Source organism: Myotis lucifugus, unplaced genomic scaffold (assembly GCF_000147115.1).
Source record: "Myotis lucifugus unplaced genomic scaffold, Myoluc2.0 scaffold_0, whole genome shotgun sequence".
Lineage (NCBI taxonomy): Eukaryota > Metazoa > Chordata > Mammalia > Chiroptera > Vespertilionidae > Myotis > Myotis lucifugus.
Window position 1 is genome coordinate 60,769,686 of NW_005871048.1, and position 72,089 is coordinate 60,841,774.

At 39.4% G+C, this 72,089-nt stretch overlaps 2 pseudogenes; one reads left to right on the top strand and one right to left on the bottom strand.

The window, feature by feature from the left end:
- Positions 1-13,677: 13,677 nt before the first annotated feature.
- On the bottom strand, positions 13,678-14,648 carry LOC102434646 (annotated as a pseudogene).
- A 38,700-nt stretch (positions 14,649-53,348) lies between these two features.
- On the top strand, positions 53,349-53,999 carry LOC102434958 (annotated as a pseudogene).
- Positions 54,000-72,089: the final 18,090 nt, after the last annotated feature.

Genomic DNA, 72,089 nt, shown 5'->3' on the forward strand with positions numbered 1-72,089 from the left:
GGTGTGCAGGAGGCAGCTGATCGATGTTTCTCTCTCATTGATGTTTCTAACTCTCTATCCCTCTCCCTTCCTCTCTGTAAAAAATCAATAAAATATATTTTTTTAAAAAGAAGAGAGGGGCAGAAATACAGAAGCTCAGAGATGTTAATTCCAGATGACAAGAGAGACATCGTAGACCCAAAGAAAATGGAACCAAATGTATTATTTCAAGTTCAGAATCATCTACAAAGATATCAACTGGTAATCAACACCTTATACTCCATGTGGCAGAGAAACTGAGCTCTTACTTTTGGTTACTTTCACCAAGGCTCAAAACCACGGAGATGGGACTGGAAAACAGAAAAAATAAAATGAGGGGGAGAAAAAAATGAAACACATAGAAAATTGTTCTTACAACAAGGGACTTAACGTATACTGAGGAGTACTATTTCATGGTATATTTTGGGTTCTATGCAAAAATATTTTTTTCTAACTTGCTTTTTAGACATAACTCTAAGGTGAGCACATAGAAGATAAACCCTCTCCATTCTTTTTTTAAAATATATTTTTATTGATTTCACAGAGGAAGGAAGAGGGAAAGATAAAACATCAATGATGAGAGAGGATCATTGATCAGCTGCCTTCTGCATGCCCCCTAATTGGGATCAAGCCCATAACCCGGGCATGTACCCTCGACCAGAATTGAACCCAGGACCCTTCAGTCCTCAGGCCAACACTCTATCCGCTGAGCCAGACCAGCTAGGGCAACCCACTCCTTTCGATTAGTCATCTCTGAAGTCAAACCAGCCATATGATTATACCACCCTATTATCCCCTTACCTTCCATGTGGGAACAGACTGTGATGGTAAGATCATAGTGTCAAAGAGGAATTACAGCTTTTAAAATCTAAAAGAGCCATTTAATTTTAAATTTAACTAAATAAAAAATTGAAATTTAGTTCCCCAGTCACAGTAGACACATTGCAAGAGCTAGTTCATGGCTTTTGTGTTGGGCAGCACAGAATAGAGCATTTCCATATCACAGAAAGTTCTTGGGGCACAACTAGACCAGATGATTTTTGTGCAATGACATAAATCTCACATCCTCTCTATCCCCAATCTCTCCAAAAACTTGCTTGGCCTCATTCTGGTCTACTTTTGATTTGCCATTTTTATTCTCTTTGCCATTTTAGTCATAAAATAAAAAGTTTACATAGAGATGTGAAATTAATTGCATTTGTTCTAACACTGTTATTTTACCGATGAGGAAATGCCTGCCTGTTGCAGTAAAATCTACCCTTTCACATAATAACTGGTTAATTAGTGCCTATATATTCCAGGCACTGAGTACAGACCAAATCCTGACCCTCATAAAGCTTAAAGTCTAATGCAGGGAACAAACAATAAAATGCAAACTTAAAAATGCATATAGCTAGCAAGGAAAATAAGCAATTCAGGACAAAGATACAGAGGAAGGGGATGTGGGCAACTCATGACCTGGCTATTATATGAGGACGAAATGTAGCAGACCGACTGTAGAAATAGAAGATAAGAAGGTACTGCAATTGCTCATGTGAGAAGTGATAGAGCTAAGAAGACAGGGAGACACTGTCAAATTTGAGATCTATTTCCAAGATAGAACCTACGGTATTTGCTGATGGGCTGCATATGGAGGATGAGAGAAGGAGAAAGGAATCCTAACTAAAACCTGAAATAGATGGACCAGTTCCCACAAAACGATTTCCCTAGATAAGAGAGACCTCATGCTTCCTTGCACTTTTTTTTTGTTTTCCCTATATCTCCTTTACAACTTCTCTGATGAGCTTCCCAAGTCCCTTCATAGTGTTGATACTTTAAAAAAAAATTCTAGAATTTCTATACTTTGAATATGCTGAAATAGGAAGTCACAGTACTGAGAGCTATGGGGAAGAGTTGTAAATGTAGTTTTCATTATTTATTGCTACAAAGATGACACTGTCTTTTTAAGTTTGTGCCCTAGTTTCTCATATCCACCAGTAGATTTAACATGCCCTGATCACTCCTATTTTTATGTAAAAATATAAATATTTTATTCTCTTAAGCAAAAGAAATGCTAATAAAGAGAAAAGGAATTAATTTCTCAAGAACATTAGGAGGCTGGCTGTACAATTTTAGAGTTTCAAATTTAATAACACAGTGCTGTAGTCTGTGAAGTCTCAGCATGGATATTAGCTCTTGCAGGGAGAGACTGACTTATAGCACCGACCGCCCGGAAACCAGGAAAAGACCCAACAGATTGAACAAGGTAATGCACGGATTTTAAGGGCCTTGATTCACTCAACCTGTCTTAGGCTAACTCTGTGTGTCACCAAACAAACAAAACTCAGATAGGTCATTCTTAATACTGAACAATACAGTTTTTTCATCTCTGGTTTTAATAGCTAACCCAGATTGTTTTGTGACTAACTGGCAACTGATGATACCATCTTTTGCCCTCGGCAAACTGATAAGATTTCATTTTGGAATCTGCTTACTTTCACTTCATGCCCCTTTGTTTTATCTCTCCCACCCACTCCCTGTACACAAGGTTCTATCTTAAGTGTGCATTTCTCATTGGGACTAGGATCGCCCATGGATAGTTAAGACCCATGGGAAGAAATAGCCCTCAAAGCCTAAGTTTCTCCCATCACTCATCCTTGATGTTACCAGAAGGGTAATCTTGGCAGATGACTAAAAGCATGACATCCTCCATGTTATAAGAAACATGTGCACTCATCCAATCTCTGTGATAACTCCTGTGTATTCTATGAAAACATAATTTCACCCAATAGCAAGAGAACACATTTTTCCTGACTTTCATATTATATCACTTTGGAAAAATAATGTTAGACTGTTTCTTATGATCAATTCTGATAGTTTCAAGATGAAACTTTTCTGGGAGGTGGTGGGAGGGAGGGAGGGAGGGAGGGAGGGAGGGAGGGAGAGAGAGAGAGGGAGAGAGAGAGAGAGAGAGAGAGAGAGAGAGAGAGAGAGAAGAAGAAGAAGAAGAAGAAGAAGAAGAAGAAGAAGAAGAAGAAGAAGAAGAAGAAGAAGAAGAAAAGAAGAAGAAGGAGAAGGAGAAGAAGGAGGAGAAGGAGGAGGAGGAGGAGGAGGAGGAGGAGGAGGAGGAGGAGGAGGAGGAGGAGGAGGAGGAGAAGGAGAAGGAGAAGGAGAAGGAGAAGGAGAAGGAGAAGGAGAAAGAGAAGGAGGAGAAGAAGAAGAGGAGGAGGAGGAGGAGGAAGAAGAAGGAAGAAGAAGAGAAGGAAGAGGAAGAAGAGTGGTGAGATAAAGATGGCGAATATGAAAAAACAAGGTTGGAACACTGAAATAGAAAGGGGAACAATGACTTCAGATTTGGCCTTAAAAGAGCCAATGGTGAGACTTGCCAATCAGCTGAAATTTTGCCAGTTCTGGACTTATGTACATTATATATGTTTGATTCTATCATATAGTTATGGACAAGTTGCTCAAGCACAAAGAGACCAGGTAGCATACATAAAGCCACATATGTGAGGAAGAGGGGGAATATAAACAACATCACAGGCCTCTTGGCTGCCAGCCTTACGTTTCAAAGGCACACACAGAGACCTAGAACTATTGCAGAGGGGTGGCTTCAAATACAACTGCCTTCACATCATTGCCAGAAAGGGCTCCTCAAACTATATGCATCCTTCTTTTAAACCAATTCCTCCAAAGAGTATAACTTACTCCCTTAATTTTTACTATCAATATTGATGGTGAGTAATTTGAAGTTTCCTTTAAGAAAGACATACAATATCAGGCATGGAGACACAATGATTAATAAGCCACCTCGAACTCTCCATTTTAAACACCTTCTGTGATTCAATTGTTTTCCATGTGTCCATCAATGGACACCCCAAAGAGACCAGATTCTCCACACTTACTTTGATCTCAGTGTTCTCCAAACTACCCTTCACACGAGGTTAGCTCCAATATGCAATTTTTCTTTGCTGTATATTAAAATCCTTTCCTTATTATTTCTTACATTTTCATTTCTCTCTTCTGCCACTTTTTCCCATTAACCTAAGACACTTATGTTTCCTAGCCATACCCCACACCCCTAATATTGTACAGTCTCTTCCTTTTGCCCATAGAGCCATTCTACACAGGACTGTCCTTACAAAATTCCATTCATACTTCAAGATTCAGGCCAAATCAACTGACCTTTCTTTATACTTCCACTGATATTTAACGTGTTTACTTATCACATTATATTATAATTAGCAATTTATATGTCTGCCTTTTCCACTAGACAATGACCCCCTCAAGGAAAGGAATGGACCCTAATTCATCTTCAACGCCTCCACTTACAGTCTGGCACTTTGTAGATATTCAACAGATTTTTGTAAATGAAAGAATGTACTGTGTCAATTGATAACTACACTATTTATTGAGTTCTATAATTACCATTATAAACATTCTTCATGACTTAATCTCATTCTCATAACAAGCTCATGAAGTAGAAGCTATTACTATCCCATACAGCAGATAAAGAAACTGAAGAACAGAGTTAGATAAATTGCCCAAGGTCACAAAGCTAGGAAATGGAAAGGATGGGATTTGAACCCAGATGCTTTTAACCATTAGGCATTAGACTGACTGAAGATTAGGGGTCAGTAACCTTTTCTCTTATAGAGCCACATAGTAAATAGTTTTGATTGTGGCCCTAACATAACTAGTCAACTTTACAATTGTAGCAGGAAAGCAGCTAGAGACAATATGTAAATGAATGAGTATGGCTGTATTTTGATAAAATTTTATTTACAAAAGTGGACAATGACCTGATTTGACCTAAGACAAATGGTTTCCTGGAACTTAATGTAGACTCTGTCTTATATATCCCAATATTGTGCACATTCAAGTACTTTAGTATTAAAAATAGACCCATGGGGTAAATCATGGAAAAGTAAGAGGCATTCCTTATTAGCAGCAGAGGAAAAATGATTACTGGGACAGCTGAAGAATGGCAGTGGTCACAGTAGGCTATGATACTGCTGTTTAGGCTTATTTCAGGGTGTTAAATTAATCTGTTATAGTGGCTAAGACTATCCTGGAATTCTTCATAACGTGGTTGCAGTGGCTGCTGATACTGCTCTTAGCAAATCAAACCCCATCTCTTCCATCAATACCACAGTAAAGATCTTTCCTGAAATTTCGTCTTAGGTTTAGCGCTCGGTGTGGTTAAGGAGAGGGCTCCAGAATGACTGTGCTGCCCAGCATTTGATGGCTATGTGCCTAGAAGATCAATTAGAATGGTTGCCAAGAAAATGTCTCAATCTATTTTCTATCCACTCAGCAAAGACTTCTCTGGCTGCTATCATGAGTCATGCCACATGCAAGCCTTCTGACCAGGCTGGCTGGGGCCCTAAGTCCACTGTTATAAAACAAAATAAATGTAAAATGTAGGTAATAGCAGCATTGCAAGAGGTCTCCATTTGTTTGGCTTGGGAAGGGGTGTGGCTGTTGGTGGTATCCCTAACATTAAATTTTCAGAACCCAGAGGAATCATCTCTGAAATCTCTTTGTAATTTTTGTGCTGTACCCACCAAAGGATTAGTGCCTTTCACATAATGTTTGAGTGAATGTGTCCTACTTCCTAGTTTCTAGAGCTGTGCTGCCTGTTGACATTGCTCATTCTGCAGATTCTGAGCAGCCCCTGCAGATTCTTGGTGCCAAGTCCCTGCCTGTCCTCTGTTGGATCCAATGGGTTTCCTTGAAGCAGCTACCACTGGATTCAAGGATTTCTATGTTCATCACCTACTTGCCTCTCTGCACTTGCAGCTTTAGTTCCAGAACTGATTGAATTGATCTGTAGCACACCTTGTTCCTCCTCATTTTGTTCCAGTCTCCTTGATCAACCAACTTTGCTAGGACTTTCTGCAACCCACTTACTTGCTCTTCCAATTTGACATAAAATCCATTCTAACTGAACTCTTAGCTTTTACACTTGCTTTTCTTACTTGGCTTTTGTCTTTCCTTCTGGCTTTGGTATTTTTATAACTATTGTGACACCATGCTATCATCGCAACTTATGTCTTCCCCTTACAGCAGGCTTCCCTGGGAGGGGGCAGTTTTCCATCCATCAGGTCTGGATATGAGAAAAGAACCTGTACATACTCTCTGCATTGTCCCCTCAGCCTCTTATCTTTTAGGTGTGATCTAGTTCCCCTTGGCCACATGCTCCTGCATCTTCACATTTTTCTGTGCTTTACAATCTTCTATGTAGATGAAGGACTCTTCAAAGGGCTTTTGTAATCATATATATTTTTTAATTTTCTGTCTAAATTCTGACCAACAACACAAAAAATAATCAAATAGAAGTTCACTGAATATGGGTATCCCAAAAAAATGTATACACAAATTTTGAACAATTATAACGGCAGTGTTTATTAAAATACATTTCATTTTCAAAATTGTGTATATTTTTGGGGGACCCTCTGTATTTAAGAAAACCATTGGCTCAATTTGTACAATTAATATATATATATATATATATATATATATATATATATATATATATATATATCACTGGTTGTTGTTTTTTAAATATATTTTTATTGATTTCAGAAAGGAAGGGAGAAGGAGAGAGAGATAGAAACATCAGTGATGAGAGAGAATCATTCATTGGCTGCCTCTTGCACGCCCCCACTAGGGATCAAGTCTGCAACCCAGGCATGTGACCTGACCAGGAATTGAACTGTGACTGAGCTGTAGAGGTCAAGCTATCTTACTATTTGCTCTCAGTCACTGTTTGCCTACAGGAGATAGGAAAAAAATTGGTTTTTTCTTTACATATTTTTTCTTTTATAAACACAGGTAAACTGGGTTTAATGGCCCATTACAAGAGAGTGTTCAGTTACTTGCTAGGACTAGTATATTATGCCAAAGTCCAAATTTTATGCCTTCAAAAATTAACCCATATATGGATTTTCCAGATTTTGTTTATTTGTTTTATTTATTTTTTACTTGTAACACAATCCAAAACAGATGAGAATATATTTGTTTTCAGTTGATTCTCAAATCATAATTATCAAATATTGTATTTCTTTCTGCATTGTTCAAAGGCTGCAACAGTGATTTGAAAGAGACAAAAGATATCTAATGAACACTGCTGTTCCTCTGGGGGAAAGTTCTACCCATCTAACAGCTATTTTAAGATGTTGAAGATGCATTACCACAGGCTGCAATTACTCTGTGAATCCCAATTTGAAATGATGTCTCATCTCTCAAGGGTGTAATCCTAGGGTCCCATTTCCTTTTTCAGGCAAAGTAAACCATCTCTTTGACTATTAAGACCACTACAGGCAATCTCAGACAATCCAAATCCTCTTCATCATTAAGTAAATTTAATTATCTTTCAAAAATAGTCAGTTTGAAATTCTCAAAAATAATAACCGACAGTGATAATAAGAGCAAATCAGCCACAAATAATCACTAATTATGGTCAAATGTTGAATAAAGATCACATTTACTAATGGAGATTCTTTAAGCATCGTATCTATGTAGTACTGAAAGAAATGTTATAAATATATCTGATTGTTAGAGCTTTGAATGAGCTTTTATAAACCAATAGTGCCATGTCTTCATGCAATAGTTATTATTTACTGCATTTGTCTTCTTCCAAATTAATTTCCCCAATGTCTTAAGGCCTTTTTCAATCAAAAAGGCAGAAGCTCCAGACCTGAAATGCCCTCTCAGTTTTTTCTTCCTTATCCATGTTCTTCATCCCCTTCAAAGGATACCATAGGCGACCCTGGTCTGTCTAACCACATTACACTAATAGGCTCAGAGGGCATGTATATTCAGAGCAATCTGGAATATTGTTGATTATGTTTCTAAGTTAAATAACAAGCTCACAGAAAATTATCTCCTCTATTTAAATTTTATTTTTTGTTTCTTCTGTCTCTTCAATTGTAACAAAGTTTAATCAATTTTGTTAAAGGGAAAAACTAAGCAATAGCTCTCAAAAATAATTTATTAATAATAATCACCTTGAGCCCTAGCCGGTTTGGCTCAGTGGATAGATTGTTGGCCTGAAGACCAAAGGGTCTTGGGTTTGATTCCAGTCAAGGACACGTACCTCAGTTGCAGGCTCCTCATCGGCCTGGGCCCTGGTAGGGGCTTGGGCAGGAGGCAACCAATCGATGTGTTTCTCTCACATTGATGTTTCTCTCTGTCTTTCCTTCTCTCTTCCACTCTCCCTAAAAATCAATGAAAAAATATCCTGGAGCAAGGATTAACAATAATAATAACAATAATAATCACCTGGCCCTGCTGGCACAGCTTGGTGATTTGAGGTCTACCTATGAGCCATGAGGTCATAGTTTGGTTCCCAATCAGGGCACATTCCCTGGTTGTGGGCTTGATCCCTAGTTTGAGGAGTGCAGGAGGCAGTCTAATGGTGATTCCCGCTCATCATTGATGTTTCTGTCTCTTTCTCCCTCTCCCTTCCCCTCTAAAATCAATAAAAATAAAAAAATAAAAAATCACCTTAACAAAAGTGATATAACTGACCTGCATAGAGACAGATGTTTTTACCTGTGTCTTCTGATTGTGAACATTTATTCATTTGGATCTCTTCATGTTCCCTCAGCCCCTTATATCATTTCTTGAATGATAACATTATTTTTCCAGTCCCACAGCCACTACTTGAGGACAGGTGACCATGGTCTTTCACCTGCGTTACTACACCCTTTCGAACTGGCCTCCCAGGTCCTAGTCTTGACCCCTATTCCCACCTGGTAACCTATTCTCTACACTTCAGTCCTAATAAGAACTTCAAACTCTCTAACCAATTTATTGAGCCTTTCAAGGTCTATTCCCTACTTATGCTGGCAGCCTTACCACCCCTTACTTCCTGCTTATTATAGCACATGTCATGTTCTCTTCCCTGTAGGTTTGCAGACATTGTGCTTCAGTCTGCCTAAATACCTTTGCCTCTTCCCATTTCTTTGTCAAACACCCTTGAGGTTTCAGCAAAATTTTTAGAGACATATTTTTCTTCCACAGTATTTTTCACATTTTATATCATACTAGTGGCCTGGTGCACGGATTTTTGCACATTGAAAGGAAATTAATTAGAAAAAATATTTTAATATCGCTATTCACCCTTTCTCTATAAAAGAAGTGTCAGAGATGAAAGAAAATTAGTAAAATGTATATGAAAATAATATATAAATTGATTAATAAATAAGCAATAACAACAACAAAGACATGATATAAAAACAACAAAAACAACATTGATAAAAACAATGACTGATAAGTTGATTAAACTTATTCTAATATCTCCCTGTATGCCACATTAAGAGTAAAAACATTTTCAGAGTGCTTGACTACTTTCCCTTATGATGAAGTATCTAGAACTTTAACTTTAATGTCACATGCTACATAATAAATGAGGATGCAATTATCAAACATAGTTGTGGTGGTATGACTGTTACAGTTTTGCCTATCACTTAATTTCTCCTTTGTTCATATTCTGTCAATGATGCCACTTTCTTTCAGCTTCAGAATGTCAACAAAAACAACCAAATTCACAATCGACAATGACAGATCAAAATACACGCCTGCAATTGGCACCAGAAAAAGCTTTATATGTATCATGTATCGCACATGTGCGAGTCAACATTTATTTTTAAATTGCCAGTGCACATCATATGTAGTGGCCGGTCAGTCGGTTGGTCAGACAGTCGGATGGACGGATGGTCAATCACTTAGCCTTTTATATATGTAGATGATTAATATTCTCTTCACCACATGAGGACAGGGCCATCACTGCCTTGCACACCATTTTATAACCAGTAAACAACTTAATGTTTTCAGAATGGAATGACTGATTGATTAGTTGGGTGCAAGGATGGATGGATGGATGGATAGATGGATGAATGAGTAGATATTATAATGTGGGGCGTTAGGATGGCTATCTGAGAAAAGATCAGAGACAAAGGAACTTGCAATCCCCTTGCTGGCAACAACAGTCATCCATGATCTTGCTTTCCACAGTCAACTGAGGTCTGAAAATATTAAATGAAATATTCCAGAAAAAAAACAAGTCATAAATTTTAAATTATGCAACATTCTGAGTAGCATGATGAAATTTCTTGAAGTCTTTCTTCCTTCCACCCAGAACATGAATCATTCATTTGTCCAGCATCTCCATACTGGACAAATGTGGAGTCACCTGCCCACTAGTCACTTAGTATCTGTCTCAGTTATCAGATCAATTGTCATGGTATCACAGCACTTGTATTCAAGTGATCCTTATTTTACTGAATAATGACCTCAAAGCACAGGAGTCTTGATGCCCACAATTCAAATAAGTCAAAGTGTCTCTTATGTATTGTCAGAAGGTCATAATGCCTAAGGCATTCACTTCACTTCATGTCTTCACATAGACATTTTATTATCTTACATCATCCATTGCAATAAGGGTGAGATCAATTCAATAAGATATTTGGAGAGAGAGAGGCCATGTTTGAATAACTTTTATTACAGTATATTGTCATAATTGTTCTATTTTATTATTAATTATTGTTGTTAATTTCTTACTGTGACTAATTAATAATTCAAATTTTATAATATGTATGTATGTATAGGACAAACATAGCATATAGGATTTGGCACTATCTGCAGTTTCAGGCATCCACTAAGGGTCTTGGAACAGATCTCCTATGTGTACAGGGAACTTCTATATGGATAAATGTTTGATTACTTTCCAATTTAGGAGTTGTTCAAATCATTGGCAAACTAATATAATTCTTATATAGATATTAGTTAATATTTCCATTTATTTTAATGGCTAAGTCAAAATGGGAAAAATAGGATATATGACAACTTCACTCATTCATCAATGATGTGAGGACTTATTTGCTGAAACATATAATAGTACTGTCACAATATCTCCTCAAATTTTGTGCTATTCCTAATGTGATGACTATAGACTATATGCCCATTTAAGTTTAATATGCATTAACATTTTCCCTATTACTTTCTTATGTCAAGGTAATCAACAAAATAATAAATCTAATCCTGGTAGAGTAGGGTGTAGGAGGAGCATCTGTCAATTTCTGTGGTGTAAAGATTCCTATCATGACCAATAGCAGTCTTTGCTTCCTATTTTTATCTCATCACCAACTCAGCATAACAAAGGCCACTCTTTTGGGATTAACTGACATTAGAGGAAGCTCGTATAAATATTAATTAGGCACTTTGTATGTATTGCTCACATTTGGTACTAACATCAATGTATCATATTGAAAGAGAAAGGAAACACTAAAGTTTCTCATTCTTATTTTTTGGACTCAACCACTGTTAGTAAACACTATAGTAATTGCTGCAGTGGTCAGACAAGACCTGCCATCTGCAGGATTGAAGTGTTCATTCCTCCAGCTACTGAAGGCACTGGTAGCCAAAGGCTCTCAGCTGAGTCTCTCTCCAGTCATTGTCCTTATCTGAACAAAGCTACCTAGTCCAAAATCATTCCTCTCCCCTTATGACAGCCTGTAGGAAACAACAGGTCATTTCAGGGGCATGTGGACACAGTGCCCTTTATTTGATTTAGGACAACTCTGTAGGGCCATTCCAGCTCCAGTGCTCTCTGGGGGATCTACTGAGGTTTCTGATGCAACTGTACTAGCCTTCAACTTTTCTCTCTGCCCAGTTCTGCTTTCTTAACTCCTCAATCAACATATGCACACAAAACTCACCTCGAGGTCTGTTCCTTGGGGATCTCAACATATAGCAGCCCTCAATTTTGTGTAATGCTTATCAATGCATAAATTTTAATATAACCTCATGCCAAAGGATGTATGATATATCAAAATAAAAATCTGAAGCATAACATTAGTAAATAGAACAGGTAATCAATTGCAATAATATTTACAATTGATTTAATAGGACCATCTCAGCTCTAAAATTGTGATTTTAAATGCATCTTTATAAAAATAAAACTACGTATTAGCTTAAATAGTAGATAGCTCTTATAACAATGGATTAGGTGTTCCAATAGGAGTATTAAAGTGTGTTGTATTTATGACAAGGCTTTCATGAGACAGAACATTCTAATCCAAATAATAGTGTTATACTGAAAGTATTTAGTCATTTGCATTATTATGTAGTGTCTGGAAGTTTGAGGTGAGTGAAATTGGCCATACATATGAGAACTAATTTAGCTAACATTAACAATCATCAAAGAGTGAAAATGACCTTACTTTCTAAAATGGAAGGGCATTCTATATAATAAAAGGCTAATATGCAAATCCACCAAACGGTGGAATGACCAGTCACTATGACGCACACTGACCACCAGGGGGCAGCTCCTGCCCCCTGGTGGTCAGTGTGCTCCTGCCGAAGGAGCGCCTCAGCCAGAAGCCAGGCTCAGGGCTGGCGAGTGCAGCAGCAGTGGTGGGAGCCTCTCCCGCCTTCATGGCAGCACTAAGGATGTCCGACTGCTGTTCAGTAAGACATCCGCCGAGGGCTCCCAGACTGCAAGAGGGTGCAGGCTGGGCTGAGGTATCCCCTCTCCCCGCTGAGTGCACGAATTTCATGCACGGGCCTCTAGTATTTAATGATCCCTAGTTAGCTAACTACCATCTTTTTTTTTTAATATATTTTATTGATTTTTTACAGAGAGGAAGGGAGAGAGATAGAGAGATAGAAACATCGATGAGAGAGAAACATCGATCAGCTGCCTCCTGCACATCTCCCACTGGGGATGTGCCCGCAACCCAGGTACATGCCCTTGATCGGAATCGAACCTGGGACCTTTCAGTCCACAGGCCGACGCTCTATCCACTGAGCCAAACCAGTTTTGGCTGCTAACTACCATCTTAAACAATTACACAAAGGCAGCTCCAGACACAGAAAATACTTGGCATGGTTGAACAATTAATTATCAGTCTCAGGTGAAAAGCATGTGATGTCCCATGTTTCCTTTATTTAAATAGGTTTTCAATTCCATGAAATGAAAAGACAAAGCTAGAAAGCATTCTCTTGAAATTCCACCCCAATTAGCCATATGAATGACTAAATAACCACATGCTATAAAGCAATTAAACCTATTGTATTTACACAACCACTTAACACATGGAAAAGCAGAGGACAAGTGACCCAAAACCAAATAATTTCTGCCATGACTAACTAGACATTTCAATGGCTTTGCACGCTTTGGGCATCAACTGATGGCAATTAAACATTTAGATACGTGTGGATTACTTAATTCTTATTCACCCTGATCAAAAATGGTTAAAGGGAATGCATGGAAATTTTTACAAATATGAGAATTTTCATTATGAGACCAAATGCAAAATGTTAATATACCAAAGTAAATTTAAGACACCATAAGAGTAATTTTAAACAGTCTCAATTATTTTTTTCACCCTTGGCAAATTATAAAAATATGCTCTTTCGAATTGTGCTTGACAGGTTTCTAAGATATCTGACTGGTTTCTTTTTTGGTTCACAAAAACAGTTTTATTAACCCAGTAAGTGAAGACCCAATCTCTTTGCACCCCCAAACCCCGGAAAGAATGGGTCTGAGTAAGGGAGAAACCTGGGGAGAGGGTGGAAATGCCCCCTATCTCTCAACATAGAGAACTGAAGGAAGAAAGGGGGATGGGAGCTGTGCAAATAGGTGCATATGTATGGGGGGGAGGGGTATTATTAGACCAGGATAGCAGCCAAAGAGGAAGAGGAGAATGGAGAGGGTGAGGGATATGTTGAAGGCCCAGGAAAAACGAGGGGCGCCGGAGTTAGAGAGGCAAAGGATGTGGGAATTGTGTGGCTGGAGCCCAGACGTGGGGTCCGTTCTGAGGCAGGGTGGTGGAACCTTGACGCCCCTTCCTCATTACCTTCTTGCTCCTGAGTTTCTTCTTTCTGCTTCTCCTCCCCAGGTCCCCAATGAGCAGGCTGCTTGCACATGGAGCAAGTCTTCCGGGTCTGAGTGAGCCGGGGGTCCACACAGCGGCTGTGATAGGATGAGAACAAGAAAGTAAAGTAGCCTCAGCTTGTCCCCATTCACATATTCATCCAAGCAGATGGGGCGGACATCATGCTGGTCTCCATTCTGATAGTCACGTGTACGAATCTGCTTCAGTTGCTGATTTCACTGGAGCTGTTTCTGGTGCTGGATACAAGGAACTATCATCACTGCTCCTGCCAAAATTAGCAAACCAGCAACCCCTGTGAAAGGAATGAGGTTAATAGCCCAAGAGGAAGCTACTGTCTGGGACCAGAAGCACCTGAGGCCCTTCTGATAGAGGAAGAGGGCACGCAGGCACTCAGGGCTCCTCTCCCCAATAAACACAGACCAGATCCAGATCTGCTACCGGATTGCCACACTATTTATTCCACATCATGGTCAGCAGTTGGTTGTAATTCACATTGTGGACCACAGCTGCACCACACCCAGCCTTCTGAGCATTTAGGGCCTTGAGTCAAAGGCACAGTAGAATCTCTGCAGAAGTGCCATAAAGACTGACCGGTGACCTGAGTTAGGGCTGATGGGGCAATGGGGCGGCAGGCATTGGCAGGGTGAGCCTCCAGGCTCAGGGCTCAGGGCTCAGAGTAGACCCTAAAAAGGCTGAGAGGTCTGCAAAGTCCATGCAGGTATTGCGGTCCAAAGTCGCTCTAATGAGCCCCCCTCACAGGAAGCAGGAAGGTTGAAGATGTATGGCAGAGGGAGGGAGAGAACTAAAGAGGCTGCTTCCCAGCAACAGGAGAAAATGCAGAGTTCTGTGCTCTGTAGGCCCCTCCTTCAAGATCCTGGGGCCACTCACCTCCAGTGCCACTTCCCTGCCCCATAGGGGCAGGAGGAAGGAACCCGACTTGGGGAGTGAAATATCCAACACATTTAGTGGAGCTGCGACTGAGACACTAATTCCCTTTTCAGGGATAAAACAAGGAAAAGGTCCGGAAGCCAGCACAGGTGACAAATGCTTCTAGAAGGGTGAAGAGCTCAAGGAAGTGGGCCTTCCCAGCAGGTGGGCGTCTTTCCCATGCCCTGGAAAAGGGTTTTGATAAAGAAAGTTAGGCCAGGCCTCTTCCAGCCTTGGACACTTCAGATGAAGGACTTCTGACCAACCGTCTCCTCCTCCCTAGGGTCACGGCCACCACTGCAGTACCTTCAGGGCTCATGAGAGTGCGCGCTGCACCTCCTTCCCAGCCACCGCTGGTCTTGCTGAGTCCATTGTGAGAGACTCTGGTCGGCCAGGCTCGCTTCATCTCATGTCCAGGAAAAACAAGCTGAAAGTGTTCTAGGATTATTGATTTTAATGTAAGTTTTGCAGCAGATGGATCTAATTTAAGAATGCACACCAGAACCTACAAGTGTGAGTCCTTTGTTGTCCTACCTCCCAAACAAGTATCTGAAATCTGAGATAACTCACAAATAAATGCCACCATTATGATACAGATACAGGATCATCTATTTTAAAAGAATTTAACATTGTAATCATTTTATCCCAGTGATCCAATACAACCTTTTAAACCAATAAATGTCTATTTCCATTTCAAACACAATATGGAGAAAGGAATAAAATCTTATTTCTTCAGGAGGACCCGTTGACCTGCCTGGTATTTGGACAGTAACCTTTTCTATGTAGAAGCCTAGAGGTTTTATTGTAGAATTGGAGCCACCTGACCAAGGAAATAACCAGAATATAATATTGTGGGAAACATTTTCCTGTGAGCCTATTTAGAACAAGAAAAGTATCCATTTGTTCTTAGATTTTATATTTCAAACAGCTGCCCTCTTTCTCTGGAAGTATTATACCTAGAGGTCAAAACCTAGATTAGAAAAGGAAATTACAGACCACTTTAAATAAAGATGTAGCAGATTGGCCAAGTCAGAAATGGAAAGGTTTTATTCTGAGCACACTGCCCCAAATTGTCCCTGTAGACTTGGGTGGCCAGAATCTCACATTACAGGTTTATTTTGCCATTTTTGTACATTGGTTCTATTTGCCAAAATATTCTTCCATTTTCCTGGATTTTCTGATTTGGGAGTGTAACATTATTAAATGCCACTCACTCTGCCTGCTTTAACATGATCCCTCTAAGGTTAAGCACAAAACAATAAGCTCCAAGTACAGATATATTTGAAGACTATTGCTAGTCTATACCACTCCTTCCGGACTTCAAAAGGGGTATGGAGAGAGGAGAGAGCAGTCACAAATTGATCCTGCCAGCATTAGCTAGTTGCTGACCTTGGCCTGAAAAGATTGAAGAACTGGGAAGATTTCTTTAGAGCAGTGGTTCTCAACCTTGGCTGTACATTAGAATCACTTAGGAATCTTTTTAAAATCCTGATTTCTGGGCCTCATCCTCCGGAAATTCTGTTTTGTTTTTTTTGTTACTAATGTTGTGGCCTCACCCCAAAACAAAGAAACAGAATTTCCGGAGGATGAGGCCCAGAAATCAGGATTTTAAAAAGATTCCCAGGTGATTCTAATGTGCAGCCAAGTTTGAGAACCACTGCTTTAGAGTGAGTTGTCAGTGAGCTATACTGATCCCCCTACACACACACACACACACACACACACAAGCAAAGACGGTGCTTTGCTTTGAACCAAGGGAAAGTGACTTAGAGAGACATGTGAAAATTGAAGCCCAGAGAAAAGGGGAGGGGAGCACATTGGGTCAAGCTGCATTTCCACACCCACAGAAGTTTCTCAGAGTCCAAACATAGACCTTGCTATGGGGAACCCTTAAAATGGGATCGCACCGATATTCTATCTGAAGGAGCAAAGGCACACCAAGACGGAGGGGTGGACACTGGAACCTAGAAACAGGGGAGGAGTCACAGGTGTCAGCCCAAAGCACTGTATTAGAGAAAATGAGTCCATGTGGGATTATTTACTGTGCCGACAGGCACCCACACCAGATGGCTACTATACCAACCACCTGTGACTGTTCCCTTTGAGATTGGCCTTGGAGAGGTCATGAGCAGGGGCTAGCCAGAGCAGGAGGGGAGGAAAGACAAGAGAAGCCAGCAGAGCATCTCACCCCTGAAACTTTCAAAGCCCCATTTGGACCTGAGGTGGGGGATGAGAGAATATTTAAGGAGCCTGGGTTTCTCTATTATATCAGACTACACTAGAAATACACCAAATGCTTTCGTGATTAAAGGCAGGGATGGATGGACCCAGGTTTCTTTAGTCCTGGAGTTTGTCCATTTGGGAATGCTTTTCAAAAAAATAAAATTATAAAATTATGGAATCAAGGTCAGGAACAGAGCGTTGGAGGGTACAGTTCAGGGAGCAAGGCTGTCTTCTCCAACTCTATTGTCTGATGCAAGGATTCTGTCTCGAAATAAAGTTGTAGAGGAAATCTTTACCAAAAAACTAATCAATTCAACAAAATGCATGTATCTGAGCCATATGCCACAAATGTCCTTGAAGGAATTAGATAAGATTCAAAGCCAATAGACTAAAATGTGTGTCCATGCCCCCACACAAACATTCACTTTGCTACATCTCAATCTAGAACTAGAAGATTTAAATGATAATGAGTGTGGCTTTTAACTTGAATTTAAGACTCAGGTGGCAAGAATCTCACATTATAGGATTATCTTGCCATTTTTGTACATTGGTGGCTTGTATTTTAAATTCAATAAAATGGACAATAAATATGAGCATAAACAGTTTTTAGGAAGCTACAAGATCAATCCCAAAAGGAGTGATGGTGCAAAGTGGAGCCTGCATGCTCAAGACAGCCTGGAGCCAAAATCAATCAGCTTGACCCAAAACTAATGAAAGTGTCAAAATTAAAATAAATGGAGTCTAACTTTCCAACCCTGGACATGACACAATATCTCTGTTAACCAAAACTTCAGTTACTCAGAGAGCAAGAAGCCTCTTTGTGGGAATAAGATGACTTTCTTAGCATATTCTCACAGTCATGTAAATAACAGCTCCATACACACAGACATGCTCTTAAACCCTGTGGCCTTGCTCTGACTTTGTCCAATTTAAAAACTTCTCTTTGTAGGCAGATTAATTTAACTTCCTGTTGCCTCTTTCTGTTCCCCTGCCTAAGTAGACAATCCTGAGCATAATCTCCATTCTACAACCAGACAGCTTTCTGAGGTTTACTGCTCAAATGTCCTCCAGCCTCACTGAGAACGTTCCTACCAATATTTGAATATGTACTCCAAAAGAAGAGAAAAAGACAATTGTGGAAATATTGCCTATATATGTATACTAGTATATAGTCATTTAAAAAGATATGGAATTTGAGAAATGAGGAAGTAATGCCCACAGAAGGAGCATTTGCCACAAGGAAATAAATAAAGCTTGGGGACCAGATCAAATCCTACCAAATAAGCAGCTGATCCAACCGAAGAAAAATGTCCAGCAGAAAAAGAGGCACTCAGTAAACTGTCTCTCGAACCAAATGATTCCTTCTTCAAACATTTAACAAAAGCTACAGTTACAGTTTCTGGTCACAGTTAACCACATACTTTCTTTCCCCCTTTCATTTATAAATCCAAAGGAATCTATTATTCATGGTTTTGGCTCATTTATATTCAACTCACCGAAATGTTATTTGTGAAGAGACATGTGAGCTCAGGAAGACTTGTGAGCCTTTTAAAGGCAACTTATTGTTAGAACTCATGATACAGTGTGATGCCAAGTCTATAAACACCACAGACCTATAGCCTCAACTTCACATTAGGCCTCTTTCCATTCCAAAGTGGCCTTGAGGTTGGCAAGGGGTCTGTTTCTCCCTCGAGTCTTTTCAATGTCCAAAATGTCTGGAAGAGGATGATAAATATTAATATATGTTTGGCAAAAACATTACAGTAGATATTGAATTTGGTCTATCACTAACATAAAAAGAAGTTATTGGTTTTATATTATCTTAAACCTCAAAAGAGCACCCAGAGTCTATTAAGTCCTCAATTAGGAAATGCCCCAAGTAGCCAAGTATAATTTTTTATGCTTGTCAATGACCTGTTATTTCTAGTATTAAAACAACAACAACAGCAAAAAACAACTCTATGTTCATTCTAGACCATCGGTCCAGTATTAAATATCAGGCCACTTATCCTATCTAATAATAGACAAACAGGGTAATTGACCATACCTTCGCTATGCCTCCCATTGGCTAATCAGCATGATATGCAAATTAACTGCCAACAAAGATGGCGGTTAATTTGCATACAGTGCGAAGAGGCAGAGTGAAGACTGAAGGTGGCTCCGGCCAGAGCAGCGAAGGCTTTGAAGGCGGCTCCGGCCAGAGCGAAGGCCTGGGTTCCAGGTGCTGGAGGAAAACCGGTGCTGGCAGCCACGGGAAGGGAAGGCCTATTGCAGGAATCTTTTCGTGCAACAGGCCTCTAGTCCACAATAATAAAAGTGTAATATGCTAATTAGACTGGCCATCCTTCTGGATGACTTCCGGATGAAGCCAGGGCTGTGAGGGAAGCCCGGGTGCCGGGTTCCTGCTGGGGGCCGAAGGGAAGCCAGTGCCAGCAGCTGGGAAAAGGAAGGCCTACTCTTGCACTAATTTCGTGCATCGGGCCTCTAGTGTATTATATCATTGTTTGTATATTTGTAATGAGCATTACTGCTTTACTCACCTTATTTATGCCTATTTCTGTTCATTCTGTTACTAATTTTACTTTAAAATGTTATTTATTTTGGCACCATTTTAAAATTTCCTAATTAGTTCTATTTTCTTTTACATCTTCATCCTTAAAATGAATGTCAATGTGAGGGTTAGAGAATGCAATTTGGCAGAAAATTTTCCCCAAATTACAATTTCCTCCATCTACCAATGCAAAAGAGACACTGATCTCCCAATATTGTCCTTCCCCTTTTGCTGGCCACACATCCTTAGCACTTCCAAGTGAAAGTCATGCCTTCCTTTGGTTTTCTTGACAACTTCTTGTGATGGTTCTCTCAGAAATGAAACCTGGTTTGGAAGATCTAACTCTTCTTCCAAATAACTGAGAATGTACTAGTATTTAGAGGCTGAGAACAGGTAAGTGTGTCAACAGAACGGTGAGTCCAGAGGGGCCAGCTAGCTCTCTAACCTCCACTTCTATCACTGTCTAAATACAAATGTTAGCAATTACTGTGATAAATGGAAAAGCCTTTACTCAACATTTAGATAAGAATTCACATTCAACTATGTCATAAAGGGGTGTCAGAGGATCTTAAACTCTCAATGCAGAGATTACCAGATACTTTCTTATGTGCATCATGTTAGGTTCCATCACTATAACATGAATCCCACTCATCACAAAAAGGCTAAATGCTGCTTTTAATAGCAGTTAGGAAAACTATAAACTCCCTCAAAACTGACCAGTTTTGCCTGATATCAGCCATCAGAATGAATATAAAATTCAGTGTGTGCCAAAATAAGTGCCTATCATGTTGTGGCTGTTATACCCACCCTGAGGACTGACGGTGCCCAGGAAGAACCTGCTTCTTCATCAAAATTGCCAGGTTTATCAAGCTCATCATAGGCCACAGCTGAAAAGAATATTGTATGTACTTAACTCTGCATCCTCCCTCCCAAGCAGGCCACAATATGATTCAGTGTTTCATGCACCACTGTAAGGGTGAAGCCATTCAAAACAAAACCTTAGTGAAGCAGAAAACAAATGGCCCATAATCTCAGCTTTCAGAGCCAATAGGATGTTTGCTCTCCAGAGTGAGGGATGCACCCCAGAGCACACAGGTGATTTATTGGACTGGAAGAGAAAAACACTAGAACTGTGTTCGGCAAACTGCGGCTCAGGAGCCACATGCGGCTCTTTGGCCCCTTGAGTGTGGCTCTTCCACAAAATACCAACTTCTGTGCAGTTTCAATCGCACTATATGTGTGCCCCCGCATGTAGTATTTTGTGGAAGAACCATACTCAGTTTGCCAACCACTGCACTAGAATGTCTATTTTTCTTTTTCTCTTGACCTTTTAACATTCTGTTACCTGTGTGTTTGTAATGTACACAGTGATGCATGCATAGAATTTATAATTGTATATAGAAATATATGTATATGCACATACATATAGGTACAAGACTATAAATATGTATGATGGTAAGGTTTTTGGGCCCATGCCTAATGGGACAAGAGTTCTATATAAGGATAGAAGTTTTCCAGGCAAACTTTAACCCAAGCCTTTTTTCCCATCAAAATTCAAGACGTTTACAAACCCCTTCCCACTACAATATCTCAGGATATTTATTCACATCTGGGAGAAGCATTCTGCACTGATGATTTCTGTGGGGTTTTTTTTATTTTTCAAAGTAAATCTCAGGTGAGAATATAATGCCATAGTTCCCCTCAGCACACCTTATGGGGTCAATGTTGGTGTTATTAGGTACATCTATGTCTCATTTTCTAGTAAATATCCATTCTTATAAAAAAAGATAAATATCACATGATCTCACTCATTTGTGGAATATAATGAACAACATAATCTGATGAACAAAAACAGATCCAGAGACAGAGAAACATCAATCAGACCATCAAACCTCAGAGGGAAGGTAGGGGAGGGTGGGGGTAAGGGGGAGAGATCAACCAAAGGACTTGTATGTGTGCATATAAGCCTAACCAATGGACACAGACAACAGGGGGGTGAGGGCATGAGTGGGGGAGGGTTGGGGGGTTATGGGGGGATAAGGACACATATGTAATAACTTAATCAATAAAGAAATTTTTTAAAAAATGTAGACAGATTTAGGAGAAATTTCAAGTGTGGTTAAAATATATTTTCCCTAGTTGGCTCCAAGTAATACTTAAAGTCATATTCTCATATAGACAAGAGGCACTTGTTTGATGAATAATTTCTGGAGAAGGTTCATTAACATGTGATTAAGTCACATCTTGGAGAAGAGCCACACATCTTGATGAAATATGATTTTAAAAATGTGTTTTGCTCTACTATGTCATTTTATCTCAGGGATGGTAGGCTAGTAAATATATTACTTATTTTTGCCAGATTTGGACCACATGGAACCATAGATCTTAGTCATTTCATTTCATCATTTTTTCATTACTTAAACCAGCAGTTGACAAACTATAGCCCATGGGCAAAATCTGGTCTGCTACTTGTTTTTGTACAACCTCCAAGTTTAGAATGGTTTTTATATTTTTAAACTAGAGGCCTGGTGCACAAAAATTTGTGTACTCGGGGAGGTCACTCCGCCTGGCCTGTACCCTCTCACATTCTGGGACCCCTCAGGGGATGTCCACCTGCTGGCTTAGGCCCGCTCCCCAGGGGAACAGGCCTAATCTGACAGTCAGACATCCCTCTGGCAGCCCGGGAGCCCTCAGGGGATGTCCACTTGCCAGCAGGGAGCAGGCCTAAGCTACAGTCGGACATCCTTAGTGCTGCTGAAGAGGCAGGAGAGGCTTCCGCCACCACCGCTGTGCTGGCAGCTGGCAGCCTGGCTTGTGGCTGAGCAGAGCTCACCCTGTGGGAGCACACTGACCACCAGGGGAAGCTCCTGCATTGAGCGTCTGCCCCCTGGTGGTCAGTGTGTGTCATAGTGACCAGTCATTCCCAGTCTTTCTGCTGTTAGGGTCAATATGCATATTACCCTTTTATTATATGCCTGGTGCATGGGTAGGGGCTGGCTGGTTTGCCCTGAAGGGTGTCCCGGATCAGGGTGGGGGTCCCGCTGGGGTGCCTGGTCAGCCTGGGTGAGGGGCTGAGGGCCTTTTTCAGGCTGGCCACACCCCTTCAGGGTAGGCTCACCCCATGGGGGTATGGCCTGCCTGGGTGAGGGGCTGAGGGCTGTTTTCAGGATGGCCACACCCCCTTCAGGGTGGAGGTGCCTCCAATGGGGGTATGGCCTGTCTGGGTGAGGGGCTGAGGGCTGTTTTAGGGATGGCCACACCCCCTTCAGGGTGGAGGTCCCTGCTGGGGTGCCTGGCCAGCCTGGGTGAGGGGCTGAGGGCCGTTTTCAGGCTGGCCATGCCCCCCGGAGACCCAAGCTCCCAGCCTCTCCTTTTTTTGCAGGTATCTGGGACTTATTTATCTTCTATAATTGAAACTTTGTAGCCTTGAGCAGAGCCCAGACCCAGGGCAGGTGGGAAGCTTGGCTTCCTCCCTCGCCGGGGGCAACCCAAGCCTCCTGCTTGCTCCAGCTCCGTGGCCACCACCATTTTAGTTGGGTTACTTTGCATAGTTGCTCTGATTGGCTGGTGGGCATGGCTTGTTGGTGTAGCCGAGTGACAGAGTGATGGTTAATTTGCATCTTTCTCTTTTATTAGTGTAGATGGTTGAAAAACACAAAAGAATAATATGATATGATAGGTGAACATTATATACCATTCAAATTTCAGTGTCCATAAATAAAGTTTTATTGAAACACAACCATGCCCATTCCTTACATGTTGTCTATGGCTACAAAGGCAAAGTTGGCTAGTTGCAACACAGACTTATGGCTCCTCAAGCCTAAAATATTTACTCTCTAGTTCTTTACAGGAAAAGTCTGCTGAGTCCTGGCCTAAGTGGACCAAAATCTGACATCATCATTTTCCACGTTTTATGTAAAGTCAGGCTACAGTTGTCTATTTGATTCTTTTAAGACTTCTCCAAAGGAGATAAATTCTGATCCATTTTACTGTGATTAGGCAGAAAAAGAAAGGCAGATTTATCTATGTATGTAGAACTATTCTAATTGCCCACATGGGTCATTTGTTCTAAGTTCCGCCTTTACCTTAATTAATTTTAGTGGGTAATTAATGTTGCTAATTCATTCCACAAATGTACCACCCTCTGCAGCACTTTATCTAAACAGATATAACCACTGTTGCACCTGAGCCAGAACTCCTGATTTAAGTATTATCAAAACAAGCTTAAGGGCTTGTTAAAATGGAATTAGATTGGCAGAGGAAAATTTTGTTCCCCTCGAAATGCTGGCACTTCTCCCCTTTCCTGCATGGTATCCACATAATGGCTTTCTCCACTGAGGATGGCACTTTTAGAAATACTGCTAGTGTGTAGTTATTCCAGAATCATGGCTCTTCACATTCAATTCGATCTAAAGGGATGTCTGACTGCTATACAGCAACTTTATTGCTTTAAAAAAATTGCAGGGGCCATGAAATGACCACAAAACAAAGGAGATATGAATGATAGGACAGGTGGTTAAAAGAAGCTTGGAATTTACACCTTTGTCTCTTTCTTATGATATTTCTTTCGCCTTTGATTTTTCTATGCCTGGAATGTTCTCTTCCCTTTCTTTCCCGGTCAAGTGCTACTTCAGGTCTGAGCTCACGTCGCTGCCATAATTATGCCTTTTCTCTGTCAATCCAAAGCACTTCGCGTGTGTCTTTATTAAAACATTTTTATATGATATGACAGCTAATTTTTGTTTTCTTTTATTTTTAACATGTCTGTATCTTTACTGAGATTACTACCTTCTGAGAGAATTTTAAAACTGATCTGTTTCAATAAAGTAATTTATCATTAAAAATTAAAATTTTACTTCTAGTCAGTACCATCATAATTACTTGTTAGAGGGAAAACCTTCTCATTCTCTGTCTCTCTCTCTTTCTCTCTCTCTTTCCTTCCCTCCCTCTCTTTCTCCCTCTCTCCCTCTTTCTGTAAATATGCTAGCAGGAAAGTATAAGAGACACTTATAGCCCTTGGCTGCCCACCACCCAAGCCTCCTCATAACACCACCCAGCCCCGTTTAGAAGTTACCTTTGTCCCAGATGCTGTGCAGTTCTGGAGTGAGGCTGTGCCCACTCACCACAAACCACGAAGAAGCAGGCTGTCTGTCCCCAGCCCCATGCAGCCAGGGGCAGCCAAGCAGACCCTCTCCAGGGCCCTTTACTCTCTCCATGGAGTAGCTCAGGCTGTGGGGACTGGATAGAGGCTATTGATCATGGTGATCACATTCACTCTGCTCCTGCTGAGTGATACCAGATTTCTACTTTCTCTTGGCATCTCACCACTTTCCAGACCCAGACCTCCAGCCTTGCTCTGATTGTCTAAGAATATTTGTCCAAAATGTTCCTTTTTATCTAAGATGACAACTATTACTTTCTCTGACTTACAAGCAAAAATCCTGACTGATAAAGGTAGCATCAGACAAGAATTACTCAAATTTACCTGAGTATGAAAAAAATGCCACTGTATTTAGTGAATAATTATCAGCATCCTTATCATCATCATCACTATTTAATGATCCTTTACTATGTGGCATTTAATCCTCACAAAAATTCTATAAGGTAAGACAGTTCCCATCATTATCATCTTCTATGGATAAGAAAGCTGAGGCAGAGAGAGGACAGATAGATCAGTGTTGCAGGGTCACATGGCTCATAAATGGAGCTTGGCTCCCAATCTAGGCAGTCTATATTTACATTTCTTATTCTCAATAATAATAGGAAGAACGGTATAATTCTTGTTACTATTGTAGTTGATAATAATACCTAATATTTACTATGCACTTACTATATACAAGCACTGAACATCTATTCCTCACAATACCTTATAAAGTATCTTTGAACTTTGTAATGTAAACATCCTTATTTTACAGATAAGAAAACTAAAATATAGTGAGATTAAACTACTGGCCCAATTTTGCAAGGCTGGTAATTAGTAAGACCAAGTTTGAACACAAGCTGTCCCCAGCTACACACTCCACTGTAACCATGATGGCCTCTCTGACAGGAGCTTTGCAAGCAATTGCAAGAGACTCAACCTCTAAATCTATAATTCCATAAACTAGCTATGGGACCTTAACTGTGACTTTGTTTCTTTGCCTGTAAGATGGAAATAATATTTACAAACCTCTAACATGACTTACAAGACTTTTATGAGGGAAAATGAGATGCAATTTTTAAATATTTTGAAAATGGCTATTCACGTGAATACTGGATTTTTTGAATCTGTGCTTTTAGAAACTTGAAAGGCTATGCTTTTTATTGTCATTGAAGAAATGCATGCATGGGTAAGACTAATTGCATTTTAGAGAGCTCGAACAGTCTAGGATACATAGGATAACTCTCACAACAAAGAATTATCCGGCCCAAATGTGAATAGTGCCAAGATTGAAAATCCCTGGTTTAGCCATTGTTATCTAGATCATTGTTATCTAAAACTTTGTTCTAAAAGAGGCTTTTGGCTGAGAACAGTATATTTCTGTTTTGCTTTGTGCATTTTTCCTGAAATGGCACCTGGAGATTTTAAAGGACACATATCCTTTTAGCTGCGTGTGGATAATTGGGAATCACCCAACACAATTGCTTTTATGCAGGGCTTCTCGCCCAGATAATTACATATAAATGCTACCAGTGAATCACTTGATACATGATTGCAATTTTCAATCAGGCACATTGAAAGGAAATTCAAATAAGACTTTTTTTTTCTTTCTCAAACATCAAAACAAACAAAAAAATATTTGGTAAGGACACTAAGATGAAGGGAAAAGAGTAAGGTGAAGATAGAGGAATGCAAATATTTTCCAATTTTACCTCAAAAGCAAAGTAGAGCTCAGTCAAAAATAAGATTCCTTTCCTAAGCCAAGAGCAACCTTCTTATTCTAACCTCCAATTTTTTCTCTCAGTACATACATCCCAAATGACCAGCAACTGTGATTACAGCGCAAAGATATTGGGCTTTGAATTGACTCCTGTTCTCCACCCTCCTATCCAAAGTAGAACCACTGTTAGGCTACTGATGAGTCTATCGCTGTCCTTGGTCCTGAGCCTCAATTTTCCCCTCTCCATCCCCAATAACAGGGCTGGTCCCAAGGACTCTTTCAACCCTAACATGCCATGATGCTATGTTAACAATTATCCAGACCATCATCTTGTACCTGCTAAGGCTGGGCTTCCAGAGATATGTCTGAATACACATAGAATAAGTTCATAGTTCACTTAGGTGCATATGTCTCCAGAGTGAGATAAATAATTCTTTTTTCTTTGCCTTAAGACCTAAAACAATACCATGTAATTGTCAAAGTGAGCATCAACATAATTTAGTAGCTGTGTCAAAGATGAGTGTTGTAAAAGTAACTTTCTCCTTAACCTTCTACATCATAATAGATGATAAATTTAAATATCCTAAAGAATTTCCTGAAAGATCATAATGTTTTATTGTAGAAATTAAGTAGTAACACTAATAAACTTACAGTAAGAAAGATAGCATACAATATCTCAAACTTTACTCATTTGGAAATAAGATTGCAAGAAAAGACCTTTTTTAAAAAAAATGGCAGATATTAGCTCCCAGGTAACTATTCCCCAATTGTGTGGAATCATTTTGTAGAATAATATGGCAATTAGGAACAGGGGTTCTTCAGGAAGATTACCCATCTTTCCTAACTGTGTGATCTCGGACTTCCCTTAATCTTCTGCATTGCAGTTCTTTTATCTGCAAAATGGGGGTAATACTCATAAACTCATGCGATTGCCATGAGGTTAAGTGAGATCATTCATGAAACTGCTTAAAACAATGTCAAATGCAAAGACATTAATAATTGTATTCAATCATGTATGATCATTAGCATTCGTAGTAGCATTACTGTTTTCCATTTAGTGCATCTTATCTTGCTGTCAGAATTTTGACTCTGCTGCTGGTACCTCTCACAATGTCATGCTCTTCAGACATTGCTTACTATACCTAGTGATTGCTATAGAAATTCCTGTCTCTAGTCTGGAAATAGGATATCACCCATGTTGGTCTCAACCTGAACGCAAAAACAGGCTCCTTTTTAATTTCCTATGTACAAGTGAAATCAGATGATAATTTTAATAGGCTGTGCTGAGGTTAGAGGCTATGGATGAGTTATAAAGTAAGAGAAATAATTTATGACTCTTGCATAAGCCCAGAGCTATCCATATCTTTTGGTTCTCTCTCTCTCTCTCTCTCTCTCTCTCTCTCTCTCTCTCTCTCTCTCTCTCTCTCCCTCTCTCTCTTATACTTGGCAACCACTTCCACTTGAACAGTCATATATTTACTCCCACCACAAGCCCAACACTTCCTTCACTGTATTAATGACTTCATGATTTAAATCTAGAAGCAAACTCACTCCTGACCCCCCCAAGCGAAAAGATGCTTTGTACTTCATCCCTCTTTAATGACCTTATCACAAAATGCTCTTTCAAGATGATTCCTGATAATAAATAAATAAATGAATAAATAAATAAATAAATAACATTCAATGTCCATGAAAATCCCAGTAGTGGAATGGTCTATTTTATAGACTCAAAAATATAGGTAATATTTCTTATTAAAATGCTTAGTGTCCAAACTTAGAAACAGAATAGATTTAGATAAAATTGGTGATATAGGCCTATTTGGAGAAAAGTTATACCTCAATTTTCAAACTCTTACTACTGGATATCCAAAATTTAAGATATGAATAGAGTCAGATAATTCACAATAGTCCTTATTAGATGAACTTCCTATTGGAACTCTCACTATTCCAACTTAGAAACTAAATAGATTTGAATAACAAGATATTAATGTATTATAATAGTTCAAATTTCGTATATTTGTTAGAATCGGGTTGTTTGTTCTTACCTGTGTTCTCATTAAGGTAGAAGAGAGGATGTACAAATTTATTTCATGAAGATGACATACTCCAAAATCAAAATCTGGAAAAGAAAATACCAAAAAAGAAAAGGTAGAGAAATATAAAAAATAATAGGTCTCTATATTTGTCACCTATGATTAAATGAGCATTGTTTTAAATTGCTATTTCCCTGGGTGAAAAAAAGCTAAAAATTAATTGAAGATATTTTTAGTGTATGTTCCATTTTTCAAAAGCCTGCATTTTCTTTATTTCCCAAGAGGTTAAAGACTAAAAACTCACCTCAAGATCTGAGGCCAAACATTCTTAATTTTAAAAATGTCTCTAGTTAATTTTATTTTTCAGATTTTATCTTTGAGCATACTCTATCAAAATCAAGGTTTGAATTTATGACTTATTTTGGATTCTTTGAATGTGAATATAAAATTATATCAATCTAACAATAAATATGGAAGGGCCCCCTTTTGCTGAAACTACCAAAAATATATATCACTTTGATAATATTTTTAAAATATTTTTTACTTGTTAAATAATAGAACTAATGTGGATTCACGTTTGCATGAATAATCAGTAATAGCAGCAGAAATCATGACCACTACAAACCTGCTCTCCCCCTGAGCCAAGTGATTCTTAGGACTCAGTGTTTAAGCAAGTGGGTGAACTGGCCAGTTCAGAGACAGTGAGTCAGATGGAAAATGAGGATTCAGATCCCTGGGAAGGAGCACAAACCAAGTAGAACAGATGCCCACACAGATGGAGGAATAGGGGACAGCCAGCAAGCAAAGTATTCAAAGGGCTCAGGGTTTCTTGGATACAATAAGGTAACTAAACATAACATTAGGGAAAGAAGCAATAGAATAGAAGCATAAGACCTGTGTGACTATAGACTAGTCATTACCCTACACAACCCTCATTTTCTCACCTGTTATGTAAAGGAAGTTGGAGTAGATGAACTGTGAATCACATTTTAGTTTTAAATTCAGTAATTCTACACAAATCATTTCCTTTTACTCCTTTGTACTTTGAAACTGTCAATTATATTGGTTAGTGGAGGAAATTAGTAAAATATTAAGATAAAAAAATCAATGTATAATAATTTTTGACTGATATGGTGTGCATCATTTATGTCAGGGACTTCCTATTATTTTTTAAATAAGGTTTTACTTTGCAATTACAGTTGACATACAATATTATATTACTTCAGGTGTACAGCTTAGTGACTTGAAATATATATAACTTATGAAGTGATCGCCTCAATAAGTCTAGTACTCATCTGACACCATACATAGTTATGAGAATATGTTTCAATTATACCCTTCTGGAAATTAATAATTTTACATCAGGGTTCAAAAGAAAAAGATAAAAGGTGACCTGGAGGCAAAATAGTAAGAGAAACTAAAAAAAAATTAAAAACTGTGCTTGTATCACAGTCTTTTCATAAGTCATTTCAAAAATCCATAAATCATAAACTACTTTATCTTGAGCCATTGACCTTCAGATGCTTCATATTCTGCATTGATTTAAAGATATCATTCAATTATGAGTGAGCCACTATTTCTTGGAGAATGTCACCATTACCATTTTATTAGCAGAAGTGGAAATAAAGACAATTGATGAAAAGGCTTTGTATAAAAGAAATATTTTCCACTTCCCACAAATTTAATCTAAAGATATAGATGCAAGATCATAAAGTAAAGATAAATGTAACATCAATTTAGGTAGAAGGAATTTATAGAAATCATATCCATTTATTTAGCCTCATTCATTATTTAACCAATATTTTATTAGCCTAGAAATCTTCTGTCCTGTGGTCTTAGAATTTGTTTAAATTTGTACCCCTTAAAGAACAGAGACTAGATTTTCCACTGTCATAATGGTTCCTGTAGAAGTATTTTGTCAGAGTAAGCTAGATTTTCCCAACTGCTGGTGTAAATTGGCCAAATCAAAATCGTTATGTGGAATCTGGACTCTTTAAGGTACACTATAGTAAAAAGCACTGTTTTCTTTGCCTTATCTTTTTAGTATAAATTTGCATATTATTATTTGAACTACTTTGACATGGTACTTTATGTTATTTACACTCTTATCCTTTGTCATGTGGTCTTCTCCTAAGCTAGCTGACTGGCTCCACTTGATTTTTATAAATGTCAGAATATCATTTTGTTAAAAGAAATATCATTTTTATCACCCAGTTCCAACAAATGAAGTGGTTGCAAATGTCTTCTGAGCAAGGTATAGGCACTAACAAAATTCATTTTCTGGCAGGAATGAAAGCACACATAATAAGTCATTTATTCTTTTCCGGTAATACGCATGAGCAGCATACTCAAGCAAGCAAAGAGATGCCGCCGGCAGCGATTTCCAACCTTTTCCACTCATGGCACACATCAACTAATTACTAAAATTCTGTGCCACACCAAAAAGTATATTATATTTTTTGCCAACCTGACAAAAACATAATTTTGATTTATACACACCAGATGGCTATTGTTGTGTTGGCTGTTGTCATTTTTTTTTATTTGACAATCTAAGGGAAAAGAGGTCAGTGCCTCTGACTAAATAGTCAAGTTTTGACATGTTTTAAAATTTTGTGTGGCACACCGGTTGAAAATCGCTGCTGTCAGTCAAATGATTTCCTGGAAACTGAGAGTGTTCCCCCTCAAAACATAAGTAAACAGGCAAGCATGCTGAAAAGATCAATATATCTTAACCAAGCAATTGTCTTCTGTTCTTTTTTCAGTGTCTTTATTACTTAACTATTAAGGTTGCTTTTCTTGACCTATTCTTTAGTGTTTTTGTAGTGTTCATCTTAGAGAAACTAGGAACAAAATGTTTATATTTTCATTAAGTCTGCAAAACATCATTTTACTTTGTCACTAAATAAATGCCTACTGTGTATATTTAGATCCAGAGAACTTTGTGGGTAAGATTTTTTAGCATGTTTTTTGCATAGGTTTGGGGAGATCTATTTTCCATTTTTGTTTGACCTTACTTTCAACACTAGACTTCTTGCACATGTAACTGCTTTTATAAATTATGAATGTTTCTTTTAATCACAGCAACAGAATTTTATTTCAAAATATCCTTCTCTGACATTGCTGCCAGAAAAAAAAAGTGCCATGGTAGGTAAAGCATAAAAATAAAAATTCTTTTGAAAATACTTCAAACACCAAATACCTTTTAGAAGTTCTCTCTAAAGGTAAATAAAAAATAATTAGAGATATACCACTTATAATTAGCAAAGTCCTTCCCGTGTTACTGAAGGAGAAAACTCCATTAAATATTTGTTGACACAACAGACAGACTAATGGGAGCTGACCAGAAGCCATTTATCAATATCACATTTTTTTTATTTTCTTTTTAGACATTGCTGGTCACCAATAGAAAGAGGTGGATGAGGGCTACTTGGTTTCTCTCCTGCAATGTCACAACCACAGGATAGCTTGCAATGAAAGAAGCCTCTGATGAAATGTAGCCATGCACACAAGAAGGAAAAATAGTTACACATCCATTCACACAATCATGTACCTGTTCTGAAAACCAAATCATGTTTTTACTTTTCCGCCTAGAGGTACACAGATCCACTTTGCCTAATAAGTTTATTCAAAGCAAATGTGACAGTATCCTAGCAGCAGGATTAAGCTAATAGGCTAGGCAGAATCAAACAGCAAAATCCCACATATGCAGCTGCCACAGAACTGGTGTGAATCTTAAGCCCACAGATCTCTCCAGTAAGGCTCTCAGGCTCATCAGAGTCTTAAAACCTGTTCACTCAAGGGGGATCGTGCCTGCAAAATACTCCATCAAAATGTCAATGTCACAGACATAAAAAAATCCTAAAATTTATATGAAACCACAAAAGACACTGAAAGCCAAAGCAATACTGGAAAATAAAAAGGAAAAAAAAGAGTTGAGGTCATCACGTTTTCTGATTTTGAACTATACTACAAAATAATATGGTACTGGCATGAAAATAGACATAAGGCCAATGGAACAGAATTAAGACCCAAGAAACAACCCCTCACATATATGATCAATTGATATTTAACAACAGAACCAAGAATACTCATGGGCTGTATCAAAATCATCATGTGGAATCCTCAAAGGATACTCTCTTCAATAAATGGTGTTGGGAAACCGGATAACCACATGCAAAAAAATAAATAAAATTGGACACTTACCTTACACCATTCAGAAAAATTAGCTTGATGTGAATTAAAGACTTAAACATAAGACCTGAAACCATAAAACTCCAGAACAAATCATAGGTCAAAAGCTCCTTAGCATTGGTCTTGGCAGTGTTTTAGTGAGTATGACACCAAAAGCAGAGCAACAGAGGCAAAAATAAATGTGTGGGACTACATCAAACTAAAAAGCTCTGCACAGCAAATGAGATGATCAACAAAATTAAAAGATAGCCCATAGAATTGGAGAAAATATTTGAAAATGATATATCTGATAAGGGGTTAATATCCAAAATATATAAGGAACTCATACAACAACAAAATATATAAGGAATGCAAACAAACAATCTGATTTGAAATGGGCAGAGGAAATGAATAGGTATTTTTCTAAAGAAAGATATACAAATGGCAAAAAGGTTCATGAAAAGATGCCCAATGTTACTAATCATCAGGGAAATGAAAAATAGATACATACCACAGTGAGATATCACCTCGCACTGTCATCAAAAGCTGTAATCAAAAAGATAAGATTTAGAAAGTATTGATGAGGAGGTGGAGAAAAGGGAGCACTTGTGCACTGTTTGTGGAAATGTAAGTTGATGCAGCCACTATGGAAAACATTATGGAATTTTCTCAAAGTTTAAAAATAGAACTACATATAACCCAGCAATCCCGCTTGATTATATCCAAAAGAAAGGGAAACTGAATATTGAGATAACTACACTCCTATGTTTTCTGCAGCATTATTCACAGTACCTAAAATATGGAAGCAACCTAACTGTCCATCAATGGATGGACGGATAAAGATGTAGTTTATATAATGGAATATTCTCTGTCAAGGGAAAGAAGAACATCCTACTATTTGTGACAACATAGGTGGACCTTGAGGGCATTGTGCTAAGTGAAACAAGTCAGAGAAAGATAAATACTTTGTGATATAACTTATATAGAATCTAGGAACTCACTGAAACAGAGAGTAGAATGGTCATTACCAGGGTTTGTGAAATGGAGGAAATGGGGAAATGTTGGTCAAAGAGTGTAAACTCTCGTTTTTAAGATAAATAAGTGATGAGGATCTAATATACAGCATTATGATTATAGCTAACAATACTGTATTGTATACTTAAATGTTGCTACTAGAGTAGGTCTTACATGTTCTCACCATAAAAAAGAAATGGTAATTATGTCACATGATGGAGGTATTAGGTAATACTATATAGATATTAGTGTATTCAATCAATGCATTGTCGCCTTAAACATACACAATGATATATATCAATTAATATAAATAGAGATGGAAAAAATTCTTTCTGCCAATCCACATCTTGAGCATAAATTGTTTTACCAATATCCACTGGCAATTTTTTTAACTTTCTAGAATTGATCAGAAATAAAATTAGCTGGCACACTTTTACCAGCCACTGGGAAGACTAATTGGGCTTTGATTAGCTTTTCAAATGCTAACTAATCCTTCCTGCAACATGAATTTCTGTTAGAGCACTACAATGTTAATTAACTGAACCAAGGGACAGAGTATACTGCGTGTCTGTGTGTGCATCCCATTGACCATGCCTAATCACATTCATTATTGTAATTTTCAAGGATTCAGAATAAATCCCTCACTCAGCACAAATTGGAGATTCTCTGGACATTGTCCTAGATCTGGCTTGAGAAATGTGAATTAAAGGCTACTGGATTATTCCCCTTCCCTCCAAAAATCCACCATGCCAATTACTGTAAATGGCAAATAAAAACAATCAACAAACATTTCTTGAATTGAATTGAGCTGAACTGAATTGAATCAAATCGAATCAAATCAAATTGACCAGACTCATAAAGAAAAGTTTTCTCACATTCCTTAGGTTCCAATTCCAGACCTGCCAGCCACCACAATGGAGCCGGATTTATTGTTGAAACATTTCACTTTCAAGGCCCCAGCACCCCAAAGTCAGGTTCAGATAGGAGCTAAGTTATCCCCGGGGGAACCGTGAAAACAACTCTTTTCTCAAGGCTCACATTTCCTTTAAATAATATTTCAGATTTTTAAAATTCCATAAAATAATTTATTATCATAAGGATTCAGGTGCCATATATTTCCTCTGGCTTATTTTTTCTCTCTACTCCCGGGGGGCAGGGAAGAGGGTGTTTCAAAAAAATTGCCAGAATTCTGCTAAGAGAAAAGACTTTTTCCAAAGAGAAAAAAAACTATTCACATTTAATAGTTCTTGCTGTAAGGATGTTCAAGAATTTAGAACAACTCTCTCCAAAGCTCATTGACTTGTACTACTGGCAGACGACTGACTAGTGACAGGTCCTTAGTGTTTAGTTTGGTGGGACATTTCTGTTCGGCTCCCACATGACATGACTGCTGGGAAACCTGCCAAACTTGAGTGTTTCCTGCCAGATCTGATTGATCTCACAACTAACCTCTTGGTAACTGGAGCTTTGTTTCTTATACCTGGCTATCGGGAAGGGTCGTGGTTGGGGACAGAAACTTCTCTACTTGCTCACCATCAGAAGAAAAAGACATTTCACTCACTCCATCCTCATGGTATGTAGCAGCAAAAGCAATTTTATTTCAAAATCAAAGTTCACAGTGCACAGTGTTCCTGTCAACATTCAGATATGAGACAAGGACCACCTAGCAGTACTGTGCGAACCTGTACCCACACCACCGGTTTGTGCTGCCACTACCTTCTTTCCTGTCTTGCTTGTAAAGATGACCATTAACTTATACTTCAGCTCACATAATTCTCTATGCAGAACACTGGCATTAAATAGCAACATTGGAGTCAAATTATTTGTGTATGCTTCTCTCTCCTACATTCAAACAAACTCTTTAAAACCGAAGGATTCATGATTGCATCCTTAGCACCTAGCACTGTGCCTTGCCTGTTGTCAGGACCCTGGATGGGTTGAGAGGTCTTTAAACATAATGCACTTATTGCTACCCTTGTTAGACAAGTTCTCAGTCCAACAGATTTATTCAGTCACTCCACAGATCCCAAGGATGTTAAATCATTGAGAGCAGGAAAGGGTGAGTTCTCTCTCCCTTATTTAAATATCAGAGAAGATGGGTATGACAAAGGGTTGGCTAGTTCCAATGTTCTGTATATAAATGACAAGAACTAGCCTAAAAATAGTGTGTGTCCCACCAGGCAGACAAAGTGCCTAGCAATTTGGGGCAAAAGGGCCAATCAGAGGGAGAATGGCACCAAGTCAGGCTTCCCCCAATTCATCACCATGCCTGTGCTGGCTCTGGCATGAAGATAACATTAGAAAATTTTGAAAGCAAAAGAAATAAACTTAAAAAAAACTGAGTTAAATTAACAAAAGATTTCCCTGACCTAAATGGAAAGTGTAAATAACTATGATTAACACAAGGTAATTTCCCTAACTTGTCTACTGTTTGAATAGTGGATTAGCTAATAGTGGGTCATCGAATTAATCATACTACAAATATGACATACATACATACATAGATGATAGATAAATAGATATATAGATGATAGATCGATAAATAGATGAAAGACAAATAATCTTCCATAACTTCAATACACATGGTGAAGTCACTGCCATTATATGGACCAGGAGGAAGCGCACAGCACGGGGAGACCCGCTGAGGGCCGGCTTATCTGCTCCTGTTTGGTGGCAGATGCCAACGTGAGCTAGGGCGATCCTAGGGGTGCCTTCTCAGCACCCGGGCCCCTCCCCGCCCAGGCCGGCGTCCCTCTCCTCTGAGCGGGGTCCCGTGGGCGGCCTGCCAGGCCATGAAGACCTTGGAGCCTTCCTGTGGCCCCAACCTCAGCCCCTGTGCTCACAACCACCTTTGTCGCAGCCACAGGCCCCTGGTCTCCTCAGAGGTGACCTCGCCCAGGGTGCAGGCTGCCTCCGCTGGCGGAAGCCCGTTGCTGAGGGTTAGAAAAACACAGACATTTTTAATAGAAGCAAAATAGAGCAACGGACTCACGACCATCCGGGATTGAGCTCAGGTGAGGCAGGGCGGGCCCTGTGCCCATGTCATGGCAGCCACAGCAGCCTGGAAGCAGGGGGGCGGCCTGGCCATGGGGGGCCTGCGAGGAGCCCAGGCTACCAGCTTCATCCCTGGGGAGGAGCAGACGCTCTGGCCCAGCTGGTTCTGTGAGCTCCCCAAGGGCATGCACCTGGCACTGCCAGAGCCTCCTCACCTTAATTACTTAATCACACACCACGAGTACTCAATCACCCTGCGAGTACTTAACCACACCCTGGCAAGCCTGCGAGCAACCTGGCCAGCCGGCGAGCCCCCCCCCCCCGCCCCCCCGTGAGCCTGAGTCGGAGCCCCCTGGCGAGCGTGAGTTGGAGCCCCCTGGCGAGCGTGGGTTGGAGCCCCCTGGAGAGCGTGGGTTGGAGCCCCCTGGAGAGCGTGGGTTGGAGCCCCATGGCGAGCGTGGGTTGGAGCCCCATGGCAGGCAATTTTGATGTAGTCCCATTTGGTTATTTTCTCCTTAGTCTCTCTTGCCCTATGATCTGTGTCTGTAAAGATATTGCTAGGACATATGTCTGCTATTTTGCTGTCTATGGAGTCTTGTAGGGTTTTTCTGGTTTCCCGCCTTACATTCAAGTCCTTTAGCCATTTTTTAAAAATATATTTTATTGATTTTTTACAGAGAGGAAGGGAGAGGGATAGAGAGTTAGAAACATAGATGAGAGAGAAACATCGATCAGCTGCCTCCTGCACATGTCCCACTGGGGATGTGCCCGAAACCCAGGTACATGCCCTTGACCGGAATCGAACCTGGGACCCTTCAGTCCGCAGGCCAACACTCTATCCACCGAGCCAAACCGGTTTCGGCTCCTTTAGCCATTTTGAGTTTGTTTTTGTGTATGGTGTAAGTTGGTGATCTAGTTTCATTTTTTTGCATGTATCTAACCAAATTTCCCAGCACCATTTATTAAAGAGACTGTTTTGAATCAAAAAAAAAAAACCTCAAATCATTAGAGAGTTTTGAGTTATTTTTTCGTAAAAATATATCATGGGTAATTGGAACAGTTTGTTTTCTCCTCATCATGTAATTTATAAAATGGAGTAAGCATTTTTTCTATGCCTTGGCAAATTTTCATTTTCCTTCCTAAATTTGGGTTGGCTTTCAACATTTTTTCCTTTGCTTTTATGCCATGAGATACCCCCAAGAGTTCCTCTAATGTGTTTTTTTCCAGCATCACTTCCTCTGAGACATCTTCATCTTTTTCACTACAACCACGTTCCTCTCTCTCTCTCTCAAAGAATCAATAAAAAGATATCCTCAAATGAGGATTAGAAAAAAAAAAGACTTGAAAATCTGGTGACCAGGAAAGTACATAAATTTGAGGACAAGAATGGCTGGTCCTAGTGTCCTAGCTTCAGGTGCCTAGAAAGTGGTTTCTGGCATTATCTTCTCATCGCTAGACAATAACGATTCCCACATATATGTGGTTTATTTCTCTGGAATGTTAATGGTATAAGCAGTGTGTGTGTGTGTGTGTGTATGTATGCATGACACATGCACATATGCATTTTTCTCGACTACTGTAAAAAATAAACTAATCAGAAATGGACATAATAAAATCATTGACTTGATACTTGCCAACTTACTAGTATAATACCCCAGAACCTTCAGCACAATAACAACTGAATTGTCTATAGCAAAAAGAATGTACTTTCTTTCACAGTAAAAATTGCCATCTAGCAAATTCTTTTTCTACTGCTGTCACTTGACATTGCCTTTTACTCTAAAAGATTATTGCACAGCAGAAAAAGCACATAGTTATTGTGGCTATATAAAATTAACTTTTTATATCCCCCAAATCACAAATTCCTACAGATCAAAGCTGTAGCTACTGAATAAAAAGTAAAATTCAGATGTGATCATAAAACTAAACTATTTAAAGTTCTTATGAAATTTGAAGTCACTAAAAGTCACAGGAAATAATCCCCTCATATAAAACCCTATTGATTTATATTTTAATAAAAATTGAGTATTACTTAGAAAATTTTGATTTTTGAAAGCAGATGAAAAGAAATTCACTGCAGAATACAAGTCTGGAATTCTGAAACTCTGGTCTTTGAAAACATAGATTCTCAGAAATTCTCCCATGGCCTAGAATCTGTTGACATACTTCATTCCTCCTATTGCTACCCCTTACCTCTCTTTTTATCCTAGTTTATAGCATTTGTCAAGCACAGATAGGATGAAAGTAATGTAAATAGGCAGCTATGGGCAGATTTTGTTGTAAAAATAGAAACTAAGGGCTTGGAGCTGTATCTGAATCTCGTTTGCTTGGCAGTGATGTAGATGTTCAGACAGGACAAACTTTCACTGGAAGGTATGGCTATAAATAAAAATGTTCCCAAAAGAAAGTGATAAAATGGCATCTCTTTGTATGTGAGCCAACAAAGGAGTTGGATCCTCTCTTCCTTTGTTCATCAGACTTAAGTTGGGTTCCCTAATCTTTAGATGAGAGACATTTAATGTCCTAGCTATAATCTAGAGGAAAACCCCTCAATATTTATCTGAATTGATCCATTTTGTAAGTGTGCAGTCAGGGGAATTGAAAGGCAATTTAACTAGTAACTGTGTGGTGGTTGACCAGCAGGGCACCAATTAGACCAGTGGGGTCAGACCAGACCTGAGTTCAGCAACCTTAGTTCTTGAGTTCAGGCTAGGGAAGAATTCAGAACCAAGACTCAAACTATAAGATAACATTTATTTATAAAATTTATAAAATGACAGAGGTAGAAAAAGTGATTTGTAGAACAAATGAGCTGAAGAAACAAGTTACTGAGGCAAAGGAAGGGCCCTAGGAGTCCGGGAGTGAGGAAAATAATGATAATGTACCTGGGGAGAATGGGAGGGAAGGGAAAGGGGCTGGTGTGCTCCCCGGAGGAAAAGCACACTGAGTCCTCCATCCTAAGGGTTTTAGGGTGGAGTTTTTAAGGGAGGTTCCAGAATAATATCTCAATAGAATGTTCAGTAGCTTTCCAGGTGTGACCATTCAGGGTCTAGGTCTCACCTGATTGATTGGTCAGTGTCAAGGCAAAGGGTCATTATCCAATCAGCTGGTCCTGAGGTCAGTTGCAGGATCACTTGTCCGGTTTTGCTGCTTTTTTGGGCCTGAAGCTGAGCAACTGAGGCCTAGATGTTATCTCTAGGGAGGAAAGGTCAGGGGGCCATGATCAGCGATATGAAAGGTCAGGGATCCAAACCACATGACCAGCTATATGGTAGGGGAGGAAAGGTCACTCTGGGGACAAGCTCCTATCCTACAATTGTCCCTGACTCGGCATCCAGGGCTTTTCACCCTGGTGACCTTCTTTACTTGGCCCATCGTCCTTGCTCTGCTCATGTCTGTCTAACTGCCTACCACACTTTCAACTGTTTTTCAAAGAAATATGTTAATATGTAATCCATACATGGTGTATGTGAATTTTAGAAACACATCCTGAGGAATAGGATGAGAGAAGGAAAGTTTTGGACCAATGGAAAGATATCTTCTAGGTTACCTCCAAAAGGTGTTTTTTCTTTCCTGATTTTGAAGTCATGGAAAAATAAAGAATCCCTCCTTTGGCAGTCATAGCAGAAGACATTAGCAAAACACATTTGCATCCCAAGGAACTTACTTAGAAATGTCATCCCTCCTGTGGTGCCAGCATCATACAGATTTTCTAATGGCTGTAATTAGAAACAGAATTAAAAAAAAAAACAGTATCAAAGGGAACAGAAATAGAAAGTTATTGGTGGTGGTGGCAGAAAGCATATACTTTAAGAATTGAACTTTGAGCTAATTCAGACAGATAATAGCAGCATGCAGTCTATATATTGGTTTAATACAAGGAAGTGATTAGTTTGGTGTGAAGGAGGGAGGGCTGTAGAAATTGGCAACAATAGGCAGACAGGAAACAGGCCCACACGTGGAAAGGAGAGGATTGCACTGAGATGATACTCTATCCTTCCCTGACTTCTAACCTTTGGGAAGAGGTCATGAATACCAGAACCAGCCTGTAATTATTTTCACATATTATTTATATATTAAACATAACAGCGTATCTTAAATAATGTATATTCAACACACTCAATCCTTTTTATTTGGTTCTCAATCTTCTTGCTGTGTCTGCATGATTTCATGTTAAACAGTCCACTTAGGGGTTGTTTTGATTAGGATTCTGGCATAATAGAGCCAGCTAATGTTGCAAGCATTGTTCTAAAAAGATTTCTTATAGAAACACTATTAAGTTTTATAATTTTTGGCCATTTCAGTTGTGTGCTACTTCTTTAAATTTTGAGTATGTGGCTTAGTGGCTATGTATACGGTTTGTATAGGTCCATGTGTGAATGCATGTACATCCTTAGATACTTTCTGCAAACTCTTTCCCAAGTTAATGGCATTTGTGCATGCAGTGGCTGCTAAGTCATGCCTTTAGGAGCTGCATGTTCCTATCTAAATAATTACTTTTCTCTTCTTTTTTTTTTTTACTTTTCTCTTCTTAATGAGAAAAAATTCAGTGGGGTAGGGGAAGGTGATATGATTTAACACTTTTTGCTAACTTTTAAATCTTCTAGTTTAATCTTGGGTTAGGGATTAACATATATTCCTGAAATTCTGGGACAGGGGCTGGGGGAGGGCAGTGGGGGAGGGGGATAACTAGAATTTTAACCTTGTCCTTTTTAGCACCAATGACTTAATAAAATTATTTTTTCCCTGTAATAGCAGAAACAAAAATTTATAAATCAAAAGAGCTGACATAGCACTAGGTTTATTTCTAGATTTATCATGAACATAAGCAGCTGTGGTTAGTGTTAAAAATAGGTTAAGGCTCTAAGTGTAATTAATTAAAAGAAAAAAATATATTATTTTCCACAACCCTGTGACTAAATGTATTTTATGGGGTATCTGTAAAATGACCAGCTTAAGACTTGCAAAATTAAACTGTTTCCTAGTTACTGAGAAATCTTCATAATTCTTTCAGGCTTCTATTTCTTTTTTTTGTAAAGTCCATTTGCCTAATCTTTCTTTTTTATCTAAACATTTTTCCCCATAAGGTTAAAATATCATTACTTTTCCCTTTTGAGAAGGGGATTACTCTTTTAAGTATATTATAATAAACTACTATATTAACTTCTACATAATATTTTGAATAAAATATTTAATGATGTAAGATTAAAGCAGGAATTTGAAAGTAAATTCATTTTGGATTTGGCTCTATTTCCAACATCATAAGCTTGAAAAGACTGCTTAACCCTGGTTTCATGTTGAAAATAAAACAAAAAAATTTAAATAAAAATGTCACAGTACCTATTGCTTCACTTTATTTTGACTTAACTAACTTTTTAATCATGCTGGCTCAATATACAGTTTTATTGATATCATGTAGTAACAGCCTCTTTCTCTGTTTATCCCAATTCAAACATGCATATACGTTATTTCATATTTTTAATGGTTAAGTCATACAATTTATGAAATTTTAATTTTTTTAATACTTTCTCTGCTGAAGCCAGTGGAATCATTTGTGGACAGTCATTCTTTTTAGCTACAAACTGGATTGAATCAAGCAATATAAATCGGTGCTCATATTATTTCTTCTACTTTTTAGATTTGGCAAAGATAACTTTCTAATCTCTAAAAGTTTCATAGGGACAAATTTTACTGAATTCAGGGCAACGCTGACCCAGTTCTGACATTTCCTTGCTCTATAGACTTTAAAGGTTTCTGGTTGCTATGGAAATGAGACACAAATTCCTCACTCAGGAATGCATGACTGTGGTCCAGAGGAAGACCTCATCCAAAGTTTGTGGCCTTGTCTTCCCAACTTCCCCAAGCTCCAGGCCAATGAGAGGACTCACTTTTCTCAACCACACTTTCCCCACTACCTCAACGCAACTCGCCTTAAAAGGTTTACTTAAGCTTCACTGCTCACCTCAAATTCAAGGTCTTGTTAGTTTTTTCTGATCTCCACAATGAGATGTAATTAAATTCACCTTTGAACCAAATAATGTGTTGATTAAACTTTGGGGGATTCTTATTCTGCCTGGAATTAATAGCTATTTGTACTTTTTTAGCATCTTAAGACAAGAGTTTTGTCTTTCTCGTGTTGGTATCCCTTTTATATTTAGCACAATGCTTTGTATATAATTAATGGGCAGATACTAAACTCTGAATGTCAGGAAATATGGAGGCCCGTTTCAACTCTGTAACTGTGCTACAGAGAGATATTGTGAGGATAGAGGACAGTGTACTTATTTTTGCTTAGAAGAGTTGTGAAGTTCAAACAAAAGTTATGAACTTTGAGCAGGGACATGATGAAGAATCGTATGTTTTGCCACAAGGAACAAAGAGGGCTATTTTATTCCTTGTAGACATAATAGACAGTACAGATAAAGTCATGAATGGAAAGGGAGGGTCATTTTAGTTGGAGCTCTGATTTTGTGAGAAAGAAGTGGATTATGGGAAGTGAGATCAAAATGACAAATTGGGACCCTAGCTGGTTTGGCATCGGCCTTCGGATTGAAGGGTCCCCGGCTCAACTCTGGTCAAGGGCACATGCCCCAGTTGTGGGCTCAATCCCCAGTAAGGGGCATGCAGGAGGCAGCCAATCAATGATTCTCTCTCATTGTTGATGTTTCTATCTCCCTCTCCCTTCCTCTCTGAAATCAATAAAAATGTATTTTTTAAATGACAAATTAGGGTCAATTGTGAAGGGTTTCCTCAAGTTAGGAATTCATCCTCAAGGCAACAGGAAGGAGATGGGGTTTTTAACAGTGGATATGTGATAGCATCAGGTTTGGTTTTTAATGAGATGGAAATTCTAGCAGCAGTGTGGGAGGGAAACTGATGTCTATGGGGTTGATTCTCCAACCAGAATCTACAGGTAATTTTCACCCAATCTACATTTCCTGGTAACAGGCAGTGGCATAGCAGCTGATTAAATTAACACCTGTGATCACCTAGAAAGACACACCCATTGATTTTCATCAAAGGACAAACCACACTGAGTGTAGCATGCATAGTTTGAAACATTACATTTGATGTATTCTTTCATACTTCTAAAATGAGAAGTACCTCTATTTATACACAATTTTGTATTAAAAATGGATAGGAGATTTTAGTGCTTATAAAAGGGAGGTGTGCCTTCTGAAAGGCTGGGAAGGCTGCCTTCAGTTAGGAGGCTTAGCTCAGCTCATGTAGAGAGTTCACAGGCTGGACTGCTGGATGCAGAAGCAAGCTGACTATTTCTCAAGCCACTTCCTCATCTCCATTCAACTGGTTCAAGGTGCTGTTTTTCTAGATAACGTGAATTTTTTGTCACATCTGCTGACTCTGCTATCTTAATCTTTCATCAACCTCTGATTCCACTTCTCCTTTTTTTCTGTCAGCACCATCATTTTTCAGCATTCCAGTGTGTATATATATATATATATATATATATATATATATATATATATTTTATTGATTTCAGAGAGGAAAGGGGAGAGAGATAGAAACATCAATGATGAGAGAGAATCATTGATTGGCTGCCTCCTGCATGCCCCCTACTGGGGATTGAGACCGCAACCCCGGGCATGTGCGGTAACCAGGAATCAAACTGTGACCTCCTGATTCAAAGATGGCTACTCAGCCACTGAATGATGCCAGCCGGACCAGCTCTCCAGTTTTTTAAATATATGTATTACACATATTTTGGGTTGAAAAGAATGGTCTTCTCCCACTTGAAGAGCAATATTGTTATTCATTTTTTTATGATTCATAACTTCTTTCAGCCAAGGATGCCAGTAAAGATTGCTTGACAGACCATTTACCTGAACCAGTTTTTATCTCAGTAAAAAATGGGTTTTAATGATTAATGCCATGGGGGAGACTGCAAAGGTTCTAGAACACAGAATAGGCATTTGTCTTATTTGGTGTGAGCTTGAAGTGACAGAGGTGGGCGCTGGGCCAATAGAAGAAGGTGCCTTTGTAATCCACAAATCCTTCATCTCACCAACTGTGGTAGGCAGGAGCAGAGCAAGGATAATGGTCCAGGTACAGAAGGTCACCAGGATAGAAAGTGCCAGGTGCCAAGCAGAGGACAACTGTAGGGTGGGACCTTATTTCCAGGGTGACCTTTCCTCCCTAGCATATTGCTGGTCATGAGGTTTAGACCCCCTACCTTCCCACCCTAGCGATAACATCTAGGCCTCAGAGATTTCATCTCCAGGCCCAGAAAAGCAGCAAAAACAGACAAGTGATCCCTCAGCTGACCTCAGAACCAGCTGCATTGGATAATGACCCTGTCCTGGCACCAACCAATCAATCAGTGGAGACCTAGACCCTGAAAGGACACACCTGAAAAGCTGCTGAATATTCTTTGAGATCTTCCCCTGGGACCTCGACTAAAATCTCCACCCTTAAAACCCTTAGGATGGAGGACTCGGTGTGCTCTCCTTCCTGGGAGCACACCAGCACCTTTTCCTACCCCTCCCCGCCCCCGGTACATTATCATTATTTTCCTCACTCCTAAACTCCTACAGCCCTTCCTTTGCCTCAATAACTTGTTTCTTCAGCTCATTTCTTCTACAAATTACTTCTTCTACCTCTGTCGTTTTATAAATTTTATAAATAAATGTTCTCTTATAGTTTGGGTCTTGGTTCTGAATTTCTTCCCTAGCTAGAGCTCAAGTACTGAGTTTGCTGAACTCAGATCTGGTCTGACTCTATTGGTCTAACACCTGGCACCCTTCCCCAGAGAATGACTAGAAAATGGGTGTTCTCTCTTGCCTATCAGATTCAGTCAATTTGGGTTGATAGTAAATCACAGTATTAATAGATTAGGAGGGTTAGAGATTAAGGAAAATATTAACATAGCCCCTTGCCTTCTGTCAGCATCACAAATATGAGGGAGAAACCATTGCAGAGCTTTAAAGCAGTGTGTCAAAGGAGACAGCTCACATAGAGCCCAGTGACTGAATTTGTACAAAAACTCATCAGAAGATATTTATGTTCCTCCCTGAAAGAGCCCAAACCAAGGCCAACTGCTCACAAATGCTGATGTCAAGATCCAGTCCTCTCACCCTGGGCTACCCCTCAGACTATGCAAGGATATTGACCCCAGCCACTTAACAACTTTGTAGTCTTAAATTTTCTTTTCGATTCAGACACCAAAAACTCACTTCTCACTTCAGTGCCAGAACAATCCTGACAGCCTATAGGAGCTCCTAACAGTGCAGACACACCGCTGGCAGGAATTTTCCTGTAATCACAACCACCTGAGACATAAGACCTATGGAATGTTCTGTTGCCTTTTATCTGGAATATTTTTGGATAAGTATAGGAGAGCTGGAGGTAAAACCTTTATAGAAATTCTATTTCAGACACTGGCCAGACTTTTCAAAACTAGAAATACCTCTTCCCATATCAGTGGGAAAATATGGAAATGCATGCCATACATTTAGCAATCCCTGGCCTCTGTTATGCTATGTAAACAGAGATCCATTACATGCAAGTGAGTGTTTTCACTTTACCTTAAAGGGCACTAAATCCTGCTTACTGCAGATCTGGTGGCTATCAGGATAAGGTTCCCCCAAATCTCATACATTTTACCTTAGCCAAAATAAGAAGGATGTGAGCTCTGAAGAGGGAGAAATACTACTTACACATTCCTAAGAATAATGACTAAGGGTTTAGGGACAGGGACAAGAAGGATAGATGTTGCTATAAAAAGTAAAGGAATCTTTGTGACAATGGACCTGTTCTGAGGCTTGCAGTGGTAACTACACAAATCCAACATGTGCTAAAATTGCATGTAACTTTATATGCATGAAACTAATTACATGTATAACTAGTGAAATCTGAATAAACTGTTTGGACTGGACTAATGTCAATTTTCTATTGTCTATAGTATACAAGATATTACCATGAGGGAAACTGATTGAAGCATGCTTGGAAACTAAAATATAAATGCTAAAGTCCTTTAATTTTGCTAATTAGTGGTCATAGATTACCATATTCAGATTAATTTCTATAACATCAGAAATTACATGAACAGCTTTTTCATTAATTTCAGCAGAAAATCTTTAGAATTTTTCTCATGTTTTACATAAAGGAATATAAAATGATGAATCTGATAGATTTATAACCTATGAACTATATTTATGTGTGATTCTTCATCTATCAATATCCTCTACCAGTCATTCTCAAGTGAGGTTTCTGGAACATCCATATTAGGAAGAGCAGGGGATCTGTGCTTTAAAAACAAATTGCATAGATCCTTTTGATGCACCTTAAGGTTTGAGAACCACTGCTTTCCTTCATCATTGCTATAAGCTATCTAGCAAACATTCACATTTCAAAAGAGAAACAAAACTGCCCTGATTGGTGTGGCTCAGTTGCTTAAGCATCCTCCCATGCACCAAGAGGTCTCTGGTTTCAATTCCCTGTCAGGGCACATGCCAGGTTTTTGGGCTTGAACCCCATCTTTGATCTCTCTCTCTCTCTCTCTCTCTCTCTCTCTCTCTCGTCTAAAAATCAATAAAAAGGTATTTTTTTTAAAAGAAAGATCCTGGCTGGTGTGGCTCAGTGGTTGAGTGTCGACCTATAAACCAGGAGGTCACCAGTTTGCTTTCTGGTCAGGACACATGCCCAGGTTGCAGGCTCAATACCTAGGGGGCATGCAGGAGGCAGCCAATCTATGATTCTCTCTCATCATTGATGTTTCTTTCTCTTCCTCTCTCAAATCAATAAAAATGTAAAAAGAGAGAGAGAAATAAACAAACAAAACATGCCCAAGTTTTAACCTCCAGAGCAGTGCCCTCTCTGCTACACCTCCCTCCACGGTATGTGAACTCCTGATACTCCCTGAAGACCCCAGCCCATAATGCCAGGTCATAGACCTCCAATTTGCTAACTTTTTAACTCTTTCTACAAGCTTTTTCAAGAATATTGAATGTACACAAAGTTTGATTCACTGACATCCAATTCTGTTCAATTAATGTTGGTAAATTGCTGTCTTACTGATTGGAAGTACTTTCCACACACTTACCTTATAATTCCCCCAATAAATATTCATTGATTATAAATTTACATATATTCTTGTTTCACTCTGGAATTTCTAAAGAAAAATTGATGATTGGAAAGACTAACAGAGTATGCTGATAATTCAAATCAAATGAATAATCCCAAGGTCATTTCTATTTATCCTGGAGTCAAGCTCATAATTCTTCATTTGTTTATGTTGGTGACAGTAGAGTGTTTTTAATTATACTCTTCTTAAGAGGATATCACCAAGAGTTCAGAGTGCTGGGTTGGTTATAGTTAGCCTAGAACATTCTGGCTGATGTTAATAAGAAAAGACAGTAATAAAATTAGTTACAATTAATCCCAAAAATACGTTTCTATATTTTTATCTAGCCAGTTTCTGAAGGAGGAGTCACCCAACTATTGGATTCAAAACTCTTTAGTGTTCATGACAGATGTGAAACTCTTCACTGTAGACACCACCCAAATTGATTTATCTTGCTTGGATAAAGTAAATGTTGTTGACACTCTCTGATCAGACAATCATACCACATAGTCCCATATACTTTAAAGTTAATTACTTAAAATTAAATATACTTAGAATGGCAAAATGGAAGTCTTAAAATGTAGGGAAAGGGCATAAGCACAGTTGTGGGCCCAGACCCATGCCTGTAGTTACCAATATTCAAACAGTAAGATTTAAAATTCCTCCTCTTGGGAATCTTATGCTCTAACAGGAGAGACCAGAGGTTGATTTATACTGAAGCTCAGGCCACAAAATGTCAGGGCTCCTCATTTGCATGGTTCTTTCCAAAGAGATCTTGTACCTAACTTTGGACTCGTGATTTTGAATTATTTTCTTTAAATGAATCACTAAAATTGTGTAAGCTTCAGACCCCCCACAACACTTGGATTTCACCCCCGGATTAGCTAGATTGTGAGAGAGTAAATATATAAACAAGATCATTTCAAGTACTGGCAAGTGCTATGCAGGAACTAGAAGTTGATTTGATAGACAGTGACAGGACTATTTTAAAATGGGAGATCAGGGAAGAACTCATGAGCTAAGACCTAGATAAAAATGTCTTAGAGGGATTTGGAAGTGGAATGACTAAGAGTTTTTAAACATTGCTTCTCATTGAGTTTACCTACATACTTACCATGTATTAGGTAAAAATTTATTCTTGCAATAGAGTGATATTACATCTAAAGAGATCAATCACTTTGCAGAAATAAAGCCGTGCTCAAGTTTTGTTTTTCACAGGTATGTTCAGTAGAACTCACAAAAATTGATCTCCTTTGTGACTTGCAGATTTTATTATCAATACATTGGTGTTTTTTCCAGGTACTTTTATTTTAATATCTCGTGACTCTTATAATAGAAACATTTGAATATTCCATATATATATATACATATATATATATGTGAGATTTATTCTGTAAGAATCTATGTTTAAGACGTTTCAGTAAGGGTCATGGGAATCCTAAAACAGATAATACAGTGTTCATGCTTCTAGGAGTTTATAATCTACTAAAGGAAGAAAGTCTAAACAATGTCTACAATATGTTTAAGGAAATAAGAATTTAAAAAAAAAGATAAAATATTTTATAACCTGGTCACACAGATCATTTCTACTAAGAAGCTGCCTTTGTTATAGGTTTGACAAACATGACAGCAGGACTACTGATGTGTCATGAAATATTTTTTTGAAAGTCTGTTATTTCTGCACTTCCTAAAGACCACAGCTCACTTTTGAGGTGGGCATGGATATTCCTGCCCTTTCAACTTTGTTGGTTTTTCATGAGGATCCAGTGATAAAAATTTATAAAAGAATTTTGAGGATTTCTAACTATAAGATAATTTCATTATTAGATCTGAAGATTATGTTTCTATTTTACCATTTGTAGGAATCAACAGGGTCCCATGACAGAGACTCCTCCCACTTGTCCTTCAAAATCTTTCCTCATTTCTTCTCTTCATGTGGCTGCCCAGTAGTTAAAAGTGTGGCCATGTATTTAATAAGTTCTACTCCCAGGCCTAGGTCTCAATTTCATGGACATGCTTTGTCCACACTGTCTTCTCCTTAGTCTCACCTGGAATCCAATGAAGCCAATTTTCCCCATGGAGATGATGACATTGCCCAAGGGGAAGATGGAATAATGTAATTGGAACAAATCTGGACTCCTGTTAAACTAACCTTGTGGAATACAGCTTCTCCCCATCTGAAATACTTAACTCAGGCTGTTATGTGGGAGATAAATAAATGTGAATTATTAAATTATGCTATATAGAAAGAATTCCACTACCTCAGTTTTAATTCCATGTTTATCATTGCCTTACTGAATAATCTCAGTTACCATTTTCTAATTTCTAAAATGAGAGCACCTGGCTAGATCTGTGTTTTAACAACGGTGCTCCACAGAACTCCAGTTCTCACATTTTTAAAATTATTTCAGAGGGCACTTTTGGTGGAAGAGGAAAGAATGGGGGCCAGGGGAGAACAAAGGCATAAAAGATGCCGGGCTCTTGGTTTACAGACCCCTCATTTACTCTCTCATCAGCCAGTGGAACTCTCTGTTTTATATATTAGGCATCCAAGAAAACATTTGAACAAAGAATTCTTCCATTGAAAACATTTGTCAAAAACCACTAAGCTCGCCTTAGCTGGTTTGGCTCAGTGGATAGAGTGTCGGCCTGTGTACTGAAGGATCCCAGGTTTGATTCCAGTCAAGGGCACATGACCGGGTTGCGGGCTTGGTCCCCAGTCGGGGGTGTGCAGGAGACAGCTGGTCAATTATTCACTCTCATCATTGATGTTTCTATTTCTCTCTCCCTTCCTCTCTGAAATCAATAAAAATATATTTTTAAAAAATTAGTAAGCTCTAAAATGTCTAAGATATATTTACTTTCTGCAATTCTATATTTGAAGGAGTTAAAAGTTATTGCTCAGTAATGATAGATTTTTCTCTGAAACACCTGTGTACTTTTTCCCATTTGTCCTTTGTGATCAGTGACACATATTTGATAAGTGATCTAAGTCATTCATATAATCCATGATTTAAAAATGTAATATTTTTGTGCAAATTAACCAGGGATCTAAGATAGTATCTTGATGTTATTATATGGTACTTGAACCAGCTTAGCTTTAAAAAGTAATAAATATTTTGATGTATGTAGTGAGTTCATCAATATCTGTTTGGTGGTTTTTGTTTGTTTATTTGGTGTGTGTGTGTGTGTGTGTGTGTGGTTCTTTATTACTCTTGTGAATGGTGTTGGACTTTATTGAGAAATGGTTGACTCAATCAACTCACAAAACATATGTCTATTTGGTATTTTTAATGTTTGTTCTGGAAGCATTCTAAATGAGAAAAAAACTATTTTGTCTATAATGTTTTAATATATATTTGACTCAATACCCCAAACCATATTAATTGTAATGGTGTCCATTGCATGTCATTCTGCCATATTGGCAAAGCCTTTTCTTTGAGACATTGATAATCAGATTGATCAAAATCTGATAAATCTGGATACCCAAGAATACTTTCAAGAGATAACATTATTTGGTATGAAAATTTCATTCCTCTTCATTATACAATGTAATCTTTACTAACTTAGGTCTAAGACTCAGTCTTTACACTTATTTATTTACTTTTTGTAATCCTCACTTAAGGATTATTATCCTATTGATTTTTAGAGAAAGGGGGGGAGGGTATAAAAGACAGGGAGAGGGACAGACATTGATTGGTTGCCTCATGCACAAGCCCCAACCTGGCCCAGGTATCAAAAATACAGGTAAGTGCCCTTGACCTAGAATCAAACCCAAGACCCTTCATATACAAGGGCAGATGCAATAAACACTAAGCCACACTGGCCAGGGCTTTTTACACTTATTTAAACAAGTAGACAATCTCATTTTGAACAATTTCTCAATACTCACTCTAAATGCAGATCCATTACCCTTCAATATATTCATTTAAACAACACCTACACTGTATTGACAATCAAAAATGGCAGCTCAAACTCCCAAAGCACTCCTAGCTTTTGCCATAGGATTTTATCCATAATAATGAACTATTCTGGATCAAACAATTATCATAAAAAGTCATAGTTGCCAAAACGGTTTGGCTCAGTGGATAGAGCGTCGGCCTGCAGACTGAAGGGTCCCAAGTTCGATTCCGATCAAGGGCATGTACCTTGGTTTCGGGCACATCCCCAGTAGGAGGTGTGCAGGAGGCAGCTGGTTGATGTTTCTCTCTCATCAATGTTTCTAACTCTCTATCCCTCTCTCTCCCTCTCTGTAAAAAATCAATAAAATATATTTTTTTTAAATTCATAGTTAAAATCCATACAGGGTGGGCAAAAGTAGGTTTACCATTGTAAGTACAAGAAACAGAGTTTATTCTTGTGTTATTTAACAATTATTGTACTACTTTCCATATGAACTACTTTTGACCGAATTTGCACAAAATGTAATAGAGTTAGTGCACTCATTTCATAATTGTATTTCAAGTAATTTCGTGTTCTTTAGGACATAGGAAACAAATTCCATCAGTTGTTATAAATTTCAGACACAGATATCAGAGAGTCTATTACAACAGATTAATATAGAGTCTTATTTTTCTCAGAACGCAGTAAGCCCGGGGATGCAGCTTTCTATAGGTTCAATATCTCAGGAAGTTCAAGGTTGCCTTCTCCTGAATCAAAGGCTCTCCCTCCTGGGAAAAAAAAAGGATAAATCCCTCCAGGTCCCATATCCACGATGCAGATGAAAAGCAGGTACAAGTGTCAGTGACGAGGCATAAGTTTCAGTCATTAGAAAACATAAGCTCTCCCGGTAGACTTGCCAAAGAATTCCACGTTTCCTATTCAGGAGACCTCCTCCTATGTCCACTGTCTTAACATGATGGAAAGGTGCCGATGAAAGACACAAATTTAGGTTTTCTGAATTAGCCTCCCTGCCCAGCCCGTTCTCCTAGAAGCCCATAAAGAAATTGCTGTGACCCAAAGGTATGGTGTAGGTTTATTTTGCTTTGTTTTTCGCATTCATTTAGGTTTCTGTAAATATAGTTTTGGAGATAGGTCTTATTTATACTGCCTATGTTTCCCGCGGTTATTATCAAGAAATGGAAACTTGAAGACACTGGGTAGCACAGGCTCTGGGAGAAAGAAGACCCTCCGCCCACCCCTCAACTACTGTTCCTATGGCCCCTCCTCCACCTGGGCATAGCAGATCCTGCATTCAGCCCCCAACAGTTCAAACCCAACCCCTACCCTCTGAGAGTGACTGGGGACACACCCTGGGAATGTCCAGGTGGGCGTGTTTCCACCATATATAAGGGCAGCTGGCCTCCCCCAAGTCCACAGATCCCAGGTAGCAGAGGAGCGCTCTAGACTGAGGCTGGTTCTCCTCTTAGCCTTTGAAGAAGGAAGGACCGGAGGCAGATTTCTGACCTGTTCAAGGTCACCAATGAGTCCAGGGATTGGGCCAGAGAGCGAGGCGGGAGAGGTGGGATTAGAGTGCAAAAGAGATAGAAAACCAGCCACCAGCCTGACCCTGACGTTTCTCATCTCGGCATTTCCTTCGCAGGTACCTGACTTGACATCCCACCAAAAGGCTCCGAGGCTTCCCGCGCCAGCATGGAAAAGGCCAGAAAGCATCCCCGGGATCAAGGTGGCAACTCCCCACGTGTGCGTCAACCTCAGCCCGCCATGGCCCCTGTGGGCTCCGTGGACAGCGACACGCACCGCATCCCGGGGCACAGACCTGAGGAACTGGAGGAAGCGTCTGTACCCCAAGACCAAGGCCAAGTCCCCATCGGTTGTCCAGAGGGCTCCCACCTCCAGGCAGGTGCAACCACAGAGTCCCGGTCCTCTCCTTCTGCAGACCAAGGGCAGAGGCAGAAGACACACGCCCAGGAGGAGAAGGAGTGGGTGCCGAAAGGGGACCCCGACGAGGCTCAGAAGATGCGAGCCCTGCTGGCTTCTTTCTCCGAGGAGCAGCTGACCCGCTACGAGGTGTATCGCCGGTCCGCCTTCCCCAGAGCAGCCATCGGATGTGTGGTCCAGAGCGCGGCGGGCGGCGCCCCCGTGGAGCGGAACGCGCTCATCGCCATGGCCGGGCTGGCCAAGGTCTTCGTCGGGGAGGTGGTGGAAGAGGCCCTGGACGTGTGCGAGCGCTGGGGGGAAACGCCCCCCCTGCAACCCAAGCATCTCCGGGAGGCCGTGCGCAGGTTGCGCGCCAAGGGCCAAGGGCCCAACATCAAGCCCAGAAACGTCCTGTTCCCCTAGGGCACATGCCTGGGGCCCAGGGCACCGCCTTCCTGGGGCCCAGGACTGCGGGCGCCGCAGCCCCTCTGTCTCCTGCCGCGGACCCTTCACCCAGGACGGATCCCGTTTTCCTCAAAACTCCCCCCACGTGGGCCACGGCTCTCGGAAGGCCCCTGGAGGCATGGAGCTGCCGGGGGAGCCCCACCTGGTCAAGAAGACCGCCTGCAAGGAAGGAGCCCGCACTCTGGGCTGGAGAGCTGCTGGCAAACAGGACGGGGTCTCCCTCCCCAGGCTGGACCCTGCTTTCCCGGGAGCCAGCCTGCGACTCGGGCGGCTTCTTCCCGCCGCCCTTGGGGAGATGGCACCGCGCGAACCCTTGCAGGGGTGACCGGCTTCCCTGCGGGACGCGGGGAGAGCGGGAGACCTGAGAACATCTGTGCTTGGGAATCCTGACCTGGAGCCCGTGTTTTATTTGGTTTTATTTCGGTGATCGTGACTCTGTTTGAACTTGCATAAATAAAGATAAAATCCACAAGTCCTTCCTGTCTCCGAAATGTCTACGTTTCTTTTCCTTCCCACAGTGCTTTGCGGCACCCGCTCAGACACCTCTCACGTGCTCTCCTGGGCGCCCGTGACGCCAGAGACCACAGCCAATCAATCCCCAGACACACCTGGGGAGCAGCCCCGGGACTTGGTCCGTATTGGGGCGGTGTCCCCCACTGGCCCTGAGGGTGGGAAAGGCCAGCATTTCCAGGGGCACCCGAATTGATTTCCCAACACTGTGGGGCGATCCGTTTGTTGGGCCATTTTACCCAGAACCTCTAGAACCTCAGCGCCCCGGGCAAGCACAGAGTGACAGCCGGTGGTTGTTGTCCACGGGAACCAAGCAGGCTTATGGAGAGGGAGCAGACCCATTCCAATGTTCCCTATGCGTGGAGGGTACTGCAGAGCCCTTCATGACACGATCCATGGTTTCCTTTCAAAGGGTCATCACCGTTCACAGCAAACCTCCTCCGGTGGTGTCTACAGGTGCTATTGCGGTGTTGTGTGTTAGGCTTGCCCCCCTGGCCTCAAACACCCAGTTGGGGCAAAAGCATATAAGCCCCACTGTGCCACTCTAGTGGGTGAAGGGACGGTATCCTCCACTTTGGGTCACCTCCCAAAGGCCGAAACGACCCCCCACCCACCCGCTCCACCACACACACACACACACACACACACACACACAATGTTGTTTTCCTTTTGGCCTTTCCAGAGACACAATCCAAGAGCTTGTTGGTGTGTGTTTCTGGGAAGCTTTGTGACTTTAGGAGAGTAAGCAAGTTCTACTTCATACCCACATATCCTCTTTCTGACACTCTTCTTGACCAACTGGCTATCCTCATCACTCAACACTGACCCATGTGTTCCCTATGGCGATGATGAGAGACTTCCCAAACTCATGTTCACAAACTAAGCAGGAACAGGGAACCCTCACCATCGTCCAGAACAATGATGAGTCAGATGGCAGAAGTCCACCGAGAAGAGCCAAAGCAGTCTATGCTGTAGCTCTGTGTGTCTCTATCTATGCGTTTAGCAGCCATTTCACAAGGGCCAATAACGCGACGGAGGAGTACTGAGTCCTAGGAGAGCTGACTTGAAGGACAGTGATGAGAGAAACAGAATCTAGAGGTCCAGTCCTCACTTGGAGATTCCTCTTCAGATGGGTCAACTGCTGCCTTCTACTTTCCCAACTCTTCTTTTCCTGAAACGCACCCTCCAGGGACCGTATCCTTGCTTCAGATACCGATGGTGGTAAAAGTTACATATGTTTGAGTAATTAGGAGGTATATGCTTTCCTGAAAACCTAGTACAGAATTCCATGTGTCCTCTTCAGGAGCTCTCCTCTGTTCAATGACTTTCTCAACATGATTAAAAAGCACCAATGAGTGGGGCAGATTTAGTTTTTCTGGACTTGCCTCCCTGTCTAGCATTTTCTCCTAGAAACCGATAAAGCGATTGCTGTGAAACCAATTGTTGGTTTATTAGAGGCTTTTGCTTTATTTTTCTCAGTCATTTAAGGTTCTTTAAATGTAGCCTTGGGGATAGGTCTTATTTATACTGGCTACTTTTCCTATGGTTATTATGGAATATAAACCTACGGACACTGGGTAGCACAGGATTATGGGAGAAGGGAGGGTTTCTGCCCATCCCTGGGCAACATCCCCTGTGGCCCCTCCCACCCTTGGGTACGGCAGGTAAACCAATCCATAGAGTAGATACATATTCACAAATATGTCAAATGCTGAAGAATGAAAACAAATTCACAAGGCCAATCTATTGCAAAACAGATACATTTAAGTACAAATATTTTTACATTGTTGTTCAACCAACCTTCTGCCCACTGAACCATGATGGTCTCCGAGGACCTCCAGTACATTGTTACTGATCAGCAATTGCCAAATGTTTGACTACCAGTAAAAATAGCTTTGAGCTCGACCTATGAATGATACCCAGGTCAAAGTAGAAGTGCTTTCAAACATCACATTATTGTTTTGTCATTGTTCCCAAACCTAGGCTGTAGCCAGCGAACAAAAATCAGCCTTTGTTTGTGGCTTAATTACTTTTCTATTACAGCCATAGATTCCCCAGTAAGAATAGCAACCCTGACTAGAGCAAATCCCAGTATTACCATTCTGGAAAGAAGCGGTCGAATGTGGGTGACTACAGAAGCCAGCATCACTTGCCTGGGAAAATTATGGTGTGGTGTCATGGGATTTCCAACAAAGATAAGTTTGGCTCCCTCCTGACACAGAGGGTTTGATGTGATTTGTCAAATATTTATTAAATTTTTATATATATATATTTTATTGATTTTTTACAGAGAGGAAGGGAAAGGGATAGAGAGTTAGAAACATCGATGAGAAAGAAACATCGATCAGCTGCCTCCTGCACACTCCCTACGGGGGATGTGCCCGCAACCCAGGTACATGCCCTTGACTGGCATCGAACCTGGGACCCTTGAGTCCGCAGGCTGAGACTCTATCCACTGAGCCAAACCAGTTAGGGCTAAATTTTATCACTGTTCTTCATTTTCTCTTCCTACCTCAAGCCATGTCTCTCTGGTTTTTTTTTCCCTTACCCTCCAAACCATCCTTCTATCATAGGACTTATCCACTGAAACAGATGCAGTTAAAAACACATTCAAGAAATATACTTTTAGTTTTTATGTTTGTATATATGCTTTCTTCTAGTTACTATTTTATTCCCTTGACATCAACCAAAGAAAGGTTATTTTGAGCAGGAAATTAATTTGATATTCATAAAACTTTGGAACCAGAAGGGCCTCAAGTCTACATTTTAAAAAGTAAACCCTGAGGACCAAAGAATTTGAGAAACTCAGTTGGGTTGCACAAACCAGACTAATATCCAAACGGAGGTCTTTGAACTGTCCCTTTAAGTCCATCATTTTCCACAGTGTGTTACTTTAAACTATCTACAAGCATCCACTATCTACAACTGGTCGAAAAACATCAATTGACATATCATGGGAGTAGTTCTTGGAAGCTTACCTAAGCTTAAACAAAACAAGTAAGTGGAAAATTTTTATTAGACGTTAAATAGAATTGTTAGTTATAAACAGCATTGCTCATATATATAATATCAACCAGAGCCCTTAGTAATGGATCGGCTTTTATAAAACTAATTTAAAATATTCAAGAAGTCTTTTTTTTATTGATAATCATCAGGGTATCAGAAACTATATGGGATAAACACTATTTTTTAAAATGTTCACACCAGTCCAGGTTAGGTTTTTTTCACCAAACTAATTAGAAAAAAACAAACAACTATTAGTTTCCCATAGTTCTCTAGATTTTTGAATTGCAGATGAAGGATTGACACAAAGAGGGATGATTACCTTCAACTGGTGGATTGTCCATTGGCTTATGGTTAAATAACACCAGAATCTCATACTATAATGCTCGTGCCATAATTAACATCTAGGAACTGAGGCTGAAAAAGGAGTTTCTGTCTCCTGTCCTATTCCCAAGGCAGGACACATGGCCACTGAGTGGAGTGAAAGCCACAATCACTCCTAATATGTAACATCTTCTACTATTTTTTTCTTAGTCAAATTATAGTTAAATTTTTGTGTCTTAAACATTTATATAACATGAATCTTTTGTGTCAGCAGCAAGTTCATTCTTGTCATAACTTCAGCACTCACTGGGTCCTAGAAATCAGGAAAGGATTCACGTATTTATAAAGATTTAAAAAATTAGCAACAGTTTCGCTGGCATGGTTCAGTGATTGAGCATGGACCTGTGAACCTGGAGGTCACAGTTCAATTCCCAATCAGGACACATGTTTAGTTGTGGGCTCAATCCCCTGTATGGGGCATGCAAGAGGTAGCAGATCAATGATTCTCTCTCATCATTGATGTTTCTATATCTCTCTCCTTTCCCCTTCCTCTTTGAAATCAATAAAAATATATTTTTAAAAGAAAATTAACAACTAAAAGGATAAAATAAATATTTGTTATATTTCTTTATAATTTTTTTCCTCTCTCCTTACTCTTTCACCCAAGAAATTATGAAATTTAAACAGAGAGTAACCCATCAAAACAAGAGGCTATGCTAAATTACCTCCTTCAGGTAGACAGGATAAAATTGAAGGACACTGAAATTTATCATACAGATGGTTCTGATCATTTAACTTAAAAGGAAGAGACCATGTCGGTGGCTCTCAGTTCTAAGGCAAACTCGGCAACTTGGCTATCCTCCTTTCACTTCCCTTTCTGATACTTACTTGTCTCACCTCTTATCTATGGTTCTCCCTATTGGCAATAAAAACATCTATCTTTCTCAATCTCTACCTCACTTCCTTTTAAGAGCTTTTAACTATTTAAATAATGTATAACTACAGTCTGGTCAAGAAAATAAAGCACATCACTTTCTGGAAATAAGTTGTGATTTAAAATAATTTTCTACTCAAAATAATATCTGTTCTGCAGCTCATAGAGGAGCATTCCTGAGCTCTTTGCTTATTTTCTGCTACCCCAATACATCCCATGCTGTGTTTCCATGAACACCCAGACACATGCTCACACTGAGTTTAAAATAGAACTAAGTAAAAATAGTCATTCTTTGCAGAGAATACAATGGCTAACTCAAAAAACCACAAGTCATAAATAGGAGGTAAAGAGAGCCTTTTAGACTTTATTTCTGACACACAACTTGAGCCAGTTCTCTCCCCCTCAAAAGAAATGCCTTTATAATAGCATTTCCTACTAAAATTATCTCAAATAATAAATGTAGAGGATACCAAATTGATTTTTTCGCCCAGTTTAGGGGTTTTGACCAACTTCTCTTATCACTATACAAGTAATCACAAATTTTAGCCAGATGTCCAACTTTGCTATTGTCACAGCCGAGTGGTTCAGTTAACACCTATTCTAATCATTTTGTTCACAAACCATCACCTCAGCCTTTATGATCTAATTTTATTTCCTCCCTTGTCATCAATGCTTTCTGGTAAGTTGCATAATTCCCTAGAGCTTGAACTTACCTAAACAATCACTCTATTATTAATGGCTAATAGTATTAGAGAGAATAACTCTCCACTATTGAAAATCTAAACAAATAATGGAAGTTAGTAATTCATGTTGATTTTTTTAATTGATTTTAGAGAGAGAAGAATGGAAAGGTTTCTGATTCCTATTGTCTGATTTTGTGTGTCATCTGAGACCCATTGTGCCCATTGATTCCTCCATAACCAACTTACTAGTACTTCTTTGGACCAGAAATCTTGACCTGGTCCAAATTTCAAAACTAATTTCTTCAGCCTGTTGTGTCCTTTGGCCATACCCACTTCTGGTATTCTAGTTGGAAAACCAGAGCAAATGTACTCCCTAAAGTTAGTTTCCTGAAGTTTATTCCTGCACTAGCCTTTATCTTATCTGCAACCCAGTTGTGTCTGTCAATCACACTATAATTTCTCAGTCTTTGCTTTCTCAATTTAGTGAGATACTCATTTAGCTCTTTCTGGACCCCACCAGTGTGTTTTATTTGCCAACTAATTTGTTAAATTTGAAAAGGTATAGCACTAAAAACAAACAAACACATACATATATATGTAAACAAGCAAAAAAAAAGGTTTCCCTTTGATCAAAACACCCCATACTTAAGTGGCCAAGTACAGTTCAACAGACATCTCAGATATAAAATAAAATGTTAATGCTTTGCTGAAAATTAGGAGAAATAGGATAGTGTTGAGCCTCAATCTATGTGCAGGTATAATGGCCACCTGTTTATCTAATGTTCTGCTGGCACATACTGGACCTTTGGTGCAAATTAGAAAAACATCCCATCCAGGTGAAGGATTCACAAAAGAATACCTGTTTTGGGTGTTTGATATCCAGAAGTTGATCCAACCCTAACAAACAGAGCCCCAGCTACCCCACCTTACTCTAAGCCAGGAACTACCTAATTATAATCATAGTGTGATGCCTAGAGACCTAGAATCCAATAGAATCATGTTGTTCTTAAGTAAACTACAGCTTATAGATCATGTTTGCATGTGGAGAAAGCATCCTGAGGCCCTCACTCCTCCCTTAAATTCTGATTACTGATTGCTTCTTATGGTGGATTATTTTTAGAAAAGGCACAATAAATGCCCCATGTTGAATGCTGAAAAGGAATGGTGTTACATTAATTTAAAAGTTTTATTGTTCTTGTTTTGATCATCCCAATCCTAACAGAAGACAGGCATGGCTGCAATATGGCATGAAAGATACAGACAGACACACAGGATTAAAACGTGCATGTTAAAGGTTTTAACATGTGTCTACCTGAACATTTCCAGATGTGAAGAGAAAGGGATAGGTTGCAGACTAAGCAGAGAGACTCACTTTATTTTATATTTTCATAGTTATTGTGTTTTTCCCTTCAAACTAGAAAAATTCCTTACCATGGAGAAGTGGGAGGTTGCGGGAAGAGTGACATAAAAATCAGAGATAACTAACTTAAAGTTTTTAATGCTATAGTTTTCCAAACTGTTTGGAACATTTCCTCCTTTTAGATAGAGCAGACACTAATTCACATCCAAATTTTTAAAAATAAAGTCTACCTTCCAAACTGGGTAAGGCTAGAGAGAAAATGTTTGTTTGATAAATCAGAATCTTATAACTGGAACAACTCTAACCAAAGACATTATTTAACTCGAACATGTAAGTGTCTTGTCCTTCACATACAACTACGGCTCTGGAAAAGTTGCTTTGCAAGCTCTGCTCACATTTCATTCTTTGAAGGGTCGCAGGAAAAGTGACCCACGTGACCTATTTCACACTGCCAAGAGAAACACAGGAATCAAAATCCATCCTTGGAGTTTGAGACATGATAATAAAGACTCAGTTGGTTGAGCATCTTGTCCCATGCATCAAAAGGTTGCTGGTTCCATTCCTGGTAAAGGCACATGCCGGGGTTGCAGGCTTGATCCCTAGTAGGAGGCATGTAGGAGGCAGCTGATGGATGTTTCTCTCTCACATGGGTATTTCTCTCTCCCTTTCCTTTCCTCTCTCTAAAATCAATAAAAACATATTTCAAGAATATTTTAATGAAAAGATAAGATCCAAGCATGCTATGACAATTTAATCATTTTCATATAATGTATGTAATAATTTTTCAAATACAGAACTAGTAGTATTTGCTTCCCATGGGAAAGCATTTCAGAACAGACTTTTAGTAACTTCCTCATACAGAATTAACCATAGGTACATCAGTGTCTTCACAGCGGGCATTCCCACTCCGCCCTGCACTACAAAGCTTACTCTAAGGCAAGAAAAATACCAAGAAAGTTCAGGATATGGGTAGGTCAAGATTCCATGCTAAAAAAATAAATAACTTTATATTTTAAAATTAAAATGTCTATAAATCATTTTACTCTATTTGCTTCTTGAGTGCTAATGTTTATTCTGTCAAGTGTCAACTGTAAAATGTTTACAGTTCAAATAAGAAAAAACTGAAGCACAATTAGCATTGATAACTAACAGAAACCTACTTAGAAACCTACTTATATTCTTTATCCCAACCATACTGTTTTAGTCTTCTCAGGATGCCATGTCAAAATACCAGAGACTGGGTAGCTCAAACAACATAAATTTATTTCTCACAGTTCTGGAAGCTGGAAAGTCAACGATCAAAGTGCTGGGCTGATTTATTTTTAGGTAAAAGCCTTCTTTCTGAGTTGTCGATGGCTGCCTTCTTGCTGTGTGAGGATACAGTGGGGGGCAGGGAAGAATACTCTTGTGTCTCTTAAAGGCAAGAATAGTATAGAATTAGGGACCCACTTTTATGTCTCATTTAACCCTAAAAAGGCCTTATCTCCCACTTTTATGTCTCATCTTAAATACCATTTACTTAAGAGGGATATCCCAGCTTCTAAGCTAAATGTAGTTCCACTATTAAACCATCTTATAAATTAGGTATATTTTCTTTGCTTTCTTCAATACAATAGTTATCATATTGTAATTATACCATTGTGGATTTGAACATGGGAGGTTGGTTATATTCTAAATTATAAATTGGTTGAAGGCAGAGACCATGGTTGTTTTATTCTCAACTATACATCAACTAGCATCATACCTGGCACACAGAAGGTACAAAAGACATAGCCCACACACACAGTTTTTTTCCAGTACATGAATATCTGTATATGCAGGTAATGTTAAATCAAAATGAACATTTTTGGGTTTGGTTTTTGTTTGGGTTTTTTTCTTCTTCTGCCTAACACCAAACTAATTGCAGCCTTTTTACTTATAAATAGCCTCTTTCTGATTTGTGGGGTAGAACAGTCCCAGTCTCTGCTGGATGTTCATTGGCTGTGACAAGTGCCCTGCCAAGAGACTCAGCACTTCTGTAGCAAGAAGTGTGAAGAGGAGCAACAGGGATAAGTAATATATGGAGGAAAAAGAAAGTCAAGGGGTCCTTACAATTCAAGATGCCAAGAATCAATCTGCACAGGAGAGAGAAGGAAGATTCTAGTTTTATTGAAAGAGCAGAATTCTTTAAAGATGGTAATCAGAGCGTAAAGATGGTAGAAATGATGGTAGAAATGCAAAGCACCTTCTCATTCAAGGTATGTGGCTGCCACGTAATTTCTCTAGATTGGGAAGATGGAGGAGTCTTCATTCCCAACTCTTCCAACTGCCCCTCCCACCCAATCCCTGACTCCCCAAGGAGGTCAACCCTACATCCAGCTGCACACTACAAGTCACAGTTCACAGCATTTTCAATAGATACCTTCAACTCATTCTTGGTGGCAATCTGAAAGAAAAGAAAGAAAAAGAGGAAGAAAGAGGGTAAGTTCCAAAGTATTTGCAACCACCCAAAAAAAATCAATAAATACCAATATACATGGAGAAATCAATAGCAGAAATCAGCATAGCAATGTGTTTTCTCATTACTCATCAACTGACCAGACACAAACCAAGATATATGCGCAACCTGGGCAGCTGTATATTTTGACACGTATTTGCTAATGTAAAAGTATCTTCAACATTTACTTAGCGAAGGGGCTAGAGAATCACATGGGGTGCGTGGGACCAGTGAGAGGTAGGAAAGGAGCAGAAAATAGAGATAACTAGTGGGATGCTCAACTGCATAGCTACTGTCCTGATCCTAAAGTTGTGTGTCCTACTCAGAAGCCCTGCAAGTAATAGAATCCATTCAATTTAGCCCATTTATTTGGGATCTCAGGCCAGCCCCTCAAGTGATTTCAAAGCACCTACCCCACCCCCAGTTACATAACGTGTTATCTCTGAAAGGAGCCATGATAGATTTTCATTCAATTTACAAATAGACAAACTTGAGCTCAAAGGACCATATTACTAGCAAAAAATAGCTGGTTCTACACACCTGCCAAAATAATCAAAATATACGATCATATGAAAGTGTGGACTGATAGAGGCCAAACTGCTGAATGATTTAAGTGAATTAAATTTTTTTAACCAGTCAATTAAATACTTCTCTATTCAGTCACTTTGGCAGGAATCAAACAAAATCTTTGAAACTACAACACATTGTAGAAACAGGAAATTCCATGACTGTTCTCTTGGCAAGGAAGGTTGCAAATAAATCTCCTGATATCCCAGGTATAAAGAAATTTTCCAACAAGAATTATCTGTATAAAATCAAATCACTGGCCTCAAGCATCCTATATCTTACTATTGACTCGGAGCAACAGGCAAGAGAAAGACAGGGCTTTGAATTTATTTATAAAAGGCTCTGCCAAAGTAGGCAAAAGAGGAAGAAGTACAATATAATTTACTGGTGGATGAATTTGCAAGCAAAGGATTCTAAAAAAGAAAGATTATGCTGATCCAGTGCTCACAGTTTGCTTTTTAAAGTTGTGGGTAAAATAAATGGCAAACCTTTCTATTTTTCTAAACTTTTGTTCCAAAAAATCAAATTAAAAATAACAATATCCAATCATCTCTAAATTACTTCCCCTGAAAACACCACCAAAGGACTTGTAATGTTTTTAAAAATACTTTTCTCATAACTTCTTCCTTGACCCAGAAAATAATGGTTGAAAATAACTTGATTTGCATTTTATTCCTTTACTGCCTTTCTACACATCTATTTTGAAATGCTTACTTATGGGAAAGCCATTGCATACCTAGCTTTCATCATGTATGAAATCTACTTCCTTCACCTCAAACTGGCATGTCCTGTTCTCAGCAACATGAGAGACTTTCCAATAAGGAATATATTTTGCTAAAGACATATTTAAACCATAGCTAAATGTATTTAAAATATATAACTGATTTCCCAAGAGAGAAAAAGAACCTAGATGCCAGAAACAAGGAAAAGATTGAAAGGCAGACCTGAAAATAAGTGAGCTGCCCCAGTGGCAGCTCCCAGTATAGCAAAATACCAGTGTTATTTAAGTCACCAATACACCTAATGACATCTTCATTGGTAGTTATAGCACCCACGGTAATCTTCCTAGAACTGCAAGCACTTGGCTAACATATAGCAGTACCCCCTTATCAGCTCTTTCACTTTCTGTGGTTTCATTTACTCCTGGTCAATCTCGGTCCAAAAATATTACATGGAAAATTCCAGAAATAAATAATTCATAAGTTTTAAATTGCATGCTATTCTGAGTAGCATGATGAAATAGTGTGCTGTTCCATTCTGTCATGAACCATTCCCTTGTCCAGTGGTTTTTGCTATATATGTTACCCACCTGCCAGTAATTTAGTAATAGTCTTGGTTATCAGCAGTATATTGTTATAATTGTTCTATTTTATTAGAAGTTATTGTTGTTAATCTCTTATTCTGCCCAATTTGTAAATTAAACTTTATCATAGGTATTTAAGTATAGAAAAAAAAACATAATTGTGTAGGGTTCAGTACTAGCCACAGGTTCAGACTAGGGGTCTTGGAACATATCCCCCACAGAAAAGGGGAGATTATTGTATTACATCTTCAAGTGAGGATGAAATCATAACTGAGCATTTACTTATTGAAATATTCATTATGTTAGAATTAGGGCACTGTATGGTTTAAAGCATACATGTATATAGATTACATTGTCAAAAATTATTGTTTCAGAATAGAAAAGGAGTTGTAACATATTGGGTTGAGTCATATAAAATTGCTAATATTTTATTATTTTTTAAGTTACAAAATTTCAAATGAGAACATTTGGTGCAATAAGTTTGCTTTGCCCTCTACAACTAAACCTCTTTCTCAGTGAACTGGGAAGTCCTTTATTCATCTCAGTTCCCCCACCCCCTTTAATTATCTTTCTCTCAGTTTACTAGTAAAGCATCTCCCATAGGAAGACAGCCTCCCACTCCCTCAAGTACCTCCTCTTCTTGCCCAGCCTAGAGATCCTGTCATTTAGTTCTTCTGTTCAGTTTCCTCTAAATGAACCTATTGGGGAGCAGTGGAGGGAAGGGCGATCCAGTTCATGAGTGAAGTTGACATTGAAAGAGAGCCAGGAAGGACTTGGATCTCATTAGTGAAAGTCAACGTCAAGCCATCTCCAAGACTATTAGACCTTCTACATTTCTAAGGATATTCTCCTCATGCTATATGATTCTGAGAGTCTCTAGAACATTTTTATTTTTCTACTCTGAGTTGTTACATAAGCCTCCTTTCTGTTATCTAAGCTTGGTGAGTGCCAGGCCCCAGAAAGGAAGTTACAGAAGAAGGTAAAAATTTCTTCCATATTTGTTTTTTGGAATCTTCACTTTTCAACTCTATACCAGATGTAAAAAAGTGTTCTTGTTCAAGTGCCATCTGTCATCTCAGAGCTAGGCTTGATTCACATGATATAGTATAAAAAAAATAAGTAAAATGACCTGGTTTTAAATCTTGTCACTGTTATTACTGACGGTGCTTAACTTCTTTGCCTATGGTTTTATTGTCTCTAAAGTGGAACTTAGGCCATGCCTAGACATGTAAGTCCATTGTAAGAATCAAATCAATTATTTTTGAAATTCCCAGATACAACAACATGGTCAGGGAAATTTACATAGAGAGCAGAGTTGAGATATCAGGGTGGTAGGAAAACCAAAGGAGAAAACCAGAGTGGGCCAAAGTAAAGGATTCAAGAAGTTCAGTTCCAAAAAGAATATATATTCAGGACACATAAAAGGTCTACTGAAGTTGCAAATACAGCCAGCATACTTCAGGTTAATGACAGCTACTTCCTTAGACAGGTCCACAGACTCAGTAGAAGTTGTCCAGATTCAACACTCTTCGCAGTTCACATCCAGATTCATATCACCTCTTGCACTGAGGATTGCAAGGTATGCTCTGTGGGCTGCCAGATATCTCTCAGTACTCAGTGTACTCCTTCTACCCAATGAAGAGAAAAAAATGGGATTCAAGCCTTTCATGTAGGTAAGCCTCATGCCAAGATCTTTAAGGAAACAAGCAGAAATAAATGAAAACTTCCGGAGAGCAGAGATCTTTACCAAGGTGAGCTGTCTTTCACAGGCTGTTTTTTTCCCCCTGGGGCATCTCCAATTCTGAGTACAGAGTGAAGATCAGATCTGGTTCATGCAGAAGGACTGTAGGAATGCAAAGATAAACCAGCAAAGTTTTTGGCATTCATAAAGGGACCACAATGACTTGTGCACTGAAGTATCTCTCAATGCTTGGCCAGTTTTGCCCATAGTACCTTTGCTGAATTCTGGGGCTGAATACAAGGTGAACTAGAATCTTTGGTAATCCCATAATTATCAAAGTGCCACTTGAGAAACGGAGCCTGGCTCAGAAACAAAGCAGGTCTCCCCAGGATGTACATGAAATTTGGCAGTACCGTGTGGCAAGATGCTAAAGAACAAACCTAATCTTCCAGAGTCTTTTAGAAATCTCAATCAAAAGTGCAGGACTGGAGGTGGAGAGAATCTTACTAAAATTCCCATCAGTCCCTGTGGTTGAGATGATCAGCTCCTCACCTTATCTGCCTTACAGAGGACAAATAAGCCTTGTCTAGTAGAGATAGTATCATACAGCCATGGACAATGTATCTCAGTGGTTGGAGCATTGGTTTGCACACCAAAGGGCTTTGGATTCAATTCCTGATCAAGGGTGTATACCTGGGTTGCGGTTCACTTCCCACCCTCGGCAACCAGTCAATGTGTCTCTCTTGCATTGATGTTTTTTGCTCTCTCCCACTTACTCTCTTATACTTTCTCTGAAAAGCAATGGAAAAAATATCCTCAGGAGAGGATTAACAAAAACAAAAAATAAATAGTGAGAAGGAGAAACCAAGATGGAGGCATAGGTAAACACCTAAAATTGCTGCCTTGCACAACCACTTCAAAAATACAACTAAAAGACAAAACAGACATCATCCAGAACCACAGGAAGGCAGGCTGAGTGGAAATTCTACAACTAGAAGGAAAGAGAAAAGCACACTGAAACTCAGAGGAGGTACTGAAGTAAAGTGCAGAGGTATGGAGGCGCACTCAGAAAGGGCTGGCAACTGAGGACGCGGTTGTCTTTTTCAATTGGGAGGGAGACACACGCTCCCGCTCTGAACTCCAGTTCCAGGCGAGTCTCTGGGGACCCAGACTCATACGGGGAGAAACTGGACTGTCTGGCATCAGGCGGAACTCGAGGGCAGCTTTCTCTCAGAGGTGCTTGCAGTGATTACTTCGGGACACTGAGAAGCGGGGCCCCTTAGGGCAGGGCTGAGGATCAGCCATAGCTGTTTGCTCTGCCCTGTTGACTCCCTGAGACCCAGCCCCACCCAAGCTGTGTGCAGAGGCTTTTGCATATGAATGGCCTGGCCCTTTGCAATCTAAAATTACCTAACAAACTGCAGCTGGGTCAGAAAGACCCAGAACATCCAAAAGAAGGCCCAAGGCCCCACAGCAGCTTGCATTACTTCACAGCTGGGCCTCATCTGGGCACCTCCAAACCCCAAACAAAAAGAAATCTGCAGATCTCTCCATAGCTCCTGCTGGGTAGCCTCAGACAGAGGCTAAATTAGCACCTCCTTAGAGATCCAAGTGCCAGTGTACCCAGTGGTCAAAGTGGGACCATCCATATTACAACTCCTCAGATCCATAAGGGACACACTCAGGGGGTAGACTCAGTGAGCACCAAAGCCCCACTGAAGCAAGTCTTGCCCCAGAAGGGTGTCTCCAGCACAGAAGTTCTCCCACCATAGACACAGCTGATTCTCACAACCAATTGGCCTGGAGGTCAATTCCTCCCAGTGATACCAACAACAATCAAGGCTGGGCACACAGCCCACAAAGGGGTGCACCAAGAGTGTCCACCTCAGGTAATTGGGGAGGCTGAGCCACTGGGCCCTATAGGACACCTACCACACAAAGCCACTCTATCAACACAGGGAACCAGCCAAAATGTGGAGACAAAGAAACAGGTCTCAAATGACAGAAATGGAGGAAAGCAAACTACTGGATATAGAGTTCAAAACCACACTTATAAGGTTTTTCAAGAATTTTCTAGAAACCACCAATAAATCTAGTGAGACCCTCGAGGATTTGGAAAGGACCAACTAGAAATTAAGCATACACTGACTGAAATAAAGAATAATATACATAGATCCAACAGCAGACTAGAGGATCACAAGAATCAAGTCAAAGATTTGAAATACGAAGAAGCAAAAAACACCCAACCAGAAAAACAAAAAGAAAAAAGAATCCAAAAATATGAAGATAGTGTAAGGAGCCTCTGGGACAACCTCAAGCATACTAATATCCGAATTATGGGGGTTCCAGAAGAAGAGAGAGAGCAAGATATTGAAAACCTATTTGAAGAAATAATGACAGAAAACTTCCCCTACCTGATGAAAGAAATAGACTTACAAGTCCAAGAAGCGCAGAAAACCCCAAACAAAAGGAATCCAAAGAGGACCACACCAAGACACATCATAATTAAAATGCCAAGAGCAAAAGACAAAGAGAGAATCTTAAAAGCAGCAAGAGAAAAACAATCAGTTACCTACAAGGGAGTACCCATAAGATTGTCAGCTGATTTCTCAATAGAAACTATGCAGGCCAGAAGGGAGTGGCAAGAAATATTCAAAGTGATGAATAGCAAGACCCTACAACCAAGATTACTTTACCTAGCAAAGCTATCATTCAGAATTGAAGGTCAGATAAAGAGCTTCACAGATAAGAAAAAGCTAAAGGAAGTTCATCACCACCAAACCAGTATTATATGAATTGCTGAAAGGTATCATTTAAGAAGAGGAAGAAGAAGGAAAGGTAAAGATAAAAATTATGAACAAATACATATCTATAAACAAGTGAATCTAAAAATCAAATGAATAAATAATCTGATGAACAGAATAAACTGGTGAATATAATAGAATCAGGGGCATAGAAAGGGAGTGGACTGAGAATTCTCAGGGAGAAAAGGGTGTGGGGGTGTGGGAAGAAACTGGAAAAAAAATCATACACCTATGGATGAGAAAAGTGGGGGAGGTAAGGGCAGAGGGTGGGGTGGGAAACGGGTGGAGGGGAGCTATGGGGGGGGGGGAGAGGAACAACTGTAATAATCTGAACAATAAAGATTTAATAAAAATAAATAAATAAATAGCATCATACAGATCTTTGACATTTCTCTGTATATAATATCTGGCTACAATAACAAATTAATATGAAAAGAAGCAGGAAAATGTGACCAATAACTAAATGGAACAAACAACATAAGCAGATACAAGAAAAGTGGATGTAGTTAGCAGCCAAGACTTTGATACAATGACTAATATGTTAAAGAAACTTAAAGAAAATATGAACAAAGGTGATGAAGGGTGTGAATTTCATCAAATATCAGAATCCATAAAAAAAAATCATTCAAAGACTGAAAAATACAAGATCTGAAATGAAGTCCTCATTGGATGAGTGTAATAGCACAGCAAAAGATTAACTAAATGATCCCAAAGGCAAATCAGTACCAAATATTTGTCTAAAGCACAGAGAAGACAAAAGAATGCACATATCGGTCACATGTAGTTTTCAATCCAAAATTCTACATCCTTATTATTAGAGTGAACTGAAAAAGAATAGAGAAAAAATGTGGCCGAATAAGTATATGAAGAAAACATGATTAAGAACTATTCAAAGTTCTTAAAGAGAGCAACCCTCATCCCAAGAATCTCATCTAACCCCAAATAGGATAAATATAAAGAAAACTATAACGAGGCACATCACCATCAAACTGCTGAAGACAAAAGATTTCCCCTGATTCCAACAGGCTGGATGGTCACTGTGCCACAGTCCTTATTTTAAACTCCAGTGGATTGTGCTACAAATTATTTTTAATACTGCTCATTTTGAAAAGGAAATGAACTTCCATAACTTCAAAACAACACCAAGTAAAAGATGAGTACATTGTATTTATTGTCTAAAGATTTTTAGCTGCTTTTCAAAAATAATAGAAACCATATGTTTCAAACTGTCCTATAATCAAGATAAATAAAACCAAGTTCAAGAAGAATCTTCATGCCTGACTAGTATGAGTAAATTGGAACATTGAGAAAGTAATTCCAAAGGAGAGTTAAGAATCTGTAAACTTAACTCTTCCTTTAGGGATCTGCTTTAGAAAGCAGACATACACTTTAGAAAACTTGGCTGAGGTTGTTTATACCAGAATAATAGAGAATCAAGCACAAATTGTGGGTGGTATCCAAGGTGGAGAGTGAGCATTGACTGTGCCCTTATTAGGTGCCAGGCAGTTTTCTCCACTCTTTACAAAGATCACCATGGAGGTAAAATGAACTTCACATGAATATGATCAGACATGGATATGAAAATGAACTCATTCATCACCTTAACTTTTATTATGTAAATCATTTCATTCCTTATTCCTAAGGGGAAGGGATCAAGAAGTACATATTTTATACTTCACAGGGATGTGAAATACAGCATAGGAAGTATAATCAATAATATTTTAATAACTATATATGGTGCCAGGTGCATACAGAAATATTGGAGGCAACACTATGTAAAATATATAATTGCCTAACCACTATGCTGTATTTAAAACCAATATGAAATAATATTGAATGTAAACTATAATTGAAAATAAAATTTTAAAAATGAAACTCCTTTTTCTTTCTACTTAAAGGTAAACATTCCTTCTAGCTGTAGGCTTCTGGATTTGGGCTGGAGTGACGCAGAGTGTGGTGGAATCAACTCATTTCCCACTGCATCCTTTTTCATGGACCAAAACTGCTCTCCTTTCTTGCCTTCTCCTCTCAGAAACTTCCAACTCCTCCTTCTCCCTTCCTAGAATTACACTATTTCCTCCCTAACCACAAGCCTGGTTGTGAAATAGGATATAGTCCTCGATTTTTCCCTTCCTTCTCGCTCACACATCCATTTCCTCCTAAATTGTTTCAGCTAATCACTTTGGGAAACAGGGATAATTAAAGTCATAAACGTGAAGGAATTTAAAAATTCATAATATTCTCAGAGCAGGGTTCTCTGGCACACTCTTTTCCCTGCATCTGAAATTATAACTAAGCTCAGTTGGGAATTCTGGGCCCTATACCTTAATTAATTAAAGCCTGTTGGTGTCATGAAAATACTGGTGTCTCTGGCCTTCATGTGATCAAGTCACAACTCAGACG